The sequence below is a fragment of the Ascaphus truei genome, chromosome 8 (genome assembly GCF_040206685.1).
Source record: "Ascaphus truei isolate aAscTru1 chromosome 8, aAscTru1.hap1, whole genome shotgun sequence".
Classification (NCBI taxonomy): domain Eukaryota; kingdom Metazoa; phylum Chordata; class Amphibia; order Anura; family Ascaphidae; genus Ascaphus; species Ascaphus truei.
The window spans coordinates 59488129-59545628 of NC_134490.1; the positions used below are offsets into that span (position 1 = coordinate 59488129).

Genomic DNA, 57500 nt, shown 5'->3' on the forward strand with positions numbered 1-57500 from the left:
GAGAAATACCACCAAGAAGCCAGGAAACAATACCATCCGCCCCATAACTCAGCAAGGCAGGGCCATCTTATGCAACTGTTACATAAGAGTTAAGAAGGTTATGACGCTGCAGTGACAAGATAATGTAACATCCACTTTATATGCCCAATATAACCATCAACAGTCTACATTGTTATTATCCTTTCTTGTATAGCGCTATGTACAGTACATTAATGGTGTTATGTAAATAAAGATATACATATACATACATACATATTTACAAACAATTGTAAAGCCATAAAACAAACAGTTACATTCTGCCGAGTAAGCTTCTGAGCTCTGGCGTTAAATGTTGAGGTGGAGACCAGAGTTTAGTGAACATGGTCTGATGCAAAGAGATTTGGTTGTGGACATGGCACATACTGTACAGTAATTAGTAATTTTTTTACACCATTCATATTTTGTTGCTTCAGGCAAGGTTTGCAATGCAAAGCAATGTGATACAGGTCCATCTGTTAGTGAAGCGGTTCATATGTCTATTTATTTATTATCACTAAATAAATCATTGTGTTTATACTAATACACTTATGAGACAAGTCACTCATTATCATGAGAAAATGAATTGTTGCATTAATGTCAAAGCTGTATACATAAGTAAAAATACATTGAAGGTAAAATTGAACAGACATCCTGTACATGGTTCAAGGCCCTCCAAAGTCTATGGGGCCTATTCACTCAACAGTGAAAAGTGGTTGAATGCACGATAAATGCCCTTATAGCACGGTACTGCCTGCTTGGCTATTCACTAAACAGTGATAACAGTGCAATATCGCACTCCAATGCTTTTTAACAACCTTTAACAGACTGAGGCAAAAACGTCGGCCGAAAAATGATAAACACAACAAAATTGCTTTTTTTGCCAGTAATTGCTATTCGCTAAACAGTGAAAAGCATATGGAATGTTAAAATCTTGCAATATTTTGTCGCCATCTAAAGATATTGCAAGATGCATAAAAGCCTTCTCTTTATTTTTACTGCACAGGATTGATAACGGAGGCCGGCGGGGACCCCACGGAGACCCATGGTACCACCGGGGGTATTCAGGGGGTCTCCTTGGGTCTCTGGGGGGTTCCTGGGGGTCTCCACAGGTCTCTTGGGGTGTCTGCAGGCCCCCTGTGGTGTTCGGGGGTGTCTGCGAGTCCCCAGGGGTGTCCGACGGTCTCCGTGGGTTCACCCCGGTTTCCAGTATCAATCCTGAGCATGAAAAAAAAATTGCAGCCAGTTTCATTACCTTAGCGGCTAACTGCTAAGGCAATGGAAGGGTTAAATGACAGAAAAAGATTTGTTGGTACAGGGGGTGGGTGAAGCTTTTAGTTTCCCAGGGTGGGTGTTTGGGCCTTGTGGGAGGATGGCAGAAGAAGTTGACCACTTCATTACCTTAGTGGTTACAACCACTAAGGTAATGAAGGGGTTAACCCCTTGCACTGCCTACCTGCAAGGCCTAAACACCCACCCGGGGCAACTACCACCTTCACCCACACCCTGTACCAACAACAGGAATGGGTAAAAGTGAAGATGGCTAACAGTGCTTTTACCCATTAAAAAAAAAGTTACAGTGCAATACATTAAAATAAATACAACCCCCGCCCCCCCCCCAACACATACAGTACAGTAATGGGCGAAATTACTATTATCCAGATATGGGTGATAGCTCATTTGCCCATTTAAAATAAAACCAACCAGCATAAAGCCTTGCACATATCCTTGCCTGGATGAAGGCCATCCTCATCCTCATTACCATCCTTGTCCTCCGTTGGCAGCAACATAGCAATAAAAAATACAAACTAATGGCCACTAACCCCTTAATCACCTTAGCGAGTAGTAACCACTATAGTAATTAAGAGGTTAACCCCCATCCCCCACTAGCCACCCGGGAGGCCTAACCACCCTCCCTGGGGACACTACCCCACCCTCCACCCCTGCTACCCATTGATTGGCACAGTGTTGAAGCATGCCCATATAATATGGACATGCTTTGCCACTATAGCAATATATGGGCAAGCTAAAAAATAAACAACCACCAAAAGTACAAAATTAAATCAAAACAATCACCAAAAGAAACACAATAATTAAATAAACCAAACACAAAAAATAAACAACAATAAAAAAGCAAACACCAAAAAAAGAATTAAAAAAACCCACAAAAGATACAAGAATTAAAACAAGCAAACACAAAAACCCCACAAAAATTTAAAAAATCAAACACCAAAAATAAAAAAGATTTAAAAAAACAAATCAACAAAAAAACAGAAGAATTATATGAACCAACTAAAATACATGTAAAAGTAATCAAAACAAGCAATTGCCAAAAAATGCATAGCTTGTCACTATTTATCTATAGCTCTAAAGAAGCATACGAATAGCACTGTGAACATTCTGAACACATGATACATAAAGCTTGGCCCCCTGCAGACGCACTTACCAGAACTCCCTCCTACTGTCTCTGTACATTCTCCCTACCTACCAATTAGATTGTAAGCTCCTCGGGGCAGGGACTCCTCTTCCTTAATGTTATGTTTATGTCTAAAGCACTTATTCCCATGATCTGTTATTTATATTATCTGTTATTTATTCGATTACCACATGTATTACTACTGTGAAGCGCTATGTACATTAATGGCGCTATATAAATAAAGACATACAGTACAGTATAGATAAACACATTGACAGTCAATGGGCAAGCAAAAAAAATTAAATTAAAAAATACAATTAAAATACCTGAAAATTTTAAATTACATTCAATCAATGTTTTTCTTACATTTAGATTTATTTATTTATTTATAAAATGTTTTACCAGGAAGTAACACATTGAGAGTTACCTCTCGTTTTCAAGTATGTCCTGATCATAGAGTTAAGATGACAAATAATACATGGTTACAAATACAGTTACATAAGTGAACAAGGTATACATTATATACAAGACATTGCATGCACAGTTAGAGATAATATATATTATATGCGTATGTAACAGTTACAGACCAGATTAAAATGTGAGACAGCCTTAGTTTTGAAAGAACTTAAACTTGTGGTGGATGTGAGAGTCTCCGGTAGATTGTTCCAGTTTTGGGGTGCACGGTAAGAGAAGGAGCGGCTGGATACTTTGCTGAGCCTTGGGACCATGAACAGTCTTTTGGAGTAAGATCTCAGATGTCTTCGCCCTCCGATTCCTGATGTATCAGGAAGTTCTCCATCCGCGACACCATGATCCTCAACTTCAGGTAACTTCTTTTCTTCTTTCTTCAGTCTTCTCTTCTTTCTTTGTAATCCATTCCATAGTGCAAACGGAATACAGTGAGCATGAAAAAGAAAAGAAAATTGAATAAATATTAATGTGTCTTTAATGACTCCAACATGAATGATGGTATAATAGATAACAGGGGGGGAAGGGGGAGTGGAAGTGGTTGAAAATGAAATGAGTATAATAAATGATAACACTCACACGGCTGTGTGTGAGTGGCTAGAAAAACTGTAGCAGAGTCTCTGATGCTCCGTAGTTTGTTGGACTTCTGCTTCTTTCAGTCATGGGATCCCTGCGTTCCTTCCATATATGACCATAGAACAGAGAGATAACCGGGGTTGTGCCGAACGGTGGGTGGATAGTTGGAATGAATGTGAATGGATTATATAAATAAACACTCAAATGGCAATATGTGAGTGACCACTTATCATGCTGGGCTGAACTGGGTAACTCAGAGGTATCCTCTGTCTTCCTGTATCCCCTCCCTGCTTCCTTGGAACGATGGTGGCCGACGGCAGTCACAATTCTTCCACAGAACACCGCGTTTCGCATACGTAATGCTTCATCAGGTTTTCGTGGAACTATGGAGCTTGCAGTCTTTATATACTTGAGGGTTGATTGTGTCAATAATGTAATCAACATTGGTTGTCTAATATATTGATACTTAAATAAAGTCATATAGTACAAGCTTCTTTCTGTTCTGGATATGCAGTGGTGTACACAAATTATAACAAAATGTAACCAAGCACCCCAGATATCTTTGTTTCATAATCCATTCCATAGGCAGATGTTGTCCCGTCGTCTACTTGAGGTCAAATGAGAAGGAACAGGCCTTATATAAAGGCCTGTGATGTCACATTTGAGTGTCAAATGATACACTCCAATCCGATTTATATGGTGTACCATGTGACAGAATCTGTCTTTTTTTTTTAAAAGGATGTGACATCATGTAAAGGGAGGGAAGTTAGCCAATCAGGAAGGCTGTGTCAATGTGAAATGATGTCACTAAAAACAAGATGGCTGCCATCACGTTACTCCAACCAATCGGATTGTGTGACATCCCATGGTATATCCCCATTCTGATTGACTGTAGTAAACCATGAGACAGATTCCATTTTTTCAAAGGATGTGACGTCATCAAAAGGGAGTGACGACACATCCTTTAAAAAAAATGAAGCGGTGATACCGGGGCCTGTATTTCGGGAAGTAGTGGGTGCCTGAGGCTGATATCAATGTGGTTCAGCTCAGGAGACCCCCTGCTCCCACACACTAGTTTTAAAATTAATATCGAAACTATATGATCGCCTGTATGAGTCCTACATGGAGACACAGCGTCTCCATCCAGCTCTTCCAGGCTGCAGTTTCAATCAGTTGACGATCGCTAGGATTTATAGCGCGATAGCACTTACAAAAAAACAAGTCATTCGATGCTGCATTTTTTTAATTGAACTTTAAAAAACTTGGGTTTTTTCTTAGTGAATACCGTTTTGACCCACATGTTTTATAGCGCAATAAAATAATTCAAAGTCGATCGGCAATGCACTGATTTTATCACTGTTTAGTGAATAGGCCCTTTTATGTCTATACATCATTATGAGGTGTTCATAATTAATCTCTATTTTCATTCAAAGTGTCAAGGAAGCCTCATGTAGAATTTGAGACATTCTGCTTTAATTTCTACTGGATTGCTCTATTTATTCCATGAGCACTGTGATACAGATCTTTTATAGACAGATTTACTTTCTAAACTGAAAAGATTATATAGACCTCACTGGAAAAAAAACATGTTATTGTACAGGACTCTATTCCATTATCTTCAGTGCTTAGTCCATGCGGATATTAGGACATATCACCTTCTCTACTCTTCTGTGGAAGAAGTGAGTCTTTCAATTTAATGTTTTCAGGACCCCAACTACATTCAATAGAACCAATATATATTATCCTTAATCTCTGTGTTACTAATTCCAAAGAAAACCCTCCTTTTCGTTTGAGAGTCATTGAAACTAAGTTACAGGAAAGATGTTTTATGTGTAACCCTGTGAAAATAAGTAAGGTGTCAATAGAATAAATCCGGGGGAAAATAACTAACAATGATTAAACTGAATTGTGGGTGATGAGTTACCCTGTTTAACAACACAATGTTGTGATTTCAAAAGAATTCCTTGTGAGCGTTTAATGAGCATAAAAAAAATGTGATGAATATTATAACGTAAGATCAGATTGATGTGTAAGCATCCCTGTATAATGATGAGGATATTGAATTATGAAAACACAGAATGTGTAATATGGTCTAATGGGGAATAACGGAGCTGTGTGAACTTTTTGCATGAGATCATGAACCAGACGAAATCGGTCCTTTTTTCATGGCAAGAAAGCTGCCACTCAGTCAGAGTCTGCAGATGCTTCGGCATATATTAAGTCAAGTTATATTGCAGTTTCATTTAATTTGCAAAGTTCTCTAAAATATCTAGATTTGCTTGTAAAACGCTTTAAAATCGCTACATTCGCTTAATATAAAGAGGGCACACACCATGTTTCGCTTACTGACGATATTTCGCTAAAAGCTTATTTGGCAATATTAATAGCCTTTCAGGTCTGGTGAGATGTTTTGCCGGGAATTGAAATTGGGGGAGAAAAATGCTTTTTTTGCGAATGCATTTTGAACAGTGTCTCACTGCTCTTGTGCATAATAAATTATATTCATTCCAATTTCCTGCATTGGCTTTGTAAATGTGCCTACCTTAGGCCACGTCCAAGGTGGCGCTGAGGGGGCGCGCACTCGCCACGATGAGACAGATTGCGACAATACGTGTGGCCAGTGTGAGCGGGCGGGCGCGCCTGCTCGGCGCTTAGCTTCTTCCCACGCAAGAAAATTTTAATTTGCTGCTCGCAAGCGCGTCACCCAATGAGGGCGAACCATCTCCGTGACCACGCCCCCAGACGCACGTGCCCCTAGCCGGCCACGAATTGCCCGGCCGGGCAGGGCGCAGCGCATGAGTGCCAGCGCGCCCGTTTCCTACCTGGGCTACGCCTGACTCACAAGTGCTCCAGGACTCCAGTTTCCAGGTTACCGGGGGCTTTCATTGGCAGTTGCTGCAGCTGCTATCATAAATAAACAGTTTATGAATGTGAGGTGCCCAGCAAACTAAGTGGCTTAATAAAATCTCTTACTTTAATAGTCAACGTTTCAGTATTATTTCCACAGGTGCTGACGAAGGTGCGGGAATAACACAGAAACGTTGGCTGTAATAAAGTAAGAGATTTTATTAAGCCACTTCGTAGTCCGCAGGACACCATCACATTTATATATTATTCAATTGTTTTGGGCAGACACATAACGTGATACAATTTATAATATTAAAATGCACATCAAACAACTAAATTGTGAAACATATTGGTCACCAGCTGCAAAAATGTAAACTGAAGGTTCGTTACACATTTACATACGGCAATAAAAGAAATAGAGAGTATACTGTCATTTTAAAGCTTTTCGCACTCAGAGAACAGAGCTCCCTAAAATGAGAACTTTAAATTTCCTCTTTTTCTGCTACTATTGGCCTCTCCACTCTACACACAGGCACATTCCTAGGGAACTAACTGGTTGGCTATTACTGTGGGTTAGAGCAGGGGTGTGCAAAGTGGGGAGCATGCCCCCAAGGGGGTGGGAGAATTTCCAGGGGGGGCGCGGTGGCTACAGAGGTCCCGCACTCTCCCCCAAAGCTCTTAAATTAAATGCCCGGGGGCACCGCGTGGGGCCTCTGCAGCTTCTCCTACCTGATCTTCGGTGATACGTGGTAACCGGCGTCAAATGGTGCCGCGGGGTCATGGTATCATGGCAACGTGACATCTCATGACCCCGCAATGTCATTTGATGCCGGAGCCTTGCAGGAGGATTGGGGGGGGGGGGGCGTGAGTCGGGAGGTGAGAAGGCAGGGGGGTGCAGGGTCAAAATTTGTGCACCCCTGGGTTAGAGGACAACTTGTAAAATCAGCATTTCAGACAGTGTGATGCACTGTTGAATTTTACTAAGAAACTGTGGATGGTTTGGATGCTTTAGAGTTTCTCAATATTATTTCTTATACAATGCACAATGTTCATTTTCATGGATCTAAGTAAATTCATGGATCAGTATTGTAAAAATTATATCAGTGGTTTCCAACTTTTTTTGGTTAAAGAACATTATAATTATATTGTGAAATTCTGTGGAACTCAAATATCGAGTCTGAGATCAGATGCATTGTAAGGAACCCGAATCCTCTCCAATAGCGCGCCTGAGATCGAATGCATTGTAAGAAACCCCAACCCTCTCTAATAGCGCATCTGAGATCAGATGCATTGTAAGGAACCCCAACCCTCTCTAATATGCATTATAAAATCCTGTAAACATAATCTTATGTAAGTAGTGCAATTAAAATCTGTCTGAAGCCAGTATCATAGTTACCTTTCTGAGAGCAAACTGTGGGTGCACAAATTCCCTTGTGAATATAATAACACTTACACATATTTCTCTCTGTCAGCCTTATACATTCACCTACTCTTCAATAGAGGGTGATTTCCAGACTGACACTGGGGTGTATTATACCTGCACTAATTGGAAAATTGATAGGGGCTCAGTAACTGCTATGTAAAGAAGATGAGCCAATAATAGCGTGTCTGAGATCAGATTAATTGCAAGGAACCCCAACCCTCTCTAATAGCGCATCTGAGATCAGATGTATTGTAAGGAACCCCAACCCTCTCTAATATGCATTATAAATTCATCTGTATTTGGTACAGTTTTCAAACGACCTGGAAATTGCAGGGAACCCATTAGGGTGCCCGTCTAACCCAAGGCTTCCTAGGAACGCTGGTTGAAAAACACGTTCTTACATAGTAAGTTAGCACATACTGTTTAGAAATACTGTAACTCTACTCTAAAGATTAGAAGTGCTGCTTTGTTTTGCTCTCTAATGTTAGCATTACTCTGAGCACATTCTCTGGAACACTGTTATGGGATTTTACACATGTGCAAAGGATTTAGCTGAATTCCCATCAGACCTGAAATCTCACTCAGTGACAACATGGTTTTGTTTTTATTAATTGATTTTTTTTCGGTGCAATACTCATTAGTTAACTTCTTTTCCAGAATGATTTTTGATTCTGTGAGAACTGTTTAGGATGTTATGCCTCATTGGGTAAGTCCTTAGACACATTCTTGTCTGTAAAACTCACAACCTCATATTCTGATACAAAATTAATGCTTTATGTTGTACTTTGGACACAGTGTCCACTTGTTTGGCATCAACACAAGCCAGAAAGTGTTGCTAGATTTTTGCTTTGGCGTTTGCAACATTTTGCTTAAATCCATAGGGACTTTCTCAAAGAGATTTACTTATGTGCTCTGCAGAAATGTACCAGAAACTTCAGCTTTATGCGTTTTAATATGTTTTTTTTAGGAAAAATAATAAAAAAGCACATTTAAAGCCAATGTTTCCTATACTAAATACCATACATTTTATCTATCTTGCAAACAGAACAAAGGTGATTTAGTGTAACACATGCTTAACTTATTTAACTTATTGTAAGGAAGTTTGCCATTTCTTTTAGCAAAAATAGAGAATATATTAGATTTAACGAATTGCTATGAATTCTGAAGGGTACATCTTTACTGCTAATTATAACAATTAGAAAAATGTTAATATTCACAAAAATTAATACATTCATAGTATACATTCAATAGTCATTTCAAACTCTGTAGCCACACTGTAGAGCTACAACACGTTTAATTTCAATTACTTTAGAGCAGAATATCAAGTTTTAAGATGTTAAACAGTGTACAGTAAATAGGTATACGGCATGTAAAAGCAAATGATTGTATTTATTCTGATGCTATTCAGTTTACTTCCAGCATGTTCAATATCTGAATCCAGATATCTGCAGTTTAAATAATTTAACTGTGGGAATAATTTGTGATCTTTTCAGCTGAAATTTCCAAGGAAAATGTACCAATGTTTCAATAAATAAATATTTAAATACAAGGCTAAGTGGTGAAAAAACAAATGAAAAGGAAAACACCAATACAATGTTAGCAATGACACATCCGCAATGGAGTCCCATCTTGGATACCAGCTGCATGTCTTGGTTACAGCATTGGATAATGCCCAAACTTCGGCCAAACTCTAGAGCATGGGTGGCCAACTCCAGTCCTCAAGTGCCACCAACAGGTCAAGTTTTCAGGATATCCCTGCTTCAGCACAGGTGGCTCAATCAGAGGATCAGTCTTTTAAAACCTGACCTGTTGGTAGCCCTTGAGTGTTGGCTACCCCTGCTCTAGAGCAAAGTGATAATAAGTGTCTTTAACAAAGATGTTTGGCCTAAGAATCACTGGAAATGGTACTGCACAATGCATGTCACCTAATTTAGTGTACAATAGTGCTCAGAAAAAATTGTTTTGGTGAATAACCCCCACATTTGGAAATAATAATAATAGCATGTTCTTGTATAGCGCTGCTAGTATTATGTAGCACTTTACAGACACAGTCCCTGCTTACAATCTATGTTTTTGGTGCCTGAGACACAGGGAGATAAAGTGACTTGCCCAAGGTCACAAGGAGCAGACACTGGGAATTGCACCAGGATCCCACCCAGCCAGTGTCAGTCAGTGGGGGCTATGCACTAAGCCACTCCTTCAGCTCATCTGCCATCTCTCTCATACAGATTAAGCTGAGTCCCCGCTAGCACTGAGCAGGCGGCGCTTGCGGTGGTTACTTACATATATAGATATATGTAAGTCCCCACTTGCGCTGTGCGCAGCACCCACACGCTCAACTACCCGCCGCAATGCCCCCCCCCCCCGCTCTCCAAGCATGAGCGCACTCAGCGCCAGCGGGGACTTAGCCTTATATTTTCAATGCCGTGTTTCTATTTCTCTTGACAGGACTTGCACAAAAGATTTGTGATGATCTGTAACAATATAAATATGACAAAGTGTGAACACATTTCAATGCATTTGTATTTATTTCAGGTGTTTCTCACGAAAGTGAAAAATAGACTCCACATTACTAATACTCTTATAGGTTGGTTTCTAGAAGGGTTAAAATGGTCAAGCGTTTTTATTGTCACTGGCCTGCCCTCGATGTTTTGAGTCAAATAAATAAAAATAACAGAATGGAAATGCAGTATTGTAAGCATTGAAAAAAATGGAGCCTGAGCACAACACTGATATTTATAGCACATTGTTCTTGGATGTTCTAACACGGAATGGGTTAAGGAGTCGGTTCCAGTTTCTCACACTGTTGTTAGAATGGAATAACTATATTGAACAACATGATTTAGTCATTAGAAAAAGCAAACCTATGTCTGAGAAAAAGGAAATGTTAAAAAGGGCAGACCAGGATTAACCACTCAGCAAGGGCCAGGCTTACAAGGACGCCCAAGTTTACTGGAAACAGGTGGTTCAGGATTTTTAACACCTTGAAATAGTAAATAGTATATTTAGTTCATAATGAACCAAACCATTAGATCAAAACAAATATTAGGCTGCACTTTAATTACCTTACATCATACGGTCCAATTATTTAGGGTTTTCTTTCTGCCATAAAGCAGAAAATGTGCTATTTTAGCAGAATACCTGTTATCCTGCTTTGAGTTATGTGAAAACTATTGTAACATTTCACAACAGAACTTTAATTTAATGTTTGTAATATTAGTCCACATGTAAACAAGATTATTATTCTAATTAAATTAACATACTGTATATGGAGGAATATAAAGATGTGTATTCTTAATTGCAACCTGAAAGAGTATGGTTTCATTAACAAGTCATAGCTCATTAGTGTAAAGTACTATCTTAGTTCCTTCAATGCTTAAGGGTCTATTAGGTACAATGGCATAATTGGCTCGTGCAGCCCTGAAAAGGTTAAAGTACAGAGCTATAAACGGAACAATAACAAGGTCAATATATATTTTTTTAATTCAGTTAAGAAAATGTAATATTTAAAACAAAAACAAAAAAACTTTGTGCCTACGGTGTGTGCAGTTCTGTGCTTTTAGAAATGTTATATAAATAGGGCCCTTAATTTCCCCTAAAAGTCTACAAAGTGTTGTATGTTGGGTGGTTAAGAAAAAGCATTAGCCTTTCACTTAAGAGAAGTTCTCAGGGAAATTCATTAGGTAATATTCCTCCCCAATGGGCTGTAGCTGAGATCGCAGAATTGATCTTTGTAATTTTGCATAGATTGTTACTGTACTTCAGGCCGATGGCTGAGCTACAAGTGGAAAACCATTAGCCTCCTCTCGGTAAACGTCTTCCTTCCAGGTCATGATTGAAGTTCTAAACGAGAACAATAAGACATACTTTCAGTGTAAATGTCGGCTGCTGGCAGGTTCAAGAAAATATGACCCTGTTTCCAGTTGCTTTCATCTTAAATAAACACTTCAAGCCTAAACTCTGCTAAAATAATAATCAGAAAATAGTGCACAAGATTTCTGAAACCTGTGAGTAATCAGGTGTCCTGCTCATTATTTGCAAAGACTAGAAGCAAGTTGGCTATTTCCTAAACCTTCAGTTCGAGTGCTTACCGAAAAGTTTTGTTGCCTTGGCATAAAGAACTTTCAAAGTAGGTTTAAATATAAACATGATAACTGTATCCACTCTCTTTCCACTTTGCCTCTGCTAACACAGTTTTAAATATTTTTGGACTGCTTAGCTCGATTTCTTTATATTCCTGGCACATACAGTACACTGAGAGCAAATTTGAAATGAAAATATGTTGTTTATCCCAGTTCAGTAAACAACAATGGCTCCCTTTGTCAAAAGTGCTCTGTTATGACACAGTTTTAATTGACTCTTGAGCACTAAGCTATTGGGAAATCATGAATTTGATAAACATATGCATCTATGCCATTAGAGCATAAACTCAGTATGGCCAAAAATATATTAGACATTACCCTATTGAATCATCATAGTCATATTCATTGTTCTTATAAAACAATGCAATAAATCTATACATTAGAGTCGGCTCCATTTAAAGAATGTAACATTAAGAATTCCTGTATAGATAACCATCAAAATATTTTTTTCTTATCGGCCCATTTTCATACAGCATAAAGAAGTAAGAATGAAATAATATTACACAAGTCATGTATTGTATTGTTTGCATCTTAACAGGACCACAAACCTATCAAAAATGTACTCTGAGTTTTATTACACAGTAGTCATTGCAATAGGACTGTCCCTCTCAAAACAAAAGGGAATTAAGGATAGTACCATGTTGCTTAAATGGAGTTGGTAATTATAATTCTTAAAAAAATAGTGTAACATTGCGACGTCAAATAAATACTTGGGGGGGGGGGGGAATAGGGTTAACATAATTTCCAATGTTTTGGTGTCAATCTTCAAACCTACATTGTTTTTGTTCTTTGTTTGTAGAGTAATTATGAGTATTATTAGTCAAATAGATAAATACAAGCATGCATGGATTCAGCGAACCGATAAATATATATATATTCATATTTCATAATATATATATATATATATATAGATATATATCTATATATATGAAAGAGAAAGAGAAGCACAAGCTCCATAGCGTGATACTGTAATAATAAATGTAATAAAACAAAAAAGAAGAGAACTCTCTTGGACATGCACTCACAAGACAACAGAATTAAAAGGGCATGCAAGAGATAAATCTCTATCGTTGTGACGTCACCGGTTGGAGTATACAGCAGGTCAGGTAACCAGTACACATGAGGTCCCTAGTCAGAGATTGCTGGATAAATAAAGATAGTCCTCACGCTGCAAATGTCCCAGATAATGTGGAAACACTCCTGAACACAGGTGATGGGTGCCAGAAAGTAAGCTGTAACCAAAGGCTCCTCACCACACGCAATAAGCACAAAAATGGGGGATGCCTGGCTTCACACAGCAGGAGAAATGACCGGAGATTGCCGGGTAACAGTTTTTGAAGTGTGTGATTCCTTGTGGTAGGGCCACACCTCTCCTACATGCCTCAATCCCTCAATTTGAGAGGTATTGCCATTGATCTATTGAACTTTATCTATCCTGTGATTAGTCAACAGGGCGCTGTTCTTGAGCAAGGGAGTAATGTCACCTAATGACATTGTCCATACTGATTGGTTGGCAGACAGTAAGTTCCCCAATGTCCATCTTGCAAAGGGTCAGATCTTAAAAAATGTACTTTCTTCTGTATTGGGAATTTTCCAGGTGTGGGATCACTGGGTGTTTAGAATGGGATACCCCATTGATTTTGAATCTTAAGAAATAATAGGGGGTCTGTGTGACTTTAAGTGCTTAAAAGGGGCCTTTCATTACCTTGATACACTGTATATATTCCAAACAGACAATAAAGATATCCTGCAGGAAGCAAATACTGTAGGATGCCAGTTAGCTTTGCTTGTGCTCCTGCTGTTTACTTCCCAGCATTAGCGCAAGGCAAACTTTTTGTACAGCTTAGTAAAGCTGGTTGCATATCTCAAAAAAAGACACATGAGCAGTATAGTATTTTTAATGAATATTTTGTATATTCATAATTTTCAAACTAGAACAGCACTTGAAAGACTTTTTACAGAAAATTATTTTAAAATTGAATCTTGTGATCTCAGAAAATGATTTTCCTGGTTTGTATCTACAGTATTATCATATACTGATTTGGAAACAAAGACAGGTTGTACTAAACCTGATCATACATTATTCAACATGGTTGGCAAAATGTAATCAGAAAGGCTGCCACTGAAATAAGCCAGCTCTGAGCCTGAATTACTGTATCACTTCACCTGATGTAACTTTTCCTTGGTAACTTGTCTAAAAGGCTCAATAATAAGGTCATTTAGTAGAAGAAGAAAAAACAGATGAAAATCTTGTTTTGGCGTCCAAAACACTTTATTTAATAAATATAACACCCTCACAAACTATATAATGTAAAATGTAAGTGCAACATTACCAAATTGTGTAGATCAGGGGTGCTAAACTCCAGTCCCCAATATTCCCCAACAGGTCAGGTTTTAAGGATATTCCAGCTTCAGCACGGGTGTCTCACCCAGTCCCTGCTTCAGTCTTCTTCGACTGAGCCACTGATTGAGCCACCTGTGCTGAGGCAGGGATATGCTTACAACCTGACCTCTTGGTGGGTCTTGAGGACTGGAGTTGAGCACTGCTGGTATAGATTGTAGTTTACATGCAAATTCCAGTTGTTTTGTAAAATGAAGACTGCCATGCTTAGCAATGGAGATGTAACAAATATCAAACAACCAACTGCCCAACCAGATGTTCATGATCAGCAATGAACATTTTGAGCACTAAGAGCATTTTGGCCCATAGTTACTATGCAGCGCTGTTTCAGAGGACTCCTTCCTGCACAGGACGTCACCTACGGACCCATTCACTTGATTAGGCAGAACTTGCCCAACACTCCACGGGATTTATTTTTACGGAATTTGAAAGTTTCCATGGAAAAAGACCTGTATTGTTTGTGGAGTTTCATACATCTGTAGTTACTGAGTCTTGTCTTGCATATTTATTCCTAATTTTGAAGGTTCAGTTACCATCCTCAAATGACCACCATTGTTGTGGTGAGTGAATCATCTTATTGGAGTTACCATGCACATTTTTTGTCATACCTTAATTTATTGGCAAAACATTGGCTAATGTGGGTCAATGTAAATAATTTGTCATCTTTACCTCCAGTTTAAAATTTTTATGGATATTTAAATGTACCTAAAGCCCCTTAACCTAACATGTAAATATTTACAGACTAGCATTATTACATATATGCAAATTAGCATTTATTTCATATTCTGATTCACTGTGTGGGTTTTCCCCCCAAAGATCATAGTCTTTGTTTAAAATAGTTCAGACATAAGTGAGTGACCTCATCAGAGTCAATACGTAAAGAAAGAGCAATTTCTGATTAAAATTCTTTGCAGGCAGGGAGTATATGACCTAGAGCTCATTTGATCAATATTTCTGCACATCAAGTAAATCACTTATACAGTATTATTAAAGTACCTTCAACCTCACTGTCATATACTCATTGCAGGGCAATGCTATGGCAAGATAGGAAGGGATCAACCATATAACACCATCATGCAGAAACCTTTTTGTCATGAGAATAGCTCTGATATATGGAAGGCCTTCTTCAAGTACACAGATAAAAGAAATTAAAAGGTAGCCTTATGGCAATTAGGATGGAATTTACAGTACATGTTAAACATTTTTCTCATGATATTATTTTTACTTTTACAACAGGAATTACAGTAGGGAGCCTACACCCATTATCTTAAGCAGACGAAAAATATGGAGGCCAGGCAACTGTGGTTTGCAAGAAGAAAACAACCTGAATATAATTTTCCATGAACCAATACAAATAGAGTAGACAGCACTCACTTAATCCATATAATAGTAGATGTGCAGGGTGCTAACGGAACCAGGAGGACCCAAATTCCCCCACAACTAATAGTCAAAAAAGGGAAGTCCCAGCACTCAAGAGTACTGGGTCTTCCCTTTTTTTAAAAAATAATTTCCATGTTATTCATCCATCTGCATAGAATTGTGGTCCTCCCAGCTGTCCATACTTTCTAACTGCCACGTCATTTATAGTCGTAGTATATACAGCTCAACCCCCTTATAACGCTGTGCTTGGGGTCCAAAGAATCACATCGCGCTATATGCGGATTGCGTTAGAAATAATGTACAAGTGTATGCATTGTACAATAAAATATTTAAGATACCAATAATAGTGTGGTAAAGTATTCATAAATACGAAAATTGGGAGCCACGTTTGCATCGCGTTATAAGCTGTTTCGCGTTGTAAAGGATTGCGTTATAACAGGGTTGAGCTGTATATACTGTATATATAAAAAATCGAATAGACTATACCGTTCTGTGGCTAACGAAATGATTTTGTTTGAGCTTTCGAGATACACTAATCTCTTCTTCCGGCGGTGTTACAATGTATAAAGCAAGAGTGGTTTTTATAGTGCATCTTTGAATGTATCTGTGACTGATGCCTATCCCTCCCCCTCTACAGTATGCAATTTATGACTTAAGGCAGGCCTGCACAACTCGTTAAGCGAGAAGAGCCGAACTGCTCCAAGGAAAAAAATTTGGGGCCGCACGGGTAAAATCATCATCATCATCATCTTTTCTCCAGCACCTCTCATCATCATCATCCTCATATCTCCCCCAGAAACCCTCACTATCAACCTTTGCGATACTCCCCATCTATCTCTCATACCCCCATCTCTCCCCCTCACCCACACACATAATACTCCCCCTCCTCATCAAACACACAATACCCCTCTGCACACCACACAAATCCCACCCCCTCTGCACCTCACATCCTTCTCCCCCCTGCACCTCCAATCACCCCCCCTGCACCTCCAATGACCCTCCCCTGCACCTCCAATGACCCTCCCCTGCATCTCCAATGACCCTCCCCTGCACCTCCAATGACCCTCCCCTGCACCTCCAATTACCCTCCCCTGCACCTCCAATGACCCTCCCCTGCACCTCCAATGACCCTCCCCTGCACCTCCAATCACCCTCCCCTGCACCTCCAATGACCCCCCCTTCACCTCCAATGACCCCCCCTCTGAACCTCCAATGACCCCCCCCTGCACCTCCAATGACCACCCCTCTGAACCTCCAATGACTCCCCCTTCACATCACCCCCCTGCACATCACCCCCCCTGCACATCACCCCCCCTTCACCTCACCCCCCTGCACATATCCCCCCTGCACATATCCCCCCTGCACATATCCCCCCTTGCACATATCCCCCCTTGCACATATCCCTCCCCTTGCACATATCCCCCCCCTCCCCTTGCACATCACCCCCCCTCCCCTTGCACGTCACCCCCCCTCCCCTTGCACATCACCCCCCCTCTCCCTTGCACATCACCCCCCCCTCTCCCCTTGCACATCACCCCCCCTCTCTCCTTGCACATCACCGCCCCTCTCCCCTTGCACATCACCCCCCCTGCACATATCCCACTGCACCTCACATCACCTCCGATCACGGCAGGACTGCGCGCGCTTGCTCGCTTGCAAGCAGCAGGCACCGGAAGTGCCGCACTTGAGAGCGGGCTCGGCTCCCCGGGGGAGGAAGGGGAGAGCGGGCTCGGCTCGCTGGAGGAAGGGGAGAGCGGGCTCGGCTCGCTGGAGGAAGGGAAGAACGGGCTCGGCTCGCGGGGGGAAGGGGAGAGCGGGCTCGGCTCGCGGGGGGAAGGGGAAAGCGGGCTCGGCTTGCGGGGGCAGGGAAAGGGGGCTCGGGAGGAGGGGGGGAAAGCAGCCGCCGTGGGCTGCACAGTGAGTGCCGGCGGGCCGCATGCGGCCCGCGTGTTGTGCAGCCCTGACTTAAGGTGTTAAAAAAATATATATATATGAACAAAATCTGCAGCTGGCACTCCAAGTAACAGTATAAAGTATTGGTGGTTGTCCTATAAGGATAATGTAAAATATTTTACCGTTCTTGCGAGAGGTAAATAAAGACAGCACTCAGTCCAGGAATCCAAAAAAAAGTGTATTCAACATATAGCATATTGACGCCCAATCCGACATTTCGATCCCCCTTGAGAAAGGTCTTGCTCGGGATCGAAACGTCGGATTGGGCGTCTATATGCTACCTGCTGAATACACCTTTTTTTGGATTCTTGGACTGAGTGCTGTCCATATTTACCTCTCGCAAGAATGGTAATATCATATATATATATATATATATATATATATATAGCTTTTTTGTAAAAAAAATAAAAAAGGAGGTGCCGGTACTCAGGCCACAGACAGCTTTTCCGGCCACGGCCCAGGACTAAAGTGTCCACTGGACTGTAGCCACTACCCCACCCAGTGTCGGCAGAATTGCGAGAACCCCTCTATCTCTCACACCCCCACCTCTATCTCCCCCAACCCTCATGCCGCCAGCTCTTGTCTACTGCACCCCCACTGCTCTGATTGCCTGGCCAACTAAACTGGTTACGAGCTTTAAATCACACTCCGTTTTGCAAATATACTAGATATGACCATATCATAATCCTTATCTGTTTGTTGGGGACTCGGTCCCAAGAGAGTCTATGAAATCCCTCGGGATCCAATTGTCCTGGACAGGAGAGCCCCGCTGCCATGGCAGACTCACATCCTTTACTCTTCACTCCCTCATGGCACTTCTCTGGCCCTTCTGGCTCACCCTGTTCACCGCCACAGGGTCTGGAAGATCCCAGGTACATCCTCCTGGGCAGTCCTGATGGTGATAATGATGAGGGGGAGAGCCGATGATGGTGATGATGAGGAGGAGAGATGGTGATGGTGAGGGGGAGAGCTGATGATGAAAGCTGATGATGAGGAGGAGGAAGGGGTGAGATAATGATGATGAGGAGGAGGAGGATGGGGAGAGATGATGATGATGAGGATGATGAGAGATATTGAGGAGGAGAGGGAGAGATGATGATTACGAGGGGGAGGGGGAGAGATGATTATGATGGAGAGATAATGATGATGAAGAGGAGGAGTGGGAGGGATGATGATGATGAAGATGGATGGGGAGAGATGAGGAGGGATAATGAGAGAGGATCAGGGAGAGGATGGGGGAGGGAGAAAAATATTGCAGTCGGTATTAATATTAATGGGGCCCTGAATTTTTTTTTGCCTGGGGGCCCTCGCATGTAAACTAATAAGTAAAGACACTAACTCTGTAAACAATGACACTGAGTTTGAATCAGGGCAACTTGGCTCAATTCCCAGGGTTGGCTCCTTGTGACTTTGGGGAAGTCACTGTATCTCCCTGTGCCTCAAGCACCAAAAGCCAAAGATTCTAAGCTCATCTGGGCAAGGACTGTGTCTGTAAAATTTCCTATGTGCCGTGTACCGTGCACTATACTGTTATTGTGAATTTCTTTGAATCCCATTGGGAGAAAAGTGCTACAGTATATGAAATAAAGTTATTATTTATTAAAATTATTATATGGTCCAATAGGCTGTACAGTGGCTTGAAACTTGAAAGCCAAACATGCCTAACATGCAATAAAATACTGGAAGCATCAAACTCCACACAGGTGTGGCTATGTTAGCTGCCCCATGTTCTTCATATTTGCATGTTAAACGGTGTATAACAGGGGTAGCCAACTCTAGTCTTCAGGACCCCCCAGCTGGTCATTTGTTAAAGCTATCCCATCATCAGCACAGGTGGCTCAATCAGTTGCTCAGTCTTCGACCAGTTGGTAACTCTTGAGGACTGGAGTTTGCCGTCTCTGGTGTATAATGTTTCTACAACTTGGAAGATGATGCACTGAGTGATGTGTTTATCTCACATGAAATGTACTCCATCATTTTTGTATTATCCTGTTCCACTTCCTTTCATCGCGATATGCCTTGTTACTCTTCCTCTCATTGATTTTACACAACTGTTTTTCAGCTTTTTTTCCCTCTTCTCTCCCATTGCCGCCTTCTTCCTGGCATGTATCCAAAACAGTCTAACAACGATATCTAATCCATACAAATATTCTTTCCTACAATCAGATTATATTTTGTATCTTCAAATTCTAAGTTACAATTCTACTTTATTAGTGTTTCGTAAATCATTTGTTTTAAAAATTGATCCTTACCACGTTTCTAACATTAGCTAATGCCTTGTTAAGCAATTTTAAGCCAGTTTAAACAACTAAAACCAAACAGTGTATTCACAAATATCAGGATGTGTCTCAATTAGCTAACATTGCCTCCACAGTGTATATGCCACCCTATAAAGTAGCTGTGCTAAATAATCATTTGCTTCATTGGAACCTGTCATTTTAAGCACAAGAAAGGAAAAGGTATTCTTCAAGCATGAGTATATCTAATGTATCCAATACACTTATGGCATTTTTCTATTTAATAATATATGTTTTTATGTTTTTTTTTATTTATATCAGTGTTCTACTCCTGTCTTCCTTTGCCACCCTGTATCATCTGCTCTATCTCTTCAATATAGTGTTGTTGTTGTTTTTTTTTTTAAACAAAGCACATCTCTTATTCCCTTCAAGTCCCCACGGGTTTTGATCTAATGCTGTATAAAATACTGCGATCCATTATAATTAACTGTTCTATATTCTATTTATAATGCTACATAACGCTTTCAATTGTACATGAATAACTCTTTATATTTCTCAGTTCAGAAGAGGGGTTCTTTAATTATACAGTATTTTTGGGCCATAAAATGGCAAGCCTAGTGGTCATGTTTTCTTTTGCTTCTACTCATAAGTTCCCACCCCAGCAGCACCCCCACAGACAGTATTATTATGAATGTATTATTATGTCTATTAATTGGTCTTACCAAACAGTGGATTCAGTTATTAATGATTACTGTACATCAACAATACATACAATGGATTGTTGCAAGGCGTCAGGGAGGAATCTATAGTAGGAAGATAGCATTATAGTTTGCAATAACTCTATTTTTTTCTTAAAAAAAGAATATAAAGTGGTTGGTGAATTCAGAAACAATTCATGTTCTTAGCAGGTGACTATTATGTTCAACTGATGACTAGTGCTATAAATATAGGTATTCGGTTCTCACTTCAGGCTCAATTCACTAGTTAAGGAATACATGTATGTTATGGGTTTAGCAAATAAATTGCCCAGGACAAAACTTTTGCACCATCTTAAGCATTATACTCCCATAAATAATGTGCAGGAGACCACTTAAAAAGATGTATTATACAGTATCACTCCACTCCAATTTATACAGAGAGCTGGATCAGGGCCATCCTTTTTGTTCCTCACTGGGAGGCATTTCCTTGAAAAGCTCCCATAGGAAACAGAACAAAGTATCTGCTATATCATTATGTACTCGTAGAACATGCTTTCCTCTACACATGAGTTTCATCTCTAAACAATTCAAAAGCAACACTTTCACAAATAAATACTTCTTAAATGTATCTGAAACTACAGTACTTATTGCCTACTACACCCTACCTTAATAGAAAGAAGGGAACAAAAACTGGTGTGCAAATCAGTACACCAGATACCAAAAATGTTTAAACAAATATACTTTGTTCAAAGCTTTGTTCGATTATTATTGGATAAAAGTTTTGAGGACAAAGAATCCCAGCTGAAAATGAGAGGTAACGCTCAACGAGTTTTTTTTCCTGGTAAAATATTTTATAAATAAATAAAATAAAAAATAAATCTCCAGGAACTGCACATGATAAAATGTCCACATGTAATTTTTGTATTTCATCCCTTTCAAAACTTTGCCAAACCCCCTTCAATTTTGGTTTTCGTTGTAATATTGGGGTTACGTTTCTTGACATCTGGACCTCTGCACTTGTACATTTACCTAACTTGGACTACAAATCAAGTCACGTGTCCTACTATGATTTTTTCAGTGTAAGCATTAAAAGATCTAATTTCTCCATAAATATTATGACTGTCAGTAATTTACTTGTAAAAATATGTATAATAATAAATTCAGTTTACATGTGAAATTATTACTTTCTGAAGGTTGGGTAAGGGCAGATGTCTGACCATCCATCCATTTAAATTGTTGTATTTGTTTAGAGTAAACAACAAAAAAACAAAGAAGCCCAAAGCTACATCCAATATGACAAAAATATACAGTGAAATACCTATATATCTCTTGAAAAAAGGATCATTTAGTTAAACCCTTTGACCAACGCATTTTAAGCCTGCAAGCCACTTCAAGGCATGACCAAATATTGCAGGTCCTAATACTAACGGATTAAAATGCTTATTTAACTCTATAGTTAGAGGACGAATGATCACATTGGATCTGTCACAACCAGCTGCATGAAAGAGAACTGCTCACTTGGAAAGTGGGGAGGGGCGAGCTTAAACCCTGGGAAGGAGAAGCCACTAACTTCCAAAACAGCTGAGAGCAGCTGGACAAAGTTAATAAACACACAGATACCAGCAAGCTCTAAGAAAAACCAAAAGAGTAAAAAGGGAATCTTCCTCCAATAGAACGTGAAGCTCCACCCAGGTTTTTGATGATTACAGTATAGCATTGGTAAAATCAATTACATGATACAGTAAGTCATGACAATGCCATAGGTAATAACATGACATGAAACAAATGAGAATTGCAATCTAAGGGGCATGTGGTTTATGGCCAAGAGAGCAAGTAAGTTTTATTTTTTTATAAAAATGTTTTACCAGGAAGTAATACATAGAGAGTTACCTCTTGTTTTCAAGTATGTATAGCAGGTGTACCCCCTGGTCTCCCCCTCGTCCCCTTACCTACTGCTCTGGCTGCGACTGGCAGCGAAGGCTGGGGAGAGTGCGGGGAGGGCTGTGGCTGTGGCAGTCAGGATGGCGAGCGGGTTGCTGGAGGTCCGCGGTGGCTCTCGTTGCACGCCACCGCCATATTGGAAATGCGTGCATGCACAGTACGTTTTGCGCATGCGCAGTGCAAGCGGTGGCCATTAAGGGAATAGCTCAACAATACAGCCCCCAGAAAGCCATAGGGGCTGTTAGGTGGCTAAGCTTAGCCAATCACACAGCCAGATTCCCCTGCTCCCTGAGTTGATACATTTGGTGCGCTGCGAGACCACGCCTGTCGGAGCTGGCACTCAAAAGGGTGAGTGTGCAGAGTGTCTGTGACCCGTGCCCTAGGCCAGAGACCCCTTTAGGCCCCAACTAGGCCCCGACTCACTCTTTGAACTTGTGGCTGCTTAGGGACAGGACCAGTAGATAGGGACACTGCCTCTGTAGTACCAAGCGTGAGGGGCACAGCCAGGACATGGCAGCGACCTGGCATCTGGTGATCTGGGACCAGATCACCACACAGAGGGAGACTATTACGGTGGGACCCTCCAGCTGGATACCACCTCACGTGGAGGCGGACGCCATCACTGATGGACTGGACGGATCTCTGTCTTCAGTCTTCAGTCAGTGCTACCAGGTGCTGGAGCACCCGGCAGGTATAACCTATCTTCAAGTGCACCTACATTCTACTGTGGGCAGCGCTGTCACACACATTTAGGTGGGAGTGCTTATCGTGGGCTGGACACTGGGGCCCTGGTGCCTCTGCACCCAAGTACCATGTGAATACTGTGTGGGTATATCAATATACGTATTATAAGGTGTTGTTGCATATTATATGTGTGTTCTAAGTTTGTGCCTAGTAAATACCGTTATACCATACTCTGGTGTGTACTAGGTATATTATCCTGTGACGGGATTATCCAGTATAGCTAGGATCCCTCTTAGGTGGAGGCGCTGTCACCAGACGGATAAGGTACACCCCAGGCTCCCAGCAGTGGAGTTCAGGCCTCCTGTGAGCCACAGGTAAAGCACCAAACAGTCAGGAGCCACCACATCTCCCATAGGGTGGGGGAAACTGCACTACATATGTCCTGGGCATAGAGTTATGATGACAAATACATCGTTACAAATACAGTACATAGTTTCATTAAGTTAACATGGTTATACATTATATACAAGACAAAGCATGCACAGTTAAAGATGCAATATGTTATAGGCATGTGTAACAGTTACAGACCAGAATAAAATGTGAGACAGCTTTAGTTTTGAAAGAACTTAGACCGGTGGTGGCTTTGATAGTCTCAAGTAGATTGTTCCAGTTGTGGGGTGCATGGTAAGAGAAGGAGGAGCGGCCGGATACTTTGTTGAACCTGTAAATGTAAGTATACTTGGAGAGCTCATGGAAGCCATGCTTTTAAAGCTTTTGGAATATTTAATTTAAATGGTGACATTTCAGAAAGGATTACATGATAAAGAGACAACACCGTCATATACTAATGGAAACAGCGTTTTAGTGTTAAAGTAAACAAGGTCTCAGGCATAATAGAGAGTAGCAGAGATAGGATCCACACAGAGGAGTTCATTCTGCAGAGTGTAAAAGAGAAGTAGGTGTATACTGGGAGATACTGACACAATTACCTCAATGTTTAAAGTACTTTTTGAAGCCTTGAGCAAATGTTTGAATGAAGGGTATTTGTCGGCTTACAGGGAAAACATTGCCTATGTCTCTACATCTCTAGATACAGCTATGATTAAAAAGGGGTGGATGAGTGTAGATTTTTAAGTGAACGAAAGATAACTATAGATTATACAGGAATAACAGCAAAACTAGCGTGAATCAGTGTGGAGGAGAGATACAGACTATAATCTAATAGAGACTGCGTGGCCTATTCCAGTTGGTTTGATAACTTTGCTGCCACCTTGAACGGTTTGGCATGTTCCCATCAAAAGGTTTGTCATTTGTGTTATCACGGTATTCAGAAAGAATCTGAAACCCTCTCAAACCGTGAGGTAAGAAAATGCCAATACTGCTCGGCGAAGCAGCAATGTGAACTCAGCTTTTTTCTAACTTTTCCCCGCTGTGATCTCTTGCAATGTGAACTGTGCAGAGAGCCGCCTCTCCCTGCACAGCTCTCACGGGCAATCTCCCTGCAAAGAGAGCCGCCTCTCCCTGCACAGCTCTCGCAGGCAATCTCCCTGCAAAGAGAGCCGCCTCTCCCTGCACAGCTCTCGCAGGCAATCTCCCTGCAAAGAGAGCCGCCTCTCCCTGCACAGCTCTCGCAGGCAATCTCCCTGCAAAGAGAGCTGCCTCTCCCTGCACAGCTCTCGCAGGCAATCTCCCTGCACAGAGAGCCGCCTCTCCCTGCACAGCTCTCACAGGCAATCTCCCTGCAAAGAGAGCCGCCTCTCCCTGCACAGCTCTCACAGGCAATCTCCCTGCAAAGAGAGCCGCCTCTCCCTGCACAGCTCTCACAGGCAATCTCCCTGCAAAGAGAGCCGCCTCTCCCTGCACAGCTCTCACAGGCAATCTCCCTGCAAAGAGAGCCGCCTCTCCCTGCACAGCTCTCACAGGCAATCTCCCTGCAAAGAGAGCCGCCTCTCCCTGCACAGCTCTCACAGGCAATCTCCCTGCAAAGAGAGCCGCCTCTCCCTGCACAGCTCTCACAGGCAATCTCCCTGCAAAGAGAGCCGCCTCTCCCTGCACAGCTCTCACAGGCAATCTCCCTGCAAAGAGAGCCGCCTCTCCCTGCACAGCTCCCACAGGCAATCTCCCTGCAAAGAGAGCCGCCTCTCCCTGCACAGCTCTCATGGGCAATCTCCCTGCAAAGAGAGCCGCCTCTCCCTGCACAGCTCTCACGGGCAATCTCCCTGCAAAGAGAGCCGCCTCTCCCTGCACAGCTCTCACAGGCAATCTCCCTGCAAAGAGAGCCGCCTCTCCCTGCACAGCTCTCACAGGCAATCTCCCTGCAAAGAGAGCCGCCTCTCCCTGCACAGCTCTCACAGGCAATCTCCCTGCAAAGAGAGCCGCCTCTCCCTGCACAGCTCTCACAGGCAATCTCCCTGCAAAGAGAGCCGCCTCTCCCTGCACAGCTCTCACAGGCAATCTCCCTGCAAAGAGAGCCGCCTCTCCCTGCACAGCTCTCACAGGCAATCTCCCTGCAAAGAGAGCCGCCTCTCCCTGCACAGCTCCCACGGGCAATCTCCCTGCAAAGAGAGCCGCCTCTCCCTGCACAGCTCTCACGGGCAATCTCCCTGCAAAGAGAGCCGCCTCTCCCTGCACAGCTCTCACGGGCAATCTCCCTGCAAAGAGAGCCGCCTCTCCCTGCACAGCTCTCACGGGCAATCTCCCTGCAAAGAGAGCCGCCTCTCCCTGCACAGCTCTCACAGGCAATCTCCCTGCAAAGAGAGCCGCCTCTCCCTGCACAGCTCTCACAGGCAATCTCCCTGCAAAGAGAGCCGCCTCTCCCTGCACAGCTCTCACAGGCAATCTCCCTGCAAAGAGAGCCGCCTCTCCCTGCACAGCTCTCACAGGCAATCTCCCTGCAAAGAGAGCCGCCTCTCCCTGCACAGCTCTCACAGGCAATCTCCCTGCAAAGAGAGCCGCCTCTCCCTGCACAGCTCTCACAGGCAATCTCCCTGCAAAGAGAGCCGCCTCTCCCTGCACAGCTCCCACGGGCAATCTCCCTGCAAAGAGAGCCGCCTCTCCCTGCACAGCTCTCACGGGCAATCTCCCTGCAAAGAGAGCCGCCTCTCCCTGCACAGCTCTCACGGGCAATCTCCCTGCAAAGAGAGCCGCCTCTCCCTGCACAGCTCTCACAGGCAATCTCCCTGCAAAGAGAGCCGCCTCTCCCTGCACAGCTCTCACAGGCAATCTCCCTGCAAAGAGAGCCGCCTCTCCCTGCACAGCTCTCACAGGCAATCTCCCTGCAAAGAGAGCCGCCTCTCCCTGCACAGCTCTCACAGGCAATCTCCCTGCAAAGAGAGCCGCCTCTCCCTGCACAGCTCTCACAGGCAATCTCCCTGCAAAGAGAGCCGCCTCTCCCTGCACAGCTCTCACAGGCAATCTCCCTGCAAAGAGAGCCGCCTCTCCCTGCACAGCTCTCACAGGCAATCTCCCTGCAAAGAGAGCCGCCTCTCCCTGCACAGCTCTCACAGGCAATCTCCCTGCAAAGAGAGCCGCCTCTCCCTGCACAGCTCCCACAGGCAATCTCCCTGCAAAGAGAGCCGCCTCTCCCTGCACAGCTCTCACGGGCAATCTCCCTGCAAAGAGAGCCGCCTCTCCCTGCACAGCTCTCACGGGCAATCTCCCTGCAAAGAGAGCCGCCTCTCCCTGCACAGCTCTCACGGGCAATCTCCCTGCAAAGAGAGCCGCCTCTCCCTGCACAGCTCTCACAGGCAATCTCCCTGCAAAGAGAGCCGCCTCTCCCTGCACAGCTCTCACAGGCAATCTCCCTGCAAAGAGAGCCGCCTCTCCCTGCACAGCTCTCACAGGCAATCTCCCTGCAAAGAGAGCCGCCTCTCCCTGCACAGCTCTCACGGGCAATCTCCCTGCAAAGAGAGCCGCCTCTCCCTGCACAGCTCTCACGGGCAATCTCCCTGCAAAGAGAGCCGCCTCTCCCTGCACAGCTCTCACGGGCAATCTCCCTGCAAAGAGAGCCGCCTCTCCCTGCACAGCTCTCACAGGCAATCTCCCTGCAAAGAGAGCCGCCTCTCCCTGCACAGCTCTCACAGGCAATCTCCCTGCAAAGAGAGCCGCCTCTCCCTGCACAGCTCTCACAGGCAATCTCCCTGCAAAGAGAGCCGCCTCTCCCTGCACAGCTCTCGCAGGCAATCACCCTGCAAAGAGAGCCGCCTCTCCCTGCACAGCTCTCGCAGGCAATCTCCCTGCAAAGAGAGCCGCCTCTCCCTGCACAGCTCTCGCAGGCAATCTCCCTGCAAAGAGAGCCGCCTCTCCCTGCACAGCTCTCACAGGCAATCTCCCTGCAAAGAGAGCCGCCTCTCCCTGCACAGCTCTCACAGGCAATCTCCCTGCAAAGAGAGCCGCCTCTCCCTGCACAGCTCTCAAAGGCAATCTCCCTGCAAAGAGAGCCGCCTCTCCCTGCACAGCTCTCACAGGCAATCTCCCTGCAAAGAGAGCCGCCTCTCCCTGCACAGCTCCCACGGGCAATCTCCCTGCAAAGAGAGCCGCCTCTCCCTGCACAGCTCTCACGGGCAATCTCCCTGCAAAGAGAGCCGCCTCTCCCTGCACAGCTCTCACGGGCAATCTCCCTGCAAAGAGAGCCGCCTCTCCCTGCACAGCTCTCACAGGCAATCTCCCTGCAAAGAGAGCCGCCTCTCCCTGCACAGCTCTCACAGGCAATCTCCCTGCAAAGAGAGCCGCCTCTCCCTGCACAGCTCTCACAGGCAATCTCCCTGCAAAGAGAGCTGCCTCTCCCTGCACAGCTCTCACAGGCAATCTCCCTGCAAAGAGAGCCGCCTCTCCCTGCACAGCTCTCACAGGCAATCTCCCTGCAAAGAGAGCCGCCTCTCCCTGCACAGCTCTCACGGGCAATCTCCCTGCAAAGAGAGCCGCCTCTCCCTGCACAGCTCTCACAGGCAATCTCCCTGCAAAGAGAGCCGCCTCTCCCTGCACAGCTCTCACAGGCAATCTCCCTGCAAAGAGAGCCGCCTCTCCCTGCACAGCTCTCACAGGCAATCTCCCTGCAAAGAGAGCCGCCTCTCCCTGCACAGCTCTCACAGGCAATCTCCCTGCAAAGAGAGCCGCCTCTCCCTGCACAGCTCTCGCAGGCAATCTCCCTGCAAAGAGAGCCGCCTCTCCCTGCACAGCTCTCGCAGGCAATCTCCCTGCAAAGAGAGCCGCCTCTCCCTGCACAGCTCTCACAGGCAATCTCCCTGCAAAGAGAGCCGCCTCTCCCTGCACAGCTCTCACAGGCAATCTCCCTGCAAAGAGAGCCGCCTCTCCCTGCACAGCTCTCACAGGCAATCTCCCTGCAAAGAGAGCCGCCTCTCCCTGCACAGCTCTCACAGGCAATCGCAGTGTTTTTATTTAAATTTGAGAACTAGTGTGCAGGAGCAGGGTGAACCGCATTAACTTCAGGTCCGGGGACTTCCTGCTTCCCGAGATACAGGCCCCAGTATGGGATGCCGGTATCTCCTATGCATTTAAATGTCCCGGTCACGTGACACGGGAGATTTAAACATTGCATGGGGATACCGGCACCCATAACGGGACCTGTAACTTGGGAAGCAGGGGGTCCACGGACCTGAAATCAATGCGGTCAGCTCCGGAGACCCCATGCTCACGCACACTAGTATTCAAATTTAAATAAAAACAGCTTAGGTTACCTTAGCCTTACTGAATTGTGTTTTTTTTGATGCAGTTTTTTTCTAAATCTGTATTTTTATGCTTATTTTTTATAATTGTGTTTTTTATGCTTGTTTTTTTAGGTTGCCTATTGACTGCCAATGTGTTTATCTATGCCCATTTTGGGATATAAATAAATACAGTGACAGGCAAGGAATTTTTTGGCAAATGCTTGTTTTTAATTGTTATGTTTTGTATTTGTGTTTTTTGTTTTTATTTAATAGTTGTGTTGTTTAGGTGATTGGTTTATTTAATTGATGTATTTAAGTGCATTTTCTTTTTCTATTGTTGTGTTGTTGGTGCTTGTTTTTTGTATTGTTGTGTTATTTTGGTGCTCTTTTTTTTTTTTTAGGTTTTCCATTGACTGCCATAGTGGCAAATCATGCCCATATTATACGGGCATGAAGTACCACTGTGCAAATCAATGGGTAGAGGGTGGGAGTAGTTACCCCAGGTAAGGTGGTTAGGTCTCCCGAGTGGGTAGCAGGGGAGGGGGGTTAACCCCTTAATCATTATAGCGGTTACTAACCGCTAAGGTGATGAAGGGGTTAGTGGCCATTAGTTTGTTTTTATTGTACTGTTGCTGCCACGGAGGGCATGTCGCGGAGGATGGTGATGAGGACAGCCTTCATACTGGTACAGTTAAGTAGAAGTTTTATTTACTTTATACTGCCTGGATAATGTTTAATTTTAAATGGGCAAATGAGCTATTATCCATATCTAAAAAAAATAATTTTGCCCATTACTGTAATGTAATGGTTGATGGGGGCAGAGGGGTTGCCCATTTATTCCCATTGCGGTTATCTTTTCTCCCATTGAGGGCATAGGTAACCACACTGGCAATGAATGGTTGTATTGGCTAGTATTGTGTTTTAATGTTTATTGTGAGTAGCAGGGGTGTGTGAAGGTGGTATTTGGCCCGTGGTGGGTGTTTATGCCTACTGGGTGGGTAGTTGGTGGGGTTTCCCCCTTCATTACTTTAACGGTAGTAACCGCTAAGGTAATGAACGGGTTAACTCCTGCCGCAACACCCCCGCAAGGCCTAAACACCCACCACGTGCCAAATATCACCTTCACCCACCCCCACTACCCACAATAAACTGGGCACTGGTAATTAACCCCTTCATTGCCTTAGCGGTGAGCCACTAAGGTATTGAAACTGCCTGTAAATGTATTTTTATTGCATAGGATTGAAGCCTGCAGTCTCCGGGGCTGGTATTAATGTGTATCAGCTCCGGAGACTCCCGGCATCAATCCGATTTTTTTTTTCCTAAGTCCCACTCTCAAATCCCATCCCGCCACCCTCAGGGTGGCGAGATGAGATCTTTGATAAACTCGCTATTTTAGAGCCCCGATGACATTCTCGAAGCTACTAGAATAGCGTGATTTTATTAATATGGCACTATTTGGTTTATGGATCTTGAATTGATCTCATCAGCATATGCCTGTGCTAACCAGTCACAACTCCCAATACTAAACCCATGCCTTGTAATTCCTTTGTGGAAGAGAATGTACGATAACAAGCAACAAGGTAGACACACAGAGTTACATGTTAATCACTTTTAAATGATTTGACAGTCGTTATATTAATACAGGCATATTTTACTCTTTCCAATGAATGAAAATGCTCAGTACATAAGACATCTGAATTGCAAGTCTACCCAGGCAATTTAACCCTTAGGCCAACTTGTTCGCATTTCACTTATTGCATTGTTAATAGATTTTCTCCATTTGTGTGAGACATTGTGAATGATGTGTTGAGGCCTTTCTTATGCTAAAACATTGGTGCCTGTGGTCCACCTTTAAGGAGATAGCTTTAAAACTGCTGGAGTTTCTACCTCTTGACAACATCCCAGCTGTATACTAGCAATAGCAATCCTCCCGTGGCAGTTTTAATTATCGGCACTGGCGATACCATCAGTAAGTGTGTAATTACGTGTCAGTTTCCTGGCTGTTGGGTATGAAAAGTGGAACTGGTGAGATGATGATTGCTGAAGCTGTAGACTCATATTCAAACAATTCAAAATGTGTAACTGGCAGTGTCATTAAACAGAGAGAGTCTGACCCCAGCTGTCAGTTACTGTTTTATGCAGATTTGTGTGTGTGTGCTGTCTGTCAAAAGAGAGCTTCATCGGCTGAAATAGGACAGAAAGGGAAGTCCAATACCATTAGTACAGAAGTGCTTCTATCCTCAACTCCCACAGAGATGATCTTTTAGCCTAAATAAATACTACTGCAGAAATTGTAAATAGACCTGGGACATTATAGGACATTATATAGGCTTTTGCTGATGAATAAATAAAGATAGAATATCAAACAGAAATGTTAGCCTTGGAAAAACATGAATACATTTAAACCAATTTCCATAGACCTAATGAAAAAATATTTAATTTTAATATGTTTAAAGAAATGGAAGGACTTTGCTTTTATTGTGTAAAAAAAGGTGCACCTGGAAAGAATGGGGGAGAGCAAGACGGATAGAATTGATGAAGTTGAAGGATAAAATTTACACTATAAAACCCTGCAAAAATATAAGTTATAAACATTGAACCCTTTTGGGGATGGAGGCCTAAAGTAAAACCTTACAACCATTCCTATACTGTAGCTAACAATTTAAGCAGCCCGTTTTGTAAAAAGTTGGGGTGGGATCTGAATATTTATGTGTTTGAGATAGAGTTTGTTGGAGTTTGAGATAGAGGTTTGAGGAACAGTCATCTTGGAAATGTGTTACTGTTTGTGCATCAAACAGCTGATACATTGATGCAAAAATAATAATAAAGCATAATACAATTTACTTTGGTGTCTAATATAAAGAAAAGTTTCTAACAGCATTTCTAACATTTGATATCTCAGATGTAGGGCAATTCTAGTTGGTACAGTAAAACAAAGAACATTGTCAATGGAAGAGGCAAGCTTTAATAATTCCATTGTCATATTGCACCTATTAACTCCTCTTTTAACTACTCCCAAATCTCTGAAGTCAATGCTACCTACCCCCCATCCAGATTCATTAAGATCCACTATGTGTTAACTCCAATTCGGGTGGGTTAACTTGTAATGGAGTTTAAAGGAGCAATTCATCCACTTTTTAAATAATTTTTTAGCATAGGTTTGAAGCAGGGGGGTCTCCGGAACTGAACCCCATTAATTTCAGCTCCGGGGACAGCCTCTGCATCCCGAGATACTTACCTCCACAGGGGTGTGTCGGAATCTCAGCAAAGTTTAAATCTCCTGTGTCACGTGGGTCAATAGGAAGACGTACCTGATGACGTCACAGCTTCCTATTGGCCAGCAGGGCATCGGAGCTTTGATTACATGAACCCTGCTAGCTGAGTGGAGCGGCTACCGGCACCTCCGGATGCAAGGGGTCCCTGGAGCTGAAATGTATGGGGTCAGCTCCAGAGACCCCCCCCCCTGCTGCAATCCTATGTTCAAAATGAAAAGAATTCGCAAAAAATATTGCATGCTTTGATTGCCTCTTTTATGAATCAGAGGTAAGACTAATGTGTTGAAATTGACCATGTTAACTTCAATATAATTTGGGATTGGACTACAGGGGTAGCAGTCTGAGTGGAGAGGTTACTTGTAATATAAATATTTAATTTTCTTTCTTTCTTTTTTTTTAATCCAGTAATTGAAGTGGCCGCCCTTTATTGGAATAACACGGGGAAGCTGGTATAATAGTTCACATGTAAACTGGTTACCAGTTTCTATTATGAATGGGGCAATAGTACTGATGAAGGTTCCAAAAAGCAGAATGCAAATTAATTTATTTATTTATAAAATATTTTACCAGGAAGTAATACATTGAGAGTTACCTCTCATTTTCAAGTATGTCCTGGTCATAGAGTTATGATGACAAATAATACATGGTTACAAATACAGTTACATAAGTGAACAGGGTATACATTATATAAAAGATATTGGGAGTTGGGACAAATAGGAGTTTTTATAAGAGGGGGTGTATCTTCTGAGGTGGTAGGTGGATAGAAAATGCATGAGGAGGTCATACAAAATGATAGCCAAATGACTATGCTGAACTTATTTTAAAGATGGGCACTTTCACTGCTATTTTGGTTTGCTGCAAGTCAAATGATTTGGGATTTTTTTTAATTATGGGAAAAATTAAAAATAAGATGGAAAATGTTTAAATTACATTAGAATGTAGGAAAGCATTAAAACAAGCATACAATCATAAAAAAAAACAATGCGGAAACAAAAATAATTTAGCTTTGGGGACCAAAGTACGATATTGATTGATTATATGGTGTTACTGGTCACTGCCAGGCAGTACAACGTACACTATTCTCTAAAGCAGCAAATCCCCTTTTTTTATATTCTGTATCATGGGGTCTTACTGCCAAGAACTGTAAGAGGATGAAAAGCTTAAGACTGTATAGAGATAAAGGGGTTAATGCTTAGAAGTGTATAAATGCAACCGTGAAAAGGTTCTTAAGGACCAGATGATGTTAAAGATTACATTGTATCATGGAGTAACTGGAAGTATTTACCAGAATGTATTAGCAGCCCCTGGAATGATACCAGTACAGGGTATATATAGCAAAAGAAGACCAGGTGTCAGATGGTTAATATCATAACTGCTGTGCTGATCTATAATCTGGATATCTACAATAAAGATGTATCTTTTAATTAGCAAACAGAGTCTTTGTTTCCTTTACAGGCCTGGAGAACCCCCTCATTTACAGTACTTGGTCATATGGGTGGGGAACATCACAGAACCTAATTGAGCTTAAAAGATTTTGAAAACTGGGTGATTAAAATGGCCGCCAGGTTGGTAACCAATAGAAACAGTCAATATTAGGATTTTTTTCATTAACAATGAAGCTCTATCTCTCTCTGTCTGAAAGATGTATAATTCTGCTTAATGTAACCTCACAGATTAAGAAATAATATATATATATATATATATATATATATATATATATATATATATATATATATATATATACACATATACACACGTTTGAATAATTGGGTGATTAAAATGGCCGTCAAAATATTAGCCAACTTACAAACACCCTAAAGGTATCAAATCCTTCTTTCTTTCTTTATTGGTCTCTTTCTCTCACTCTCCCTTTGCTCCCAAATATGCGGGTGAGTGAATTTTGCACAGTGCTTTGAATTTCTCGCGGATTTGAAAGTTTGTCCGATCTTCAACTCAGGTACACAGACTTTCACCAAATTCCCCAACTTCAAATTCGAGGCCAGAAAACCTGCCCCATCCTTCCCTTATTATTTTACTGTATATATTTCTTACTATAGTTAAAAGGTTTATATCCAATGAGCCCTGAGTTCTGATTAGAAACTAATCAAAGACACTCAACCAAAATAATCAATGACAAAAGAAGTATCAAAGCAGAAGGCAGATCATTTTATTTACATCTCTCTATATCCTCTAATAGAAACAAATCTTTGTTAAAGAATATATATTTCATGTTTAAAGATTTCTACCATGGAAACAGCTATTCATCAGTTTTTCATAGATTTCATACATAACCCCTTCTTCTGTTTTAAAGTGTTATTTGCCAGCACAGTGGAAGCAAGGTAAATACGAGTAGAAATGTGCAAAACTTTGGCCCAAGGCGGCGAACCAGACAACATTTTTCTTCATCTGTAGCAAAGAAAAAGAACAAAAACGTGAACATGGAGTTTGCAAGTGACTTGCTAGGCATAAAGTCAGTGAGCATTGCAATTTCACTTAAAGCTGCAGTTCAGGCAATATCCTGCATGTGTGTTTTTTTTAATAAATCAGTTCTGTAGTAAGAAAAAATACTTTTAGCGTTTTCTGTTTTAAAAAAAACAACTTTGAAATACCAATTTTCTTGTATTCTATTTTAACAAGCATGCTTGTTCCTATAGCAACGATTTACATTCCCCATATTTAAAGATGTCGCCAAACTTTGCCGATCAATAGACGGAGAACGAATTGACCGGCAGCTATGCTGTTCTTTAGGTAATTAGAGATTGCCCACATGAAATTTTGAAGTAAAACAATAAATTAAAAAAAAAAGACTGAACTGCAGCTTTAATATGCTTATTTGTGAAATTCTCTAAAATCACGAGCACTGCTCAAAAAGGAAATCCAAGTGTGTGATTTTTTTTTTTAACATAGGATTGAAGCAGGGGGTCTCTGGAGCTGAACCCCATTCATTTCAGCTCCGGGGACCCCCTGATTCCGGAGATACTTACCTCCACAGTAGGTGCCGGTAGCCGCTCTTCCTCGGCTAGCAGGGCTCACGTAATGGACGCTTTTCAAAGCTCCCACACCTTGCGGGCCAATAGGAAGCCGTGACATCATCCGGTGCGGCTTTCTATTGGCCCACATGACGCAGGAGCTTTTATAAGCAAAGAGATACCAGCACTCTCTACAGAGGTAATTCCAGAAGCAGGGGGTTCTGGAGCTGAAATGAATGAGGTTCAGCTCCGGAGACCCCCTGCTTCAATCCTATGTTAAATACAAATAATAATAATAATAATTTGCCAGCCTGGATTGCTTCTTTAATGCTGAGACTATTAATATGTTAATATGGAGCACACCCCCATGTCTGGTGATATTTCACTGAAAGTCTCAATCTAAGGCTCATTTTGGCAACATTATCAGCCCTTTGAAGATTGGCAAAACGTTTTGCACGGTACAGCATCTAATTTGGAGGGGAAGAAAATGTAAACCATTTTGCGACTGCATTTAGGATCGTTTCGCACATGGCTAAGGGCTTGTTACTCTCCTCCAAAAAAAGACACCTCACGGTTCCCTAAAAAAAATAACATTATCTGATACTCTCAAGGTGCTTTAACACATTCTTCTAGTAGTAACATTACCAAAGAGATGCTTTGGGAATTTTGACCTTCTCCGCGCATTGCATCACTTTCATTGTAGAATATATTAATAAATAAAAATAAAATTTGCCTTGAAATTATAAACTTGCATATATTTCTTCTTTCAAGGACAGTAATGCAGGAGTCCATAGGCAGTACAGTGGCGCTGGCTGTATTAATTGCGGCAGTACCTTCACACTTGAAAGTAATAAATAGGGACATATTATATTCTCAGAGGATTAATTTGTAGTAATATTTTATCAGCTGTGAAAAGGGCATTTTTTTTACATATCAAAACTTAAGAGGAAGCCCTATTAGAATTTCATTGGCAAACAAATTCTGCATATATTTCATAGCAGCTACTTTCAAATTTCACATGCAAAAGAGAGAGATATGCAAGTCTAGGAAAATGAGAAAGCAAAGCATTGCGGAAGATATTCATAGGACTATCCAGTTATACTTGCACGGGTGAGCAACTCTTGTTCGCAAGGGCCACGGGTCAAGTTTTCAGGATATTCCTGCTTCAGCACAGGTGGCTCAATCAGTCCCAGCTTCAGCACAGGAGGCTCAATCAGTCCCAGCTTCAGCACAGGTGGCTCAATCAGTGGCTCAGTCTTTGACTGAACCACTGATTGACCCAAACGTGCTGAAGCAGGGATATCCTGAAAACCTGACCTGTTTGTGGCCCTGTTTGTGGACTGGAGTTTTCCACCCCTCAGTTAAAGTCTTCTGGCTCTGTACATGTACATCATTAAAAACAGAATACTTTGTGTCATCATCTTAAAGGGCATTTAAATCAAACACTACTAATTTTCATGCTCTTAAACACATACTGTACAGTACGATTGAAGTTAAGATATAGTTCAATTGCTTGTTCTAATACTATTAGGAATAATACAAATAATGTCATATTATATAGTGTTGATATTGCACGGATTACTGTACACAGGACAATTAACGTTAATCAAAGCATTAGTGTAACATATTCTATGCACGTATACAAAGAAAGGAAGGAAAGGGTTTCCCTAGAGCTGCACTCTAAATGTACCCCCAAGACGGTTTAAAAATGTACTTTTAATAAACATGAACATTAAAGGAATTAATCCTGGGTAATAGTACAAGAAACGAAGTCACCGAAAAAAACGTAACATTTAAAAATGAACAAAGCTGGGTGTAAGTAGAGATGGGCGAATCCGCCCAAATCTGTATCCCAAATTTTTTTGGCATTTACAACCCAAAATCCATTTAGTGATGTAAAATCCGCATACGGATTTGGTCGGTTTTAATCCAAGTGAATTCATCAAAATCCGACATTGGATATAACCCATGGACGGATTTGTAGAATCCAAATTGGCGGATGCAGCAATCCGTTGATTCTTAAGAATCCGCCAATGGATTGCTGAATCCGCGGATTGGATTCTACAAATCTGTCCACGGGTTGTGCAATCCTGTATTGGTAAAAATGATAAAAAAATCCGCAAAACATCAATCGCCCTTTTTGAGATTGATCTGCTTATATCCATGAACCAAAGGAACCGGCGATCCGCTGCAGATCCAAATCCACAAAAACAATCCTGCCTGGTATACTACCAAAATTGGCATGAAAAGCCTGTCCTGCTAATAATTTAAATGGTACAGTATGTGTGAATTTGTAAGGACTAAAAAATTAGTATATTTTGTCTGGTAATGGTGGGTTGGTTCGTGCCTCTTAATATGTGAAGGGTGTTATTATGAAGTCATATTTTTTTTAACCCTTTTAGTACCAGCTGTGGGTAAATAGACCGAAGAAAGTATTAGGTTGGTAAAGAGTGGACAGTGTCACATAGTATCAGAGAATGCAACAAATTCCCAGGTGCCTTCATCCACCGCTGATGAAGCCGATAGGTGAAACGTACGTTGGGTGCATCTGATGTCACCCATACGTAACGTTGGCTCCATAGCGGGGGTGCGCCTAGGAGTTTCACTGCACACCTCAGCAGACTGTTCCGAATTACGGACAGTACAGCATATTTCTTTGCATACGTGCTGTGATATCGGTTTCCTGCTAGCACCCACCCCTACTTACTTTCCACGAATCAGCTGAGCAGGATCATTAACCCCTTCCTGGGGTCTTGTATATTAACATTCTATGCATTCACCTAAAATAATTCTTGCTAGTCATGTTTGTGACAAGTTCACAACTTCAAGATATACATGTACTTCAATTTTACATTCACAATGCGAAATGCATCAGTTCCTTCCTTTCAGTTCTGATGCATTTCACTAGGGGATTTCACCCTACTATTTATAAAACCTTGGTTATCACCTCAATTTCTAAAAGCATTTAGAACAATTTATATTCTTCCATACTCCTTACACATTTTTGCTTATCAACAGCTTATTAGTTTTTAAATTAGTGTATATCATTTGACTTGATAGCACATTTATGTAACAAAGTAAACAGGGTTGCAGGCTCAATGGGAAGCACCCTAAAGTATTTGCAATCTTGTATTAGTCCCTGAGAATAAGGGAGATAAATGGGCTGATTGTGAATTTATAGAATCAATCCCAAGTCATTTGCCAAAACTAAAAAGGATCCGGCTCCAGGATTCATTACACTTCACAGAGACTGCTTTTCTTTACATCTGTAACTTTATGCACACTACTAAGATAAAGGGCCTTTTCTTATTCTACTCACCATTTCTTGGGCCTTTTTCCATCCCTCTTTATAGAGGCTTTGTCCTTTGGAAATGTAGACAGCCCATGTAAGCTCAGACCCCAAATACACCATCATATACTGTATATTGTGTCAAAATGCATGCTACTAGGATTGTGACCTCATGTACTGTACAGAACAAAAGACACAAAAGTCCATAGCTATCTAACTTGACATATTATATAGTTAAATATCTTCTCATAAACAAGGGTCATTTAGTGCAATTCTTTGGCCAAAGTATTTTTAGCTTACAACCACGTCACGGTGTGGTCCATCTGTAGGTTCTAATACTGTTGCACCTGTCTTTTGTTCTTTGGAACTTCAAAGTTCTATCATTTATTTATTGTTTTCCTATATACCAGCTACTTTTGTTTTCGATCTGTGTTTTGCATACACTGCTCCTCTCGGTTCTAATCTGATTGTTTTCCGCTTTGTCTGTTTGCCTTCAGAACAGAACTCATTCTTTAGGGTTTTTTTTTGCTGAATTAAAGTCACATTTTAGTTATCTCTTTGAGGTTAGTGTAGTGTCTACCTCCACAGTTTTAAATTCATCAGGTAAAAACAGGGCACCTTTGCCATAATTCACAAAGAGGCAGGATAAAGGTTTAGCAGTACTTGACTTCAACTGAGCCTCAGCATCTTTACCATTCTCACGTTGCTGGGGCAACCCTAGCTGGACCAGAATGATCACCTGCCAACTGTCATACAAACAGCATGTGCCTTTTTATAGGGCAATATATCTGTGTATGGATAATTTCTAACTTTCTAAAGGTCAATCCTGCTAAAACAAAGTTATTACTTTTTTGTTGTATTAATTCTCATTGGACTATTCAATTACATAATACTACTATCGTGTAATTTCTTCAAGCAAAATACTTTAATAGTTGATAGTCACCTATCAAATCTACTCTACTTAACCTCTACTATTACATTATGTCGGCTGCATCTCCTTAACATCTGGCACATCTGTAATGACTTAGCCATCAACTTTACAAGATGACCAATTCAAGCTCTGCTAGTGTCTCACACTGATTATTGTAACACATTACTGGGCCATGTGCCAGACTCGGGTGTATGTCCACTCCAGCTGATCCAACACTCAGCAGGTGGCCTGGTTTATTCATTTCTAAAGTTTTCAAATACTACTCAATTGTTGTTGGTTACACACTCTTCATTGGCTTCTCCGCGTTCATCTTTTTCCTCTATAAAAACATTGAGCCTAAATATGTGCTTAATATTTCTTTGTTATACAGTATAGTCAACTGTTTCTCCTCCATTCTTACCCTTCTTACTTGCTTGTCACTTATTTTCCTGGTACAACTGTATTATTGTTGCAGTCTCTTTACTGTTTCAGTTTTAAATAGAATAGATAAAATGTAAAAACTTGCCCGTGTCAGCCATATATTTTGCCCTTCCTTCTTAATTTGTATGCAAATCTCAATGGGACTGTTCCATTTCTTGGCACTAATTTGTGTAATATATATAGTATATATATGTGTGGGTGTATACTGTATATCTATTGTGTATATATATAATCATAAAGAAAAGGAATATGCTAGGTGATAAAGGCAGGGTTGCAGACCTGTTTACATGTAAAAAGTGATATTCTTTATTGGAGATATATATATATATAGTGTGCAAAAAAACAGGCGCTTACCTCAGATTAGAAACAAAAGTGTGCTTACAGTAAAGCGGTCAATTCGACAATAGCTCTCTTACAAATACTTGGAGCAAACAGTAGGATCCCTTCAGCTTCAACCCCAGAAAAGGGTTAATCCAGAGCCCTTATAGAAACATGGGAACAAACAAACAATGGGGGAGCATGGGATTAGAAAGACATACAATAATAATGGTGATGAATATTGACAGTAGTTCCAAAGGTGGGGGCGGGTTGTAAATATAATAATACTTACACGGCCATGTGTAAGCAACCACAATTAGTGATCACCTCCTTGAGGGCGAGCTGTGCCTCTCACAGCTAGATATAGCTGTATGTTGATAGGGTTAGGGGAAATGATATATAATCTATAAAGCTATACTCACACGGCCCTGTGTGAGCTGGTGTAGAAATTGGTTACTTTGGGGTTAAATTTAACCCATCCACATCTATTCGTCACGTAATGGGGGTTTTCTCCAGTATCCAGGGCAGCACGAAAATCAGTGCTAACTCCCAGGCGTCAGCCAGGCTCTCCCCCCAGGCGTTATGATGCGTGGGGGGGGGGGAGGGGTTGGGTGATGAGAAAAACGAGTGAGGCACGGTTCCAGTTAAATATTCACAAGAAATCGCATTTATTAATTAAAACAGCAAAGGGACTCACATACATATAGAATGGACCCCTGGCCTCCTCACGCAGTCCAGGATCGAGTTTGAGCAGCTTTGTGCGCCCTTCCCGCGTCCGGGATGCAGGAAGAAAAACTATCCTGCTGGGCTGCAAACACTGCTCCACGGTCTGACTGCGGAAGCCTCCTTAGGTCAAAACTTCTGGTGGTTTAGAGCTACACGTTTCGTCGACACATCGACTTCCTCAGGCTCAAATAATCAAATTATTTGAGCCTGAGGAAGTCGATGTGTCGACGAAACGCGTAGCTCTAAACCACCAGAAGATTTTGACCTAAGGAGGCTTCCGCAGTCAGACCGTGGAGCAGTGTTTGCAGCCCAGCAGGATAGTTTTTCTTCCTGCATCCCGGACGCGGGAAGGGCGCACAAAGCTGCTCAAACTCGATCCTGGACTGCGTGAGGAGGCCAGGGGTCCATTCTATATGTATGTGAGTCCCTTTGCTGTTTTAATTAATAAATGCGATTTCTTGTGAATATTTAACTGGAACCGTGCCTCACTCGTTTTTCTCATCACCCAACCCCTCCCCCCCCACGCATCATAACACCTGGGGGGAGAGCCTGGCTGACGCCTGGGAGTTAGCACTGATTTTCGTGCTGCCCTGGATACTGGAGAAAACCCCCATTACGTGACGAATAGATGTGGATGGGTTAAATTTAACCCCAAATTAACCAATTTCTACACCAGCTCACACAGGGCCGTGTGAGTATAGCTTTATAGATTATATATCATTTCCCCTAACCCTATCAACATACAGCTATATATAGCTGGGAGAGGCACAGCTCGCCCTCAAGGAGGTGATCACTAATTGTGGTTGCTTACACATGGCCGTGTAAGTATTATTATATTTACAACCCGCCCCCCACCTTTGAAACTACTGTCAATATTCATCACCATTATTATTGTATGTCTTTCTAATCCCATGCTCCCCCATTGTTTGTTTGTTCCCATATATATATATATATATACACACACACACACACGTATATATGTAATAATATATTACAAGTCGATTTGATAGAAATATTAAATTCAAAGTGATATACTGTAGCTTGCTTTTTTTGTTTCTTGCAGGTCTCACTGAGATATCTGATCTGTGAACACTTTTACAAGTGCAGTTTTTTGTTTGGTTTCAACATGTGCACTAATTATCTGTACACTTCCCCGTGCTATTATGGGTATTACATGCATATTTAATAAAGCACAATATTGAATAGACATTTTCTTTTTTTTTGCTGGATTAATAGTTAATGATAACTTAGTACATGGATGGAAGCACACATTATGTTATCACAGATTAGTCTTTGTACAGCCTCTGTTATATGTTTTGTGCAAGATTTAGTGATAATCTGGAGACAACTGGGCTGTCATGTAGACACAGGAGCTTTAGAACATTCATTGGGTTCTGTGCCTCAGGCAGTTTTAGGCTGGGTGCTTTCCCTACCTGTAGTTGGTAATATGTTTCTAGTGTAGGAGCATCTCATACTGATTAGTCAGGAAACTCTATTATTTAGAACCCTTTCTCCCAGTGGAATCCAATTCTGTAAATAGTTAAACATTTGTTGTTGTTAAGGACGCCATTCATTTGGCAGTGACAAGGGTTTTAACTTTCAATAGCAGCCATTGTGAAGCTGGTCCTTCTTTTTGAGAGCAAGCACATAACACAATAAAAATCATGAAACCAGGAACTATTTTCCTTTAGGCGTCTGGAAGAGATAGATAATCATTCTGCAAAATGATAAAAAAAATGTAATAATTTGGAGCAAGAGATTTATTCAGACTAAAATTCCTCTGAGCTACTGGAAATTCCCAGAATTCTTTTGAGGAGTACAACAAATGGGTCAATCGAAGTATTGATTCTGGACAGTTCTTTTAATAATAACAAAGATCTGAGACCAAAACTTGGGTATCTTTGGGAAGGACCCCCAAATGTGAGACATAGTTCCGAGTTCTCCATAACCTCTCCAGCAACCACTGCAACGGCTTACAATCATTTCATGAAGCCTCACACGGACCAAATACCAGCGGAAAAGAATCGTGTACCGATTTTTCCTTAATATTTGTGCAAATTGAAAGTTTGGAAATGTTGGAAGAAAAAATTCTCCCACTCCTCCCATGGTAATTCTGAGCCCAATTCCCTCTGACAATTGGTCATATAAAAGAGTTAAACATAAGAGGAACTGTATACTCTTGGAGTAGCTCATAGAGAATAGAGATTCTACCTCTCCTATAGGAGAAGTTAAGGAACAATTGTTCAAATCATGTGTCCCTGGGAAGCTTCCCTTAGGACAGGTTCAGTTAATAAAATTCTGAGTTAGACAGACCCAACTTTCTCTGAATTTTAGCAAAAAACTGAAAAGCCTCGGCTTCAAAAAGATTATTTAGCCTAGTAATGCCTGTGTTAAACTAAGAGGTGAGCACCCACTTGTGAAAGCAGAGGTTCAATACAATGGTGTAAGTGGGGAGGGAGTATTTGTTAATCTAGTTTTAATGTCAAATTTATCCCAGAAGAAGAGATTATAATGTATAGAGCAGGGGTGCTGAACTTGAGTCCTCAAACCTCCCCAACAGGTCAGGTTTTCAGGATATAACAGCTTCTGCACAGGTGGCTCAATCAGTCCCTGCTTCAGCACAGGTGGCTTAATCAGAGGCTTTTCTTTATAGACGTGAGAAGGGTCCTGGGATATGTAAATGCCCAGGTACTTTATAGAGGATTATTTCCATCGAAAAGGTAAACGAGGTCTTAAGAATAGATTCTGTTGCCTTGTGGAGTCCAATGGAGAGAGCCTCAGATTTACTGTGTTCATTTTTAAATCTGATATTGCTCTCTATTCAGTTAAAACATTTTGTAAATTTTGAAGAGACACCAAAGGTCTTTTAAGTGTTAATAATATAGCATCTGCAAAGAGGCTTATTTTGTATTCTGTCAAGCCTAAATGAATTTCCGAGATGTCCAAATTGCTTCTGATCCTTGATCCAGAGGTTCTATTGCTAATGCGAAGATTAAAAGTCATAGGGGCATCCCTGTCAGGTCCCGTTATATAGAGGGAAGAGGTCATGCAAGATGCCTGCTGCTCTAACTCTTGCCAGTGAGCTACCATACAGTTGATGATCAAGATTGCACTTGAAGCAAAAGGCTCCTAAGATTCGAAACGTATTGCCAATTCAGTCTATCGAAAAAGCCTTCTCTGTTTCCAGGGGAATCTTGTTAGTTCTTGCGTAATGTATCAGATCTATATTTTACCTTGTGTTATATGCTGCTTGCTGCTTAGACACGAAACTCACCTGATCAGGGTGAATGAGTTTTGTGTCAGTGTTAAGCATAGAAATGTGTCTAAAGGTGGAACAGGCCATTTGGCCTTGACCCTCTTAAGGGATCGTAACTACAGTTGCTTGTAACATCTTAGAGCCGTGTTTAGAGAGTTCCATACTTCTATTGAGGAGATCTGCCAAAGGGGGAGATATGATCTCCGCAAAGGTCCTATAAACCTTATTTTTATATTTTTATGAGGAGCAATAGCATTGAGTGAATATTTTATTAATTTCAATTGGGCAATAGGTCTGAAAATTATCTTTATTTTTAATCAATGTAGTTCTATTGTTATTTAACTTTTTCCTGCCTGTTTGCCAAATGTCTATCAGCTTTGTTTCCTCTAGTGTAGAATTTCTGTTTTGTTGACCTCAGTGTTTTTTCCACTTTTCCATAAGGAGGGAGTGGATCCTATTTCTAAGCCATGACCGTTACTTTTATTTAAAGGTTGAAGTCTGTTTAGTTCTTTTTGTAGATCTTCCATCTCCCTGTATATTTTCTTTTTAAGGTTAGCAGCCAAGCTGACAATATGGCTCCTCATAACCGAAAAATTAAAAGTACATTTTCAAAAAGTAAATTCACTAATTGTTTTTGATTATTTAAGAGTAATTAAGTTTTCCAAGTGTTTAGCCACATGGTCTACTTTATCAGGGAATTCCAGAAGAGAATAATGAAATCTCCGAGGGGCTCTAGATAATAATTTGGGATCCTTTAATGTTATATGGACCAGAGCCCGATCTGACCACGTAATCAAGTCAATATTTGCAGATTGTAGTGAAGAGGCCAATCATAGACTACAACAATATAGTCTATCCTAGAATTAACAGAATGGGGAGCAGAGTAAAATGTACAATCTCTTATGCTGCTATTAACACTTCTCCAGGAGTCTATTGAAGACAGGTCCTTCATAATATTTTCAAAATGGTTTCAAACTATGTATTTTAGGATTTAGGAATCTATTGGTCAGTATTATGATTCAACACTAAATAAATGTCCCTGTATATTACTACAATACTCTTGCGAACTGCCGTTAAACCTTCCGATAATTTTTTGAGGAAATAATTTGATTAGTGTTGGGTTATTAAATATTAGTAATCATGTAGATGGAATCTCTGATGGAGAAGATCAAAATTATATATCTACCTTTATCTGTGACAGATTCTGAATGTTTGAATGGAAGGTTTTTGTTTATCGAGAAACACAAATCCTAAAATCAAAGCCTACTCCATCTTGGGAGACTTACTAGACTGGCTTGGCCCTAGCTACCTGATTGGCTGGCTAAGCCAGCTACCAGTCTCAAATATATAAAACAATATCTGGAAATATATATAAAGTTATCAACTAACTATGCTGGTCTGGCGTCTCTGGTATCTCCAGGCAAACGTCAGAGTTACAGGCTTGTCTGTAGTGAAGGGTTTTTGTATCCCTGCTGTTCCCAGGTACATCCCTCTGGGAATAGGAAGCCTGGGTCTGTGCAGTCTTGGAGCTGTTGCTGGCATTTGGGGTCCAGCTGGTCACAGACAATCCTTCTGTGACCCTCCGCAGCAGGAACACTGACATGCAGTAACTTCCTGCTTTTTAAAATCTGTTCAATCAGTAGTCCATTTGAAACAGCTCACACAGGAAACCTGACACGAGTGTGTGTTTTCCTGAGAGCACAGAGGGAGTTTAACTATTCACTCTCTCACATACCTCCCCTCTCAGAGTGTAGCCCTGTGTACGCTCGTCATTAAACATCCCTGCTCCCCCTTCTGGGAAGAAGACTCGCCTTGAGGGGGAGTCTTCTTCTGGGCTGTGTTTCGGGAGACAGCATCCCTTTTATTTTTCTTAGACTTCCAGTCCATCATAGCCCCAAACTTCTTTTCAGTCTTTTCTGTGTCTTCCACACCATCAGACGTCCACTGGGGTCCATGAATCTTGCTCTCCTTTGTGATATGTATTTGTTTAAGACCATCTTCACTCCTACCAGAAACTTTGGGTTTCCCCTTTGGGGGAATTATCTGGTACTCAGGGCCTGAAGCACAGAATTCCTTATCTCTTTATAAGTTTGCTGCCACGCTGTGTAGTCATGGTTGAAGAGAACACTGTTGACAAAGACTTTGTACCCTGTATCTCTCCAAGTTTTTGCTCTAGTTTGGCATGCTTTGCCGATTTTTGTTCCACTCAGGATTTTTCTGCAGTTAGCTCGGTGAGCATCTCTAGCTAGAATTATTCAAATGCCTGCTTTCCCATGATGGGCTTAGCTTCCTCAACCCACTGGAGGACTTCTCGCACAAGTTCATCTTTCGATTTCTCTAAACTCTTCATTATTTTTTGAGGGACCCCGCTGAGGACTGCCATGTGGTGGGTTTCCTGCATTTTGTTTATTTTCTGACAAAGAATTGAGAAACCGGCATGGTTTAGTTCCTTTTTTGTTTTGGTCTCATCCTGACAAGTTAGCTGTTCAATTTCTTATATTGAGTAAGTAATATCTTATATTGCCGTCCTGCTCTGTGACCATATTGCTCCAGCTCTGTGACATGTCCCCACTGCTGGGTTTTTATAACATGTAGAAAGGGTAGGGTAGGTATCTCAGCCACTCACAAATGTAAAGAAATCATTGGTTATATTTCATCTTTCTTTAATTTGCAGCTGAACGTGGAAAACCCAACTATTGGGGGCAATGGCCCTTCATCAGGATCGGTATCTTTCTGTGAATACTTTACATAGATCAATTAATAGAAAACTATTTTTACTTTCATCTTACACTTTATATTTATCAATTCTTACCTAGCCTTCAGTAGATAATTTATAAATTGTAGTAGACATCATGACATATCAGGAACACCTTACAAAACAATACAATGAACACACAGATACAAATTCATTCTGCAGTACATTTAAAATGTAAATGTATAAAAAAAAAAATGAAAAGGAAGGAGAAAATATTTAAACTGGTAACAAATACAGAGGCTTAGCTTGTATTAAATAGCAGTAAGTAGAAATGGATGACATTTCTCAAAAAGGCAGATTTTTTTTTCTTTTACTTAAAATCTGCACGACAGATTGAAAATCCAAATCTGTCAAATGGAATCTGAATCCGTCAATGGAATTATGATGTCAGGAGGAGTATATAAATACTGTAATCATTGTGTTGTAGTCAGGGCTTGGGTGTGGGTTGGTGGGGCTGCTGCAGTGCTATAGATCATACATATATACATTATTTACCATTTCGGACGGAAGTGGGAGTGGCAGTATTTCTACCTCCTATTTTGGATTGTTTGGAGTCCGCGGAACGGATTCAAGTCGAATCCGTTGACGGATTCAATGTAAAGACATTCCACGGTTTCGGATTTAAATTGAATCCATCAACGGATTTTTTACATTCCGTGCGGCTGAGACCTAACAATGGATTTTGAAGGATCAGGACGGCCTTAATATGAAGTATCACTATGGCGGATTTCATTCAGTGGATCGGATTGGGCCACAAAAGCCCAAGAAAATCCATGGAAAAGATTCAGACATCCGCCCATCTCTAGGAGTGAGGTTAGAGTATGTGATAATATTAAAAGGGCATTTCTTCTTGTGCAATTTTGTTTTTCATTTTTTCTTTTAATAAATGCAGCAGTTCCTTACCTTTACGGTAATGCAATTATCTAAGTTGTCAATCGATCCGTTCTTTCGTGATTGGTTGTTGAAGATCCTGCTTCCCAAGGCACTCAATATGGCTGCCTACTTCAAAACAGGAAGTGGTTTAGCTTTCTAAATAGTTGCTATATACACCCAGCACAGAGCCATCTTAACAGCATTATTGGCCCCCGGGCAAAGCAGTGCACTGGGCCCTGCCTACACAACCACTCACAGGAATAAAAATGTAAGTTAATTGCCTCCCGCGAATCCGTTACAATATTCTGCTTCCATAACATTGCAAGCAATTAAAACGGCAAAATTTCTCTCGCGAATGCAGACATGCCAACTCTCCGCTACAAGTCGTAATTTTTCTCCTTCTACAGAGTTAGCGGGAGATTTTAATGTTGAGGCGGGTGATCGGAAAATATGCTTGTGGGGCTCCCGGGCAACTGCCTAGCGTGGCCATGCGCTAAGACGGCACTGACCCAGCGAAGTTTAATTAATTAGAAATCATTAAAAAGGGCATGAAGAGGGAATTGTAAAAAGAAAATACAGTAAGTATTATTTACATGTCACAACTGATTTATAAAAAAAATAAAATAGGATTTTTAATCAAATGCTACTTTAAGTCTCATATTCAATATGCTGTAAAGCCGCCTTCCCATATCAGAAAGCATTGAGCTCTGTTCAATCAATGGTTGGACTTTAAAGCTTCTCTGACATGGAGAAGTGGCTTGGCCGCATAAACTATTATATGCATTACTTTATATGTTTCAAAATGAATGGTTCAAAAATCTTTCCAAGAACATCTGTACCAAAATTTAGTATAAAAAGCTTGACCCAGTTTCCAATGGACATTTATCCTAATGAGAAACTTCTTCTCCACACTGCAATAAAGGTGTACTATTGATAAAGAAATTGCACAGTTAAAGCTCATGTGTGTACTGAAGTCATTCTCATTGGTGATAAGAATTTGTCAAAGCAGATTTAATGACCAATTTCTTTTTAAAGTTTTCTCGAGAACCTGGTTTGTTTAAAATAAAATACAACAAAAATATGTAACAAGTCGTTTGTCTTCTAGTAGAAAAAAAACAAAACCCCCACATCGTACATGCAGTTTATTGTTGGGCAGGAAAATCATTAAATCATCCAAATCTCATTTTAAAGTATAAAAATCATTTCATTGCAGAGCATATAACACTTACAGATGAAGCAATTGAAAAAATATTCTCGTTGACACTATTGTACACATCACTATCACTCGAAATATATTAAATACAATGGTTCAATCTGCCATTGTCTAAATATCAAGTAAATTATTTTAATCATATTTTTTAACCTGTTTTCTAATACATGAAAAATTGTCTCATAAATAAGCTTTATTGTCTGTCAAAAAGGATGAAAATATAACTTTACATTTCTGTTTTAAAGTAATTTTAGTGCCTATTAGCTATAAAGTAACAGTTATATATAATTTAGAGTATGTAGTCACTCGAAACAACTTGACATTTTCACACAAACACAGAACCTTAATAATAGCCTTGGGATTTCATTGGAAGTATACACCACTACAGGATATTAAAATAACTTATGGTGCACTGTAATTCTTGTTTTGTATTTGTCCAAGTAGTTTTGAAGCATGCCATAAAGTAGAAAAATAAAAACCTAAGCTCCAAAGTCGGCTAAGCTGCATTCTTAAAGTTATAGCAATCTTTTTGCATTAGGCTTTATTAAAACAGGTGACAGGTCTTATTGTCTTAATCTCTTGCTTCCGTCACATTACTCTCATTTCCTTCATATTACTATCACGTATTAAATATGTTCACTTTACAAATACACTGCCTCTTAAAGAGGCAATCCAAGCGTTTTTTTCCTCTCTTCAGTTTTTTTAAAGACGGGATTGAAGCAGGGTGTCTTCGGAGCTGGACCCCAGTCATTTCAGCTCTGGGGACCGCCTGCTTCCGGATGTACGGTACTTACCTCAATAGTGGTTGTCGGTAGCCATTGCAGGGTTCACATTATGGCCGCTTTTCAAAGCCATTAGGAAGCCGTGGCACCATCTAATGCGGCTTCCTATTGGCCCATGTGACCGGGGGCTTTAAAAATGCAGGAGATACCAGCACTACTCTTTGGAAGTAAGTACCTACGGAAGCAGGGAGTCCCCAGAGCTGAAATGAATGGAGTCCAGCTCCGGAGACCATCTGCTTCAATCCTGTATTAAAAAAATAAAAATAATAAATAGATTGTGTTTGGTTATTATACTAGAAGTTTACCCATTTCATTTACTGCAATCAGTATTTTATAGTGGTCTGTAGCTATCAATTATTTATTTCCAGTTGCACGCATTGCATTTACAATCAACACTTATCACTCCATTGAAAAATGTGTCTAATCCAAGACAATGCGTAATACCCATGTAGCATTCTCCACATGCTTGTTTTTTTTTTTATATACAACAATAATTTACCTTGAGGATCAGAACCACATAGGGTGCATGTCATAAAGTCACATTTGTTTCACAAGTAGAATCCATATACAGCACAAAGCAGTTCAGTTGCTTGGAGCAAGTGAATATAAAATGACTACATAGTCATTGTAAATTCCCCCGCCTCTCACACTTCTTTCTCCCTGGGCCTTATTGATAACCACTAGTGGGCCACACTCTGAGGTTTTTGCCCCACAATACTAAAGGAGGCACAGAATGATGAGTGGAGTGGTAACTTAAGACCTCACAAGTGTTATTAATGCAGATGGTGGCTCTAATGGGTGCAGCACTGAATATCATGTTGGAGGCAGAGCTTTCCACGTGTCTGGGGCAGCAGATATAGTGTCAGTTTGCTGTAATTATTATTATCCTTTATTTGTAAAGCTCTGACATATTTCACACCGCAGTGCTTACCCAAAGAACAGACAAATAAAAAGGACTTAAAATGTCACCTGTTTTAATCTTATGGATAGGAGTTTTGCTTGGTTGCTTGAAATGTATGTACATATTTGTAACCTTCCTTACCCGGGTCTCTAAAGGAGATCACATCAGTGCTACTATATACATGGCAGTGCTCAGTCCCTCAGGCCTTTGCTTGGTGCTGGGTAGGTGCAGGTTGGGCGTGAATAAGCAGATAGAATAATGATGGGCGCCAGGAACTTTCGTAAAATATAACAGGTGCTTTATTGACATCCATCTATAAGGCGCCACAGGTATTGACATACAGTTCACTTGACAGAAAACTTGTGACGAAACATATTAATCTGGACTTCATCCCCCCTCTATGTTATTAGGTGATTGGGAACTATCTTGGACCTAAGGGGGTTAATATGACCTAATCTGGGTGCCACTGACACCCAGATCTTATCTTCCCTGTCTCAGTCCTGGCTCCAACTGAAGTAACTGTCAGCTTGCACTTCAAGCGCTCCCAAAGTTCCAATCTCCCCCCAGGAGATTCTAGCTGCCCTATTGGCTGTACTGTGTCACATGACCTCAGCTGCTGGGGCATTCTGGGGAGTGCAGTTCCCCTGCAGAGCAACATACTGCTGAGGAAGGGGGGGGGGCAGATGGAGACATGGCTACATCATGATAGCAGCATGTCCTATTGCAGTTAGCTTTTGCCCTTTTTAAATTCTACATTGATTTTTTACATTTTAATTTAAAGAAGTAGTAGTCACAGCCCTGGTTTGAAGGGTTCAGTTTATATCCTAGTGACTTTGCGTGTAACTCCCTTTTGAGAGTGGGATGGGGTGTGGGGGGGAGGCGTCCATTTATTTGAATAGGCTGTATTGTATTCCAGCATCCAAGATGCCTTATGGCAGAACGCCGCTTAGCAAATATAACCCACTGTCTATATCCTTTATAAGGTTAGAAGTTCTAACTCAAATCACCAGCTCACTTTGTTATATTACTTTCCCTCTGCATCTGCTTTATTTGCTGCGCTTCGCCTTGTTTTTATTTGTGTGTCAGAAAATGTGTTTTATTTAATGTCACCTGGCCTCAGTAACTCAGAGACCTCAGTACATATTACTTTGTGCTTGAAGAACTTTCAAGTTTACAATTAACAAAATAGATATACTGTACCTTGGAGATATGCTAGTAGACAGTTACAGTGGTGCTAGTCATCAGCTGGTATAGCTCACACTACTAGAGCTGCTGTCTAGAGAAGCAGTGGTTGTAGATTCTAGTGCGGTTGGGTCTGACACTAGTATACCATTACAGTCAACAGATACCTTAGGCTTATCAACTCAATATAGTTGTTGTGAAATTCCTTTTAGGAAGTGGAGGTGGTGAGGGGTGACACATTTAAATATTCTTTGCATAGTCATTAGCGTATCTCTCAGGTTACTTCAGATGTGCTCCTTTTTCAGCACATGCATATCTCCCTAATTTATGTGGCGGGAGGTTTGTGTTACGCCGGTGCTGCCCCGCAGACCAGACCCGTCCCCTGAGCTGAAGGGGGAAGTGGTAATACACGCACCTACAGCAAAGGGAGCGTGTCCGGAGTGTGGTATAAAGTGTTGCCAGGCCAAATGTAGTAATGTAGACAATACTCGCCGGTACCGGTTGTAGAGATAGTGAAGAAATGCCTTTCCGAGGTCAAGGAGTGAAGAGCGGAGATAGGTTGTAGTCCAAGCCGGGTTCGAGGGGTATCAGAGAGAGCATTGTCCAAGGAGTGCCGAGATCGAGAGCCAGAGGGGGTAGTCGTACGAGCCATGTCAGAACCTGTGAAAACACTAAGAGAATCCTGAAGTACTTCCATGCAGAGACTATGTCGAGCAAAGACTGAGAGCAGAGAGGAGCTAGATAAAGCAGGAAGGTCTAATTATGACCGGAGGCGGGACAGGAAGAGCTACAGGGAGACACTGCAGATTGGTGCAGCATAACAGGCCAGGTGAGACTTGTTGGTAACCTGAGTATGTCCCTGCGGCTTGCGGGGGCGGAGCCTGAGGTCCGGGGGACGGGAAGAAGAGTGTGCAGACTGAGCGCGCTCTGTAACGCGTGTACGTCTGTGGACTGAGCCAGTGGATGGTGCAGGTGTGCGCGCGGGAGGGCGTGGACGTGCCCGGCGCTGAGCAGAGGAATCGCTGAGGGAAGTGAGTGCACTGTGTGGGGAGCGTGGAGAACGCCGATTCCTGACAGTACCCCCCTCTTCAGGAACGGCCTCAGGACGTTCCATGAACGGTTTCTCTGGAAACTTTTTCCTGAAGGACTTAAGAAGAGCCGGGGCATGAATGTCCTTTAAAGGTACCCAGGATCTCTCTTCAGGACCAAAGCCCTTCCACTGCACCAAGAACTGGAGCTGGCCCCTGGATAGGCAAGAATCCAAGAGAGAGTGAACTTCGTATTCCTCATTATTTTGGACAGTAATTGGATCCGGTTTACGAGTCTGATCCGGAAAGAAGTGACTGGTGATGAATGGTTTTAAGAGGGACACATGAAAGACATTGGGAATCTTCATACTGTGTGGTAGTTGGAGCCGGAATGCCACAGGATTGATTTGTTCACTAATAGGGAAGGGACCCAGGAACTTAGGTGCCAATTTTGGAGATGGTACCTTGAGGCGGATGTTCTTAGAGGAGAGCCATACCAAATCCCCTGGCTTGTAACTGGGCGTCGAACGACAACGACGACGATCGGCCTGTAGTTTTGATCTGCGGGAGGAGTCGAGAAGGGTTGACTGAATCCTGGACCATGCGGTTTGGAGGGCAGAAATGCGTTCATCTACGACTGGAACTCCAGAAGGGGTGTTGGAGATGGGTAGGCAGGGGGGTGGAACCCATAATTTATAAAGAAGGGCGACTCCCGGGTGGCTTCGTTTTTTGCAGAATTGACAGCGTTCTCTGCCCAAGGAAGGAGTTAAGCCCAATCATCCTGGGAATCGGATATGAAACATCTCAGGTATTTCTCCAGAGATTGATTGATTCTCTCTGTTTGTCCATTGGACTGTGGATGATAGGTGGAAGAGAAAGAAGAAGAGATGCCCAATCTCTTGGTGAAAGTTCTCCAAAATTTGGATACAAATTGCAAACCTCTGTCAGAAACAATGGACAAAGGAATCCCATGAATCTGGAAAATCTGCTCCGTAAAGATATCAGCAAGAGCGGGGGATGTGGGTAATCCCTTAAGTGGAATAAAATGGGACATCTTTGAGAACCTGTCCACGACCACCAAGATAGTGTTCATTCCTCTGGACCTGGGCAACTCCACGATGAAGTCCATCGAAATGTGGGACCAGGGGAGGTCGGGAACTGGAAGAGGTAACAGAAAACCCTGAGGCTTTTGACGGAGAGTCTTGCTATGAGCGCACATGGGACAGGCGCGGGTAAACTCCAGAATATCTTGAGACATCCTTGGCCACCAGAAATTCCGACGAATGAGATCAGTAGTCTTCTTAAAACCTGGATGACCTGCAGATTTCGAGGAGTGACCCCAAGACAGGACCTCTGGAACAAATTTAGAAGGTACAAAGAGTTTGTTGTTGGGAATGACCAAGTGCTTGGGAATGAGTCTATGGGAGTGCAAAATCTTGTCGAGATTCTTGAAAATAGACGTGGCGAGAATCCTCTCTTGAGGAAGGATGGTCTCCAAAGGTTCCTCTGGTCTCTCTTCAGAAGAATGTATTCGGGAGAGTGCGTCTGCCTTTACGTTCTTGGTCCCGGGGATATAGGAAAGGTGAAAATCGAATCGAGAAAAAAAAAAGGGCCCAACGAGCCTGTCGTGGACCAAGGCGTTGAGCGTTTTCTATGTAAAGAAGGTTCTTGTGGTCCGTGAGAATAGTAAACGGCTCTTTCGACCCCTCCAGCAGGTGTCTCCACTCTTGAAGAGCCATCTTCACGGCCAGAAGTTCCTTGTTACCCACGTCATAGTTCCTCTCGGCAGATGAGAATTTCTTGGAAAAATATGCACAGGGATGTAACTTATCTTGAGGAGTGGGTCTCTGAGAAAGAACGGCCCCAGCGCCGCAATCAGAAGCGTCGACCTCCAGGACGAAGGGAAGTTCAATGTTGGGATGACGGAGAATAGGTGCGTATATAAAAGCTTCCTTGAGTGTCTCGAGGGTGGAGATGGCCTCATATGACCAAGCAGAAGGATCAGCTCATTTTTTGGTGAGCGCAGTGAGAGGTGCCACAATGGTAGAAAAACTCCATATAAACTTACGATAGTAATTAGCGAACCCTAAAAAACGTTGTATGGCCTTGAGAGAATTGGGTCTTGGCCATTCAGTGACTGCGTGAAGTTTACCGGCATCCATCATAAAACCCTCATCGGAAATTATGTACCCCAGGAACGGAGTAGAGGTCTGATAAATGGTGCACTTCTCCAGTTTGGCGTACAAATGGTGTTCACGGAGACGGGAAAGGACGTAGGAGGTATGGCGTATATGGTCCTGGAGATCTTTGGAAAAAATCAGGATATCATCCAAGTATACTATAACAAAAATATTGAGTACCTTACGAAAGACGTCGTTGATGAAATCCTGGAAGACAGCGGGAGCATTACATAAGCCGAAGGGCATTACCAGACACTCGTAGTGTCCGCTACGCGTGTTGAAGGCTGTCTTCCATTCATCCCCATCCTGATGCGCACCAGGTTATAGGCACCACATAAATCCAACTTGGAAAAAATCTTGGCCCCCGTAATTTATCGAACAGTTCGGTAATAAGGGGGAGGGGGTAACGATTTTTAATAGTTATGCGGTTCAAACCCCTGTAATCGATGCAAGGCCTCAACGACCCGTCCCTTTTCTTGATGAAGAAAAACCCAGGCCCTGCTGGGGAATTGGAGTGACGAATAAATCCTTTCTTGAGATTCTCCTGGATATATTCATCCATAGCATGAGATTCTGGTAACGACAAGGGGTAGGTCTTGGACTTGGGTAGGGAGTAACCTGGAACTAGATCGATCGGAAAATCGTAAGTCCTGTGTGGCGCCAAAAGGTCAGACTGTACCTTATTAAAAATGTCCCGGAATTGGTGGTAAACAGAAGGTAGAATAACCTCAGGAATAGAGGTATTGGCCAGCAGTCGAGGCGGAATTATGTCTGGAGGAGATGGGTCCTCTGACCTTGACCTCCAAGTAATAGGGTCTTGGGATGTCCAGTCAATGAGAGGATTGTGCTTCTGTAACCAAGGTAAGCCGTGAGTGACTGGAGTTCTGGGAGCGTGGATTACATCAAAGGCCAAGGTCTCCTCGTGGGAGTGAGAGGAAAGGGTGATGGGGCAAGTCTCCAAGGAAATGTATGCCGGGGTGAGTGGACGGTCGTCGATCCCAACCAAGGCAATGGGAGACTTCTTCCTAACGAGTGGAATCTGGTTCTTTTTAGAGAAGGTTTGGTCCATGAAATTTCCTCCCGCGCCGGAGTCGATAAATGCCGCAGTAGAGGTGCGGAAGGTAGGACCCGAGAGAGAAACGGGAATGGTCAACTTTTTGGGAAGTTCCCTCCTGGAAAGGGGACAAGGAGATTTAACACCCAGGGAGTGCCCCTTCGTACTCACTGGGTTTGGTCGTTTCCCGGGCGTAGTGACATTCACGGACCAGATGCTCGGAGGATCCACAGTAATAACATAATCCACCGGCGAGCTTGCTGTATCGGTGTCCGGGAACGCTGGACTCCAAGTTGCATCGGCTCAGGAGCCTCCAGAGCGGGAGACGGCAGGTCCTGGGGTTGGAGAGAATCCAGAGCACGGAAGGAGGAGCACGGAAGGGCATAAATCGGGGAAGCTGGCGCTGGACGCGGCGTACCTGAAGGCGCTGATCCACTCGATTGGCTTGGGAGATGAATTCCTCCAGAAGACGTGGCCTGGGTTGTGAGGTGAGCTCGTCCTTCACGGAATCCGTTAAGCCTCGCCAGAAGACTGAGACCAAAGCCTCCTGGTCCCATCGTGTCTCAGCTGCTATGGTCCTGAACTGTAAGGCATACTGGGCCACGGAACGACGTCCCTGAGAAAGCTCAAGCATAGAGTCAGAGGCAGTTTCTTGGCGTGCGGGGGTATCGAAGACCTGTCGAAAGTCACGTCTAAAGGCCGCGTAGTCGCGGGTGATATCGGGACGTAGTTCCCAAATTGGGGAGGCCCATGCCAGCGCTTTCCCTGTAAGAAGGCTGTAGACATATGCCACTTTCTTGCGCCCAGTGGAATACTGCTGCGGAGACATCTCAAACTGGATCTCGCATTGATTGAGGAAACCGCGACAGGCGTGCGGATCCCCCGCATACGGTTTAGGTGCCGGGATCTTCGGGCCTGAGGTCGCAGCGGATACAGGTTCTGGCGACAGTGGCGGTGCGGCAACAGGTGGTGCCTGAAATGAAATGTCCTGTACCTGTTGAGTGAGAAGAGCCATTTGGTCCATTAGGGCCTGGACTTGTTGATACATGGTCGTCATCATGGAGGTCATGTCTGTCTGGTCTGCGTCTTGTGGGCTCGACATAATGTTACACCGGTGCTGCCCACAGACCAGACCCGTCCCCTGAGCTGAAGGGGAAGTGGTAATACACGCACCTGCAGCAAAGGGAGCGTGTCCGGAGTGTGGTATAAAGTGTTGCCAGGCCAGGTGTAGTAATGTAGACAATACTTGCCGGTACCGGTTGTAGAGATAGAGTGAAGAAATGCCTTTCCGAGGTCAAGGAGTGGAGAGCGCAGATAGGTTGTAGTCCAAGCCGGGTTTGAGGGGTATCAGAGAGAGCGTTGTCCAAGGAGTGCCGAGATCGAGAGCCAGAGGGGGTAGTCGTACGAGCCATGTCAGAACCTGTGAAAACACTAAGAGAATCCTGAAGTACTTCCATGCAGAGACTATGTCGAGCAAAGACTGAGAGCAGAGAGGAGCTAGATA

At 42.3% G+C, this 57500-nt stretch overlaps 1 long non-coding RNA gene across 1 annotated transcript; it reads right to left on the reverse strand.

The window, feature by feature from the left end:
• Positions 1 to 34374: 34374 nt before the first annotated feature.
• On the reverse strand, positions 34375 to 51046 carry LOC142500952 (uncharacterized). Its single transcript, XR_012803370.1, has 3 exons — positions 50694 to 51046; positions 47690 to 47785; positions 34375 to 34528 (listed from the first exon to the last, which is right to left on the reverse strand). It is a non-coding gene; the product is annotated as an uncharacterized LOC142500952 (long non-coding RNA).
• Between the last annotated feature and the right edge of the window lie 6454 nt (positions 51047 to 57500).